The sequence below is a fragment of the Acipenser ruthenus genome, chromosome 22 (genome assembly GCF_902713425.1).
Source record: "Acipenser ruthenus chromosome 22, fAciRut3.2 maternal haplotype, whole genome shotgun sequence".
Lineage (NCBI taxonomy): Eukaryota > Metazoa > Chordata > Actinopteri > Acipenseriformes > Acipenseridae > Acipenser > Acipenser ruthenus.
This window is the reverse complement of record NC_081210.1, coordinates 16903041-16975129: the sequence shown is the minus strand read 5'-3', so window position 1 is coordinate 16975129 and position 72089 is coordinate 16903041. Positions and strand designations below refer to the sequence as shown.

Genomic DNA, 72089 nt, shown 5'->3' with positions numbered 1-72089 from the left:
CCTCAGGAGGGCTCCCCTGCATAGCCTCTCTTGAAGAACAGCTGCTACAGCACTGCCCCTAGTGGATAGGAGGAACATAACAATGTAGTATTTATTATATCCACTGGGGGCAGGCTTCAACAGGCTGCACAAGCTGAACCTAGAAAGTCCCCAGGATGAAACGACTGAAACAGAAACTGAAACCAAACCAGTAGAACAGTTTATTAGTCGGATGACTGAGCTATTGGAGACCTGTACCAGCCTGCTCTTTATGACTCCTATCAGTTCAGCCTGCTTTTCTGTCTATTATTAGTCTGTTAATGGTGGGGATCAGGAGTGAGGTCGAGGGCTGAAAGAGTTGAAAAGGAGGGTGCAAAGCCCAGGGAATAGAAAAAGAGAAAGGAAGGACAGAGAGAAGATAGAGAATATGAGATTAGGGTTAAATATGTTGTTTAAGTGGTTGATTCAGTAGGGATAATCCATCATACGTTGTGCAATTCATTCCTGTTCTTTTCATTTACGATCGATGGTTATCCTAGGCAGAGAAATGATATAGAGGCTTGCTGTCTAACACAAAACGGCCAAACCCGTACCTGACATTCTCCTGTCTGTTCCCTTCCCTGTACCTGTGTATTGAAGTGTATTGTTTCAGTTTCAGCATTTCTCTGGTATCTCCAAACAATTATTTCTCCCTACACCCCCTCCGCCACCGGCAGATTAGTTGTACCCCCCCTCCACTTCCCCGCTTCCAGAGCCCGCTCCTTCTCCACCCTTGCCCCTTGGAACGACCTACCCATGGATATCTGGACTGCTCAGTCCCTGACCACCTTCCGGCACCTCCTCAAGACACACCTGTTCAGACAGCATCTGTAAACCTCACAACCCTCCACTATACTGGACTAGATGGCACCCAATTGTACCAGTACTTGCATCATCTTGTACTTGCACTGAACTGACCCATATATTGCTGTATTCTACTACTGCTCTTAATTATAACTATTTTCTTGTAGTTGATTTTACTCTTAATGGAATTTACTCTTATAAGCAAATGTCTTTACTAGAAGTTTAACTGCTCTTAGTCGAATTCACTCTTAAAAGGTAAGTATTTACTGTATTTATTATTTTGCTCTTATTTGTATTTTATCTTATTTTCTACTGATTTTACTGTACTTTATAACTGCTGTTATCTGTAATGTGATACCTTGTAATGTGATATTTTGTAACAACTGTAAGTCGCCCTAGATAAGGGTATCTGCTAAGAAATAAATAGTAATAATAATAATAATAATAATTATAAATCTCAGCCCTCAGAAAGCAATGAGACACAGCACTGACTTACATACTTTCTCTTACAAGTGTACACAACCCTGGTCCTTCCTCTCGAATCCTGGTAGATTTACACAGTGATTTTGCAGATTATCATGCATACACTGTTGCTACCCTGTTTCACCTTGCCTATCTGTATTTTCATGCTTTCACTATGATTTATAAGGAACATAAGGGAAGTAAGATTATACATTTTGAAGATATTGACTCCTATGCTTTACATCACTAATCGCAACATTACAAAACTCCACACAAACAAATGTATTGCAGTATTATGGCAATTATACTGTAGCCCACATATTTGAGTGTGCATATATGTGAAGGAGAGTTTCAGCAGAAGCAAAAACTTGGATATAAAAAGCTATTAATGTAATTAAAGCTAACATTTGTTACGTATTATTATTATTATTATTATTATTATTATTATTATTATTATTTATTTCTTAGCAGACGCCCTTATCCAGGGCGACTTACAATCGCAAGCAAATACAAATACATTCAAGTGTTACAATATAAGTCATACAATAAGAACAAGAAATACAATAATTCTCAAGTGTGACAAATCACAATTCAATAATACAGCAGATAATAGTGAAAGTTACATCAGGATATGATTAAATAGTGATAGTTACATCAGGATATGATTAAGTACAAAATACTACAGATTAAACACTTGGCAGATTACAATATTCTGAGGTACAGGATTAAATGCAGTAAAATAGGGGGCAGATAAGAGCAAAATAAAGCATATTTAAATGAAGGGTGATAGTGTCCCAGGATACAACAGAGGAGTTCTACAGGTGCTGTTTGAAGAGGTGAGTCTTAAGGAGGCGCCGGAATGTGGTCAGGGACTGGGCAGTCCTGACATCTGTAGGAAGGTCGTTCCACCACTGCGGAGCAAGGGTGGAGAAGGAGCGGGCTCGGCAGGCAGGGGAGCGTAGCGGAGGTAGAGCCAGTCTTCTAGTGCAGGCGGAGCGGAGAGGTCGAGTGGGGGTGTAGGGAGAGATGAGGGTCTGGAGGTAGCTGGGTGCAGTCTGATCAAGGCATCTGTAGGCTAGTACAAGAGTCTTGAACTGGATGCGAGCGGTGATCGGGAGCCAGTGGAGCGAGCGGAGTAGTGGAGTAGCGTGGGCGAAGCGAGGTAGAGAGAACACCAGGCGAGCAGCAGAGTTCTGGATGAGCTGGAGCGGACGGGTGGCGGACGCAGGGAGGCCAGCCAGGAGGGAGTTGCAGTAGTCTAGGCGGGAGAGTACCAGGGCCTGGACCAGGAGCTGGGTAGCATAGTTGGTGAGGAAGGGTCGGATTCTTCGGATGTTGCTCAGGAAGAATCGGCAAGTGCGTGCCAGAGTGGAGATGTGCTGGGAATAAGAGAGGCAGGGGTCCAGGGTGACTCCAAGGTTCTTAGCTGAGGAAGAGGGAGAGAGTGTGGTAGATTCCAGAGGAACAGAGAGAGAGAGATCAGAGGAGGGGGAGGAGGAGGGAAAGAAAAGGAGGTCAGATTTAGAGAGGTTGAGTTTGAGGTGATGCGAGTGCATCCAGGAGGAAATAGCAGACAGACAGGTAGAGATACGGGAGGAGATGGTGGAGTCAGAGGTGGGGAAGGAGAGGAAAATCTGAGCATCATCAGCATAGAAATGGTATGAGAAACCATAGGATGCGATGAGGGGGCCCAGGGAGCGGGTGTAGAGAGAGAACAGGAGAGGACCCAAGACTGACCCTTGGGGGACTCCAGTTAAGAGAGGGTGAGGTGTGGAGGTTGCTCCACGCCAGGTTACCTGGTAAGTGCGGTTGGAGAGGTAGGAGGAGAACCAGGCCAGAGCAGTGCCAGAGATCCCCAGGTCAGCAAGAGATGATAGTAGAATAGAGTGATCAACAGTGTCAAAGGCAGCAGAGAGGTCGAGGAGAATTAGGACAGAGGAGAGAGAGGCAGCTCGGGCACACTTAAGTGAGTTGGTGACAGACAGAAGGGCGGTTTCAGTGGAGTGAGCAGAGCGGAAGCCAGATTGGAGAGGGTCAAGCAGAGAGTGGTTGGACAGGAAAGCAGAGAGCTGGCGGTGTACAGTCCGCTCAAGGGTTTTGGAGAGGAAGGGTAGGAGGGAGACAGGATGGTAGCTCTGGAGGGAGGTGGGGTCGAGGGTAGGTTTTTTGAGGAGGGGAGTGATAGAGGCTTTTTTGAAGGCAGAGGGGAAGATGCCAGAAAGTAGAGAGGTGTTGAGGAGGGAGGAGATGAAGGGGAGTAGAGCAGGAGCAGCAGCTTGAAAGAGGTGAGTGGGGAGGGGGTCCAAGGCACACGTGGTGGGTTTGTGACCCTGGAGCAGGGAGGAGAGGTCAGAGTCTGAGAGGGGCAAGAAGGTGGAGAAGGAGGGCGAGTTAGTAGGGGATGTAGTGGGTGTAGGGGTTGGAGCAGGAGGGGGTGCGGGGGAGGGAGAGGTGTTAAAGAGTTTGCGGATATCTGAGATTTTAGAAGAGAAGAAGGAGGCAAAGTCGTCAGGGGAGATAGAGGAGGGAGGAGGAGGGGGGGGGAGGGTTTAGGAGGGAGGAGAAGGTAGAGAATAGTTTACGTGGGTTGTTAGTGGAGGCTTGGATTACAGATTGGAAATAAGCACATTTAGCAGAGGAGAGAGTAGAGGAAAAGGAGGATAGAAGAGTGCGGTAAAGTTCTAGAGCAGCAGGGAGTTTGGTTCTCTTCCATTTCTTTTCAGCAGATCGCAGTGTGATTCTTGCCGAGCGGAGCACAGAGGAGAGCCAGGGATGGGGAGGGGAGGGGCGAGCAGGTCGGGAGGTGAGGGGACAGAGGGAGTCGAGGGAGGAGGTGAGTGAGGAGAAGAGGGTGGAGGTAGCAGAGTCTACGGAGAGTTGTGAAAAGGAGTCGATAGGAGGGAGGTGAGAGAGAGCAGTGGAGGCAAGGACAGAGGGGGAGAGAGAGCGGAGGTTACGGCGAGAGGTGACAGTGGGGGTAGGAGGAGCAGGGAGAGGGGGGAGAGACAGAGAAAAAGAGATGAAATAGTGATCAGAGAGGTCCAGGGGGGTGACAGAGAGGGTGGAGGGGCAGCAGGTCCTGGAGAAGGTGAGGTCCAGTTGACGGCCAGCTTTGTGGGTAGGAGGGGACGGAGAGAGACAGAAGTCGAAGGAGTGCAGGAGAGGGAGGAATCCAGCAGAGTGGCTGGGGTTGGAGAGATGGATGTTGAAGTCACCCAACAGGACAGTCGGGGTAGACAGAGAGGGGAGGGAGGAGAGTAGATAGTCGAGTTCATCCAGAAAGTGAGTGAGAGGCCCAGGGGGGCGGTACAGAACAATGAGCAGGAGTTGACAGGGAGAGGTTAGTTGGACTGCATGAAATTCAAAGGTAGTGACAGAGAGGGAGGTGAGATCGGAGGGGACAGAAAAGAGTAAGGAGGGAGAGAGGAGAAGACCCGTCCCACCTCCCCGTCCGGTGAGACGCGGGGTATGGGACAGGACGTAGAGAGAGGACAGGGCAGCAGGAGTAACAGTGTTATCAGGGGACAGCCAGGGGACGTAGGTCTCAAGTATGCAGTCTTGAATAGCAAATGCATGTTGATTTTAAAACATGATATTTGGTACTACGTTACGTTAGACATTTCTCAGTTTCCATGTCTTATTCTCAGACTCTGTTGCACTCCCCAAAAGGGTGGGAACAATGTCACTCTCCAGGTGAAATGATGAAGAAAGTGCAACAAAATGTAAAAGCATTTCTTGCAAACAGAGATTTCTTCTCTTGTTTTATAATAAAAATACATGTTTACTATAGCTTGCTTTTTCTTTCACAATCACACATCTGAGACATACATAATGAATATGAGTATGTACAAACTTTTCAGCTGATGCCTTCATCCATTTCTTCACCACATGCCCATGGCCCGTCTCTTTCTGTTGCGTCTGTGCATAGTGTAAACAAGCGCCCCTAGTGGTCAGGTGGTGTGGCAGAGACGGTGCTCCACCAATATTCTGGGAAGCGGGCCCAGCCCCACCATTATTTGAGTTTATATAGAATTATTCTACGTACCTTTTGACAGAAACTATATCGTTATACATGTTTGTAAAATTCCACCTCATAATGATAAAGAAACAGCGTACCTATCGAATAACATTTCACATCAGATTAGTTTAACAGGAAATCAGAGTTATTTCTCTTTTGTTAAAAGTTCCGAGCCCTAGTCATTTGCACAAGCCTTTCATGTCTCCCAGACCACCGGCTCTGCAAAGTGACGAAACCAGAGAGGGCAGGTTGTGCCAGGGTGCACTTTCTTTTGTCATTTCCATATTCAATATTTAAATACTTAAGAACCACTATGTATGAGCCCAGAACGACAGGCAGTTCTACGTGTTCAAAAGAACCTTACCGATGAAATTGACAAAATCTCTTAACTTCTTTTTGCGAACTGAACAGCGGCGAAATGCTTTTTCTCTTTAAGCGAGCGGTAAACTAATCAGCAATTACTTCTATCTTGGTATACACATGATTGTATAATTAAGTTGACTAGTATAAATGCTTGATTATGCATCAGTTTTGTAGTTTTCATGTTCTCCTGGTTTGCTGTGATATTGCTTGGCATGTCGAAAAATACGGGGGTCTAATCAGCATTTCCGATCTGTCCAAGCTGGTACTGTTTGTTAGAACGCTTCTTTGAAAATGGCTGCCTGTATATGGATGATTCGAGATCGGGTAGTAACGTTTTGGTTCGTCTTTTCTCGGCAGTCAGTCACGTTGCTGTTTGTGAATTCAGGCAGACGTCTTTGTTAGTCTTTTCTCGGCAGTCAGTCACATTGCTGCTTGTATATTCGGGCAGATGTCTTTGTTTGTCTTTTCTTGGCAGTCACGTTGCTGTTTGTGTTTTGTTGCTGATTTTAATACACGCATTACTATACTGTACTCGAATCTAAGACGCAGGCTGATTTTGAGAAGTGTAAAATGGTTCAAAAAGTGCATCTTAGGAATACAGTCATTATTTTGGTGTACAGGTTCAGCTGAATGCACTATGTCCTGTCCATGATTGTACCAGTACCCAATTGTTCCAGTTCTTGCTCATACTGGACTTCACTCGTATAAGCAAATGTTTTTTTTTATTATAAGTGAACTGCTCTTAGTCAAACTCGCTCTCAAATGTAATTATTTACTGCGTTCTTTATTTTGCTCTTATTTGAATTTGATCTTATTTGCTACTGAATTTATTGTAATTTATAACTTCTCTTATCTGTAATATGATACTCTGTAATATTCTGTAATGTGATACTTATAAATAAATAATAGTACTAATAATAAATATGACATTACTGTAGCTGGATAGCATCATGGCCCAAGCCGTTACCAGCAGGAAGGAGTCTCAGAATCTGGAAAGCTGTGGTTTAAGAGCTAAAGCGCACATTTATTAACCCCACAGGGGCACAAAACAACAATAAACAAACAAATTACAAGAGCCAGGCTGAGCTATGCCTTCACTGGCTTTCCTTGTCCAAACACCACTCTCAAACAAAGGGTTTCTCCTTGCTTTTATACATGCGACCATCTCTCAATTAGCATCAATTCCCTAACTGGGGAATGACCGCACCTGTGATAGCCGGACAGATTTAACCCCATCCCTGCCACCCTTACATTCCCTCCCACACACTATTTACAGAATTCTTCTGCCCCGCCACACACGCACAATAACAATAGGGTATGAAATGGTAGTGTTTATTTATTTTTTTCAGATAGCCTTATAGTAGGGTGGTCAAACAATTTTAGATTTCAACAAACAAAATCCAAAATAGATTATTACATTTTGCTTTTATCTAACTTCAACGGACCAAATTCAGCTTTTTTTTCTGCCCGGCGGCCATCTTGGATTTGATTTATGCCCTCTACTGACTTTGAGCCTTCATAATTTAAAAAAAAAATAAAACAGGTATACAAAAAGATCAACACTTTACCAATAAAACACATCTTCTAAGCTAGATGGTGGCTTTAAATTGAAAGATCGAAGTTTTAAGTGTACAAGCAAGCCTCCCAAAAACACTCCTCTCACTGTGGGCAGGAGTGACACGTGGGGGGCACAGCAGCTCTGCCAGTCCTTACTGCAGATATATCCGTATGTGCCACTTTAAAACGCACACATTGTGTTTAAAATATATCAAAACACAATTAATAAAGGCTTGTTTAAAATGTGATGCATTATCAATTAAACAAATATTATCCCTATGCTGCAGTCATTTTTTAAACATATATTTGAGGTTAAAAACCCTGAATCATACAGTCTACACTGAGTGAAGCTTGCTCTGCCTCACCCTAAATCACTGTTGTAAAACGACATGCAAACTCTCCAAGCACGGATCATATTTCTAACCACATAGCTAAAATGCCAAACATGACCGGCTCATGGTTTAAATTACGATGCATTGTAGACAACTTCAAGGGCAAGTCTGACTCTGGCCCTGATTGGTTTAGGTTTTTAAATCTCAGAGTCCAGGAAGGAAATATGTTTTTTTCACCTTTGTGAATATTCTACGATCAAGGGCCTACACAGCCAGAAAGCCTAATCTACTTTTCATTGATGATACAAACATGAATCAAAGTCGAGAACGAATGGAGCTTGAATAAGGGTAGCGCACTGACACATTTTGACCGGGACAGAGTTTTGAGATCACTGGAAGATACTACGAGCAAAAAATAAATAAAAACTGCACCTGGTGTGTCTTCTTCAATTACTATACTATTCTTAAACGCAGGGGAGTAGCGCTGCGGGGTTGGCGTGGAGCTTCTCACTTCTTGGGCAGGGAGGGCACCGCTTCGTACTTCACGTGTACAATATTTAACTGTTTTGCTCCTATTAATATATGGAGATAGATACACATGTGTGTAACACATACAAATAAGTAAATACTAGCTGCAAGAAACCCTTGAGAGATAAGTAATGAAACAGTTTGAATATAGTCTGCCTCTGGTCTGGAACAACAGGTGTGAATAATGAGATTTCAGTATGTAGTATGAGATTTCAGTATGGATTGTATGAGGTTCCACCATGTAGTGTATGAGATTTCAGTATGGATTGTATGAGATTTCACTGTGTAGTGTATGTGGTTCTACTATGTAGTGGGGACCCCCTCTCCACTCACCTCTTTCAAGCTGCTGCTCCTGCTCTTTCCCCTTCATCTCCTCCCTTCTCAACACCTCTCACCTCTCTGGCCTCGTTCCCTCTGCCTTCAAAACAAGCCTCTATCACCCCCTCCTCAAAAAACCTACCCTCGACCCCACCTCCCTCCAGAACTACCGCCCTGTCTCCCTCTTACCCTTCCTCTCTAAAACCCTTGAGTGGTCAGTACACCGCCAGCTCTCTGCTTTCCTGTCTAACCACTCTCTGCTCGACCCTCTCCAATCTGGTTTCTGCTCTGCTCACTCCACTGAAACTGCTCTCCTGTGTCACTAACTCTCTAAACTCTACCCGTGCTGCCTCTCTCCTCTGTCCTAATTCTCCTTGATCTCTCTGCTGCCTTTGACACTGTAGATCACTCTATTCTCCTATCCTCTCTCAATGACCTGGGAATCTCTGGCACTGCTCTGGCCTGGTTCTCCTACCTCTCCGACCGCACATATCAGGTAACCTGGCGAGGCTCAACCTCCACACCTCACCCTCTCTCAACAGGAGTCCCCCAAGAATCAGTCTTGGGTCCTCTCCTGTTCTCTCTCTACACCCGCTCCCTGAGCCCCCTCATCGTATCCTATGGTTTCTCATACCATTTTTATACTGATGATGCTCAGATCTTCCTCTCCTTCCCCCCCTCTGACCCCACCATCCCCTCCCATATCTCTACCTGTCTGTCTGCTATCTCCTCTTGGATGCACTCATATCACCTCAAACTCAACCTCTCTAAATCTGACCTCCTTTTCTTCCCCTCCTCATCTTCCCCCTCCTCTGATCTCTCTATCTCGATTCCTCTGGAATCTACCATGCTCTCTCCCTCCTCCTCAGCAAAGAACCTCGGAGTAACCCTGGACCCCTGCCTCTCCTACTTCCAGCACATCTCCACTCTAGCACGCACCTGCCGTTTCTTCCTGAGCAACATACGAAGAATCCGACCCTTCCTCACCAAATACTCCACACAGCTCCTCGTCCAGGCCCTGGTACTCTCCTGCCTAAACTACTGCAAACCTCCTGGCCGGCCGCCCTGCGTCCGCCACCCATCCGCTCCAGCTCAACCAGAACTCCACTGCTCGTCTGGTGTTCTCTCATCCCTCGCTTCTCCCAAGCTACTCCACTGCTTCGCTCACTCCACTGGCTCCCGATCACCACTCGCATCCAGTTCAAGACTCTTGTACTCACCTACCGGTGCCTTGAGCAGACTGCACCCAGCTACCTCCAGAACCTCATCTCTCCCTACACCCCCACTCGACCTCTCTGCTCCTCCGGCACTAGAAGACTGGTTGTACCTCCTCTACGCTCCCCTACCTCCAGAGCCCGCTCCTTCTCCACCCTCGCCTCGCAGTGGTGGAATGACCTTCAAGACACACCTCTTCAGACAACACCTGTAAAACTCAACTCTTCCCTTCTGGACAATATAGCACTCTGCCTTTAATGCACTTTAACTTGCACTTATCTGCTGCCTATTTTACTGTATTTAATCCTGCACTTAACCCAATCTGTGTATTTTGTATTTTACTTGCACTCGTATCTAACCCTGATGTAACTATCAACACTGTTATCTGCTCTTGAACTGCCCCTATATCAAATCATACTGTGTTTTGTATTTGCTCTTATAAGGACTGAAGTCATTGTATTTTGTATCTTGCTCTTAATTGTACTGTAATTCTTGATATGTATTTTTTGTATACAACTGTAAGTTGCCCTGGGTAAAGGCATCTGCTAAGAAATAAATAATAATAATATTTATAATTATTATAAATAGAATAAACGATGAATCCCCATTGAATACAGAAAATACACAACAAAGTGCAGAAGGATCAAATAACACACTCCAGCTTAGTGCTGTAAGTACTTCTTTTTACAGAAGGTATGCATTTTATCGAATAGATATTGGGTTTATGGAAAATGTTACATTTTGTTGTTTAAAAACAAGGTTTTTAAAGAGATTATTTTCATTTTTTTTTCTTCTAACCCCAAGTGTAGGGGAATCTGCCCCCTGACCCAGGGCACCACCAAAGTTTTACAAACTCAAATATTTATTGCTGTGGCTGTGAGTTGTCTTTTCTTATTCCTTTTAGAATTGTAATGGTGTTTTTTTTTTCCCTTTCAGGCAGAAATAACACTGATGATGATTTGGATTAAATAGCTTTAACAATCAACCCTTGGTTTCCACTCCTCACTCACTTCCTGTGTTATGGGTAATAGGGCCCCACCAGCCTTGGCATTCTCTATGTTCAGCACGGTGGTGTTTTACTGTAACACAGGAAGTTAATTTATAGCGCTTTGTCAAGCAAAAGTAAACTCTAGAAAAAAAAATAACCACAGCTAAACGATGAGGGACCTGTGAGTCTGTCTGTACAGAGAAGAAATGTTTTTAAAAACCCTGGCCATCCTTCCCTTCACTATTCCAGTTATCCATCTCAGTCCTCCAAGCCTGCTTTGCTTTTCTATCCCTCAGACAGAAAGCAATGCCTTGCCAAGGATGCATGGCACAACGTTTCTCTGCAGTTATGACTCAGTATGAGATCAACAACAATGAGATCAGAGGGGAGCAGGAGGAATATCACATCCATTATCAGACATGCAGACCTCCAGGATCCTCCGACCCATCATGAGATTATTATCAAATCAAATTGTATTTATCTGTATACAGCGCCTTCCATACAAAAAGCACTGCACAAGAGCAGAGGACAAGACTAAATAGAGACTCACAATAAAATACATTTCTACAGAGATCCCAAAGCGTGTCACACACACACACAACGAAGAATTAAACCATTAACTTAAAAACTGTGAGGATCTGTAGAACACAGCAATTAAAAGCTAGTCTGGTTAGGAGTATACAGGGTCAGTGATCACTTCTGTAAGTAACTGGGTGCTTATCCAGTGAGGAACATATTACATGTAAATCTTGTTTAATTTATAAACTAGCTTATTAACATCTTAACTCTATCGATCATATCAGTGAAATGTGTTGACATTTTAATGACAACAGTACTTTTTAAAAGTTGTCACGTGCAATAATTTCAGCAAACTCCTCAGCAATCAACGAACAATACAACTTCCTCTCAAACTTGTCACAATCGAATACATGAAATAAACAAAAATAAAAAATTAAATAGGAAACATTGGGAATGCATTTGTAACCCCCCTTAAACTTGGGCTATTTAAATTCACCAGAAAGCTGGTTAAACTGCAACCTAGAAGGGGAGAGCCAGTTGTTTTGTTTTCCTGACACCGACTCCTCTTTTGATATGTGTAGGACGCTGCTTGTAAAGATCACAGCAACAGAGATGTACATTTCACCGGCCATGGCCGGCATCATTAAAAGTATTGTACCCAATTCACAAATTGATCAAGTCGCTGGATTTTTCAGTAGGAGTGTAACCTGAAGATAATATTTGAACATAATTAATAGGCAGGGAACAAAGCCTCTGTGATCGGTCTATACGCTATTGTCCTGAACTGAGACAGTGAACAACGAAACCACAGTAAACGACATGTCAGTACACACCCCGCCCCATACCGCTCCAAAAACAAAACGCTTCAGAACTGCAAAACGCAAACCTGAAAATCGAGTTAGGTGGCTCTTGGTAAGCTGGAGACATTCAAACAGCAAGAAGGGGGAAATAAAAAACAAACCAAAAAAGAATAAAATAAAATAAACGCATAAATAAAAAAAATACATATAGTTAGATGAGCCAATGACTTCCAGTGTGTGTTCGGAACCAGGGAATTGCTGCTCTTGATCCAGTGTGGGTGTCATCGTGCTGTCACAGCGCAAGCTGCAGCAACGCCCCCGGCGCACCTGCTGTGGTTGCATGTTGTGAAAAGCACGGGTGCTCGCCTCCGCCAGTCGTGATTACTGCTGAAGAAGAAGATACTGCTTGACATTAACAGGAAATACTTTTAACTAGAGTTCTCCGAACCCACTTCAACCTGTCTGCTGTACGACCAACCTAGTCCACAAGTGTTAGACAACGACTGTAAGTGGACTCGCAGAACCATGATGAAGGCGCCGGTGGCTCTCTGTTTCTGGATTTGTGCAACAGGTAACAGCATCACTCTCTCTGCTTCCCCTTTCCTCTTCCCCAGTGTTGCTTTATCGTGTTTTATTTTAAAATAGAACAATTTAATCCTTACAAAATAAAGACATAAACAAAACTTGAACGTTTCAGAGTACCGATGTAACTTCAATTTTTGCTACTTCGTCAAAATTTGCTGCCAGTGTACTTTTTAACGAGTACCACAAAATAACACAACAACTCAACTGTGTATAAGTTGTCATGCTACAGAAATGGGACAAATTGAGCAACCACCTCAAATAAAGTGTATTTAAATATTTTAAAAATGGTTTTGGATGCACTATACATCAATTTCTTTAGCTGTTTTCGTTAACATTTTGCAAATATGCATAATTGTTTTTTTTTATGCAATATTAGCATTTAAGGTTGATTTTTTTTTGTTATAAAAGTTCAGTGTCTTCCAGCTCTTAATCGTTCTCATCAAAACAAATGCATTTCATGGAATAATTTTAAAACATGACAATATATATATATTTTTAAAAGGAATGTTGTATCATGGTAATGTTGAACTATTATTTTAAAATATGTTTTCTATTTTTGAATAAAAAGCCATTGAAAACCTGTCCCCAGTTTTCAATGTCATTACCGTAACATGTATGGCCTGCTAATGAAAACTCTAGGTCAGTGGTGCGCAAACTTTTTATATGCCGCCCCCCCCTTTTTGGTATTGTATGCTGCAGAGTTAGGCTTACACTCCGAGTGTTAAGAATATGTTTGTTAACATTTATGTATTTTGTAAATATGGACATTAGTGCTTTCTTTTTTTACACTTGTCGCTCCATACGTGGTATCCGCCATTTCATCTCTATTCACTGCAGTTTCACTCACACTCGCCACTTCAAACATAATTTCTCACATAAGAACATAAGAACATAAGAAAGTTTACAAACGAGAGGAGGCCATTCAGCCCATCTTGCTCGTTTGGTTGTTAGTAGCTTATTGATCCCAGAATCTCATCAAGCAGCTTCTTGAAGGATCCCAGGGTGTCAGCTTCAACAACATTACTGGGGAGTTGGTTCCAGACCCTCACAATTCTCTGTGTAAAAAAGTGCCTCCTATTTTCTGTTCTGAATGCCCCTTTATCTAATCTCCATTTATGACCCCTGGTCCTTTTTTCTTTTTTCAAGTCAAAGAAGTCCCCCGGGTTGACATTGTCTATACCTTTTAGGATTTTGAATGTTTGAATCAGATCACCGCGTAGTCTTCTTTGTTCAAGACTGAATAGATTCAATTCTTTTAGCCTGTCTGCATACAACATGCCTTTTAAATCTGGGATAATTCTGGTTGCTCTTCTTTGCACTCTTTCTAGAGCAGCAATATCCTTTTTGTAACGAGGTGACCAGAACTGAACACAATATTCTAGGTGAGGTCTTACTAATGCATTGTAGAGTTTTAACATTACTTCCCTTGATTTAAATTCAACACTTCTCACAATATATCCAAGCATCTTGTTAGCCTTTTTTATAGCTTCCCCACATTGTCTAGATGAAGACATTTCTGAGTCAACATAAACTCCTAGGTCTTTTTCATAGTTCCCTTCTTCAATTTCAGTATCTCCCATATGATATTTATAATGCACATTTTTACTGCCCGCATGCAATACTTTACACTTTTCTCTATTAAATTTCATTTGCCATGTGTCTGCCCAATTTTGAATGCTGTCTAGATCATTTTGAATGACCTTTGCTGCTTCAACAGTGTCTGCCACTCCTCCTATTTTTGTGTCGTCTGCAAATTTAACGAGTTTGCTTACTATATCATTAAATTTGCACAGTGATTGTCAACGGCGCATTTGAAAGGTAAGAACTAATTAGCTGTCATTTATGTTTTTATTTAAAGTGTTCTTTCCTTTACATTTTTTTTTACAGAACTGCCCCTTACTGACCCCCCACTTTGTGCACCACTGCCCTAGGCCACACCTTTGATCATGTGATCATAAAAAGAGATTGCATCATTTCCAACATGGCCGCATGGGAAGTAGATCAGTTTCAAACTTGTCTTTTAAAAAAAAAATATCACTTTGTGTCTGAAAATCATTGATTAGGTTTATTATGCATCATCCCCTTACATGCTATGATTAAATGTTTTACTAAACAGATGGTTATAGGTTAGACTTATTTCATGATTTATCTGTTCAAAGTTAGGCAAGGTCAGAAAGTGTAGGCCTCAGAATTTTATAAATTCATGAAAATGCTTCTAATTGTGATTGAAATATCTGCCTATTAATAGTAATGAATTTATAATACAGTATAAATATTTCTCTGTTTACAAGGGCTGTGTTAAAAGGTTTGAAGGTTTGTTCGTTAGCCAGGAATTTGAAGCACAGTTGCCGTCCACTTACAAGTGGAATTGGGCTTGTTTTTGTAAAAAGTCGCTTCAATTTGTTGAGAGTCGTGGGTTGCGTGATTGACTGGTGTCAGTGTATATGCATGTCATTATAATTTTAGAATCCTGCTATCTCCACTCCAGTTCAACTAAGAAAAACTAGTACTAAAAAAATCTGGAATGTATAAACACCCCCACTTCCCTCCCTCAAACGGGTTGGGCTTGTTTTGAAAGGCAGTGCCGCTTTTTTTTCTCGGGAGACAATTGGCAACACTGATTCGAAGGTAGTTTTAAACCTTCTAAGGTTCGTCAGGCGGAATTCATGCACTGTATGTTTTTCTTTTTTTTCTCTGTTAACAGAAACCGTTTGACAATGTGTGAACACTGTACATCACACATTAAATGTCACTCGCATGCAAAATTGCATCTTTTGATTTGTATAATGCATATTACTTAAACAAAAGTTGTCGTATTAAAATCCGCTACCAAATCGTTATACGTAGCAACTCTGCATGGTGCTGCTGCCGAGTATGGAGCAGGGTATAGTATCCAAAGCACTGGGGGGGGGCTGTAGATCTCAGTAAAATATGTACTGAATACCTTGTGTACAAAACAGTGTAAGAGAAGTGCTATGGTAGAATAAGTATGAAACATACAAAATATACACTAACACTAATAATTTAAATTCTGAAAGCTGAGCATCGTGTGCCCCTCCCCCCTCCAGCTCGTGTTATCCAGAGTATAACCTTTAATTTCTTCATTCTCCATCTCGACAGCAAAGCGAAGTATAGTGTAAGCTGTATTGAAAGAAATGTCTTGAAACCACTCTGCTGTTTGGGATTTTTTTGTTAAATGCCCACACAACCAAAAAAAAAAGTTGAAGACAAACCATGCAAGCGACTGTTGATGTATCATGGAGGCACAACCATGATACATAAAATGTTATAGCTAACTTGAAATCTGCAACTGTTTTAAGAGCTGAAAACAAGTAAAAAGGTCTAATTAAGCAAATTATTATTTCAATTAAGGGTTAAGCAATTGAGAGCTCAGTTGGAATGAAAACCAGAATACACATGGGGTATTACAGTGAGGAAAAAGAAAAAAAACTGAGTAGGATATATTTTAGTTTTAACATAAATCAAACCAATATTCAGAGGTAATATTTTTCGTTAAGAAAAACAACTGCATCACACTCAACTACCGTTCTCTCCTCTTCTTGTCCCGCCCCATAGCAGCCAATACACACTCCTGATTCGCTGGTACAGTACTCCCCTGACCTCCCAACTCCCACCTAATAGGCTCTCCTTAACTGTCAGTAAATGTACTGTATTCAAGCCCCCAAAACACATAGTTTTATAGTTATATAGTATAGTGCTGCAGATCTGAGCCTCTCATGGCGCAGTTTGTAAAATGCCTTAAATCATTTAATAAAATATTGCAGCGTTTGTAAAGCATAGTATTATTAATAAAGGCCGCCCTCGTATAATTGTTGTTACATTTAAATAGAGATAAATTATCTTATAATACAACTCATAGATTGAATTCACTAAGGTGGTAAATGTTGGTTAAATTTAGGTAGAGAGAGACAAAATCTTTCTGTCTTGAATTCTGGTCAGAACCTGAAGAGCTGATTAAGATCTTTCAGTTGTTCCTGTTCTTACACTAAACAAAAGGATGACCATAAGGTTGTTCCAGGACAGGTTATCTCCTGTCCTTGCTTTGACTAAAAGGTTAAATTACCTTCAGGCTTAGGAACAAGTTTGGTTTATGATGGTGTTGTAAAAGCTAGCCCCACCAGCGAGATCTGGACAGTGTTAGATACTTGGACTGATTAAGAGATTGTATAACTGTAACCAAAAGAAATGGGTCTTCTTGTGATTGGTTTAAAGAAATCATGATGTCACTGAAAGACTGCATTTAAACTGAGAATACTGAAATGTTCTTTCTATTTCTCTGATCCGTGCTTGGAGAGAGGATACCTACAAACTGTTGTCACCATGTAACCTTTAAGATGTCTGGTTGTAACTTTACAACGCAGAACCTTTATCTTCAATAAACTACACTTATCTGGACTCGAAAGCAAGAAGCCCGCATCTTCTTTCGCTTCTTCTTTTATTGCTTATCACAACAATAATCACTACCGTCTTAAGGGCCGCAGTCATTTTGATCAATTTAAAATAAACGCTGCAGCGCCCAATTGAAGTAATCGGTATTTGTTCGATGGGCAAAATGTACCGGTAAAACTTGTTGTCCCCGACACAAATCTTGTTGTCCCGGGCATCGGGCGATATGAATTGGCCACCCCTGAGTATGCCCTGGGCTGCTTTGTTTTTATTGTTTGGAATGTGCTGTGATTTTCAGAGTATTTTTTTATTTTTCCTCAGGTTTAACACCTGCTTTCACTTCTACTGACGTGGCCGATTCCAGCGCCTCAGCATCCACTACCCTCCTGCCACCCACTTCAGGGCCTGTTACCAAGGAAACCACAGACCACAGCTCATTGGCTGCTATGACTACTACGACTATTACCAACCAAACTGCAGGCTCACTGTTTACCTCAACTGGCCTGGTTTCCAATGAAACGACAGGCAACAGCTCATTGGTTAACTCAACTGACCTGGTTTCCAATGAAACAACAGGCAACAGTTCATTGGCTAATTCAACTGGCCTGGTTTCCAAAGAAACTGCAGACAACAGCTCATTGGTTAACTCTACCACAGATTCAACATCTCCAGCCCCCAATACAACCCATGTAAGTAGTACAACACTAGGAATAAATGAGACCCAAGTAACTACCAACATATCCAGTGCACCCACGACCCTCAGTAGCACCATGCCGGGGAATGATTCCTATACCTCTCAGTATAAGAGCAGTGTCAACACAATGACTCCTTTACCAACCAGTAACGGTACCATGATCAGGAGCAGTCCAGAGCCGCCTGCCAGTACTGCTGAGAGCACAACGACCAGCCAGGTTTCAAACCCCACTGCCAGCACCACTGCCTCTGCTGTCATCCAGCAGGATACCCGAGGAGGCAAGTCTGGAAACAGCACCACTGATGGGATTGTGTCTCAGAAGATTCGACCGCTGTCAGGTGAGAATTTCCACTTTAAACCAGGGGCCTGTCAGCCACGTTAAAATAATTGTAGCTAACAAAATAATTGTGCAAGTCTGATTCCCATTAGCCATGTAGGTCTCAAATGTGCAGTTTTGAAATAAACACATGTTATAGCTGGCCCGCCTTGCTTTCCAAAAAGTATTTCACTTCCTGGGTCATTTAACCCCAGCAGTGCCTTCTGGGTCAAGGCATGTTACTGACTGAAAGCATGTCAGTCAGTAGGGGAAGCAGCTGAAGGGGTGAAGTCAGGAGCGCCCCCAGAAATGTTTCACATGTTACGCAAAACTGAAGAACTTGTTCTTTCCTGTAGTGCTTACACTGTCACATTAGAAAACTGCACTCAAATTGCATCACTGTTTCCCTTTTTTTACAGGACATCGGGCAAATTTCAAACAGAGGCGTCCTGTGTCTTTTTAGTGCGAATCGACCATGTCAGTTATGTTATAGTTGGTATAGCATTTCCGGGGTATTCTCCTCAAAGCAACACCAGCCTTTACAATAAATCATAATATATTATTAAAATTGGTACGATCTGTCCTGAGATTCTACAGTTCAGTAAAACACAATGATTGGGGATAACCAAATTGGGGATCAGGCGAAAATACAAAACATCGGCTAATGGGTGCCTCTTAAAAAAACTGATGCTTTGAACGGTGCATTTGAAGCTATGTATGGAAATACATATCACTCAAGCGATGGAATGGTTATTTTAGCCTTTGGAAAAGAAGTACAACAAAATGAGTTATTTACACTCGGTTCACTGTTTGCAAGTCATGCACAAAAGCGCCGTCTCTGGCATCGCAACATCGCATTTCATTTTAAATTTACAGACTTTTACCGTCTGGGAGGTGACTAGATGTTGTCTGCTTTTGACCAACTCTGAGGACAGTTAGGTTTTTAGTCCTGTGCGAATCATGCTTTAAACTAGGAGAAAAACTAGCTCAGAAATCTGGTTTCATATCTAGTCATTACTCTCTCAACTAATGTAATCATTACTCACCCCCTAAGCATGGCGTATAAACATGTATCTTACATGTAGTGTCAAAACAGGCAATTAAAAAAATACAACATTAATAATAATAATAATAATAATAATAATAATAATAATAATAATAATAATAATAACACAACTTGGCAATGATGCGTTGATGATTAGGAATTCAGATCATGCAGTAGAGCTGTACTAACATTCAATGCTGCCAGTGTATTTTCGGTGCTTAACAGATTTCTCTGTGCTTTACTGATTTTTTTCCCTCTGACATTCTGGATCATCAGAAGACAGATTTGCGCTCTTTTTCAAGCTTCAACCAAATGTATCTGCTTCTGTTTGCTCCTTACTACAACTAAATAAACAGTACAATCCTATCAGCTTAAAATGTCTGTTTCGCTTCAACAGATCGCACAAGATACTATGCGAACCGCACTTCTGAAGCTGACATTTTGCAAAGCAATAGTACGCACAGTGCGAAACGTGCGTATGGCTGCAGGCATCAAGGGGTGAAGTGACCCAGGAAGTGAAAGACAGTCTACAAGCATGGCTTGCAAACAGAGATTTCTTTCATCTAGTGTAGTAAAATATATCATGATTTCAAAAGCAAATACATGTTGGCTAAAACATGTGCTTCTTTCAAAACTGCACATTTGACCTAGATTGTGAATGGATGGCGAAGAAAATGTATGGAACTTTTAACTACAATTACTTTAAAGGAACCAAGGTATTAAAATCCACTTTCTTCGCAGTTTGTGTACAGTATGTCTCTGGTCCCCTATTCTTCTTTTGAAGAGCTTGTGTTTTTACTTGTATTTGGGTTACACAGTTTCTTTAAGTAGAACACTGTAGATTTAAGATGTTTTTCTCCTGGTTTATAATCACTTCATGTGTGGTAGATCAATGATCTATCTTCAGCTAGACCATTGGCGTGAAACTGAGCTGTAGCACAGGAAGTGGTTATGTACCGGAATATAGCAGCAGCATAATTTTATAGAGGGAATTAGCATATACCAAACCGCAATACAAAATACAAGCAGGAACCACAAGGTTTTAACACAAGAAAAGGGGGCCAGAGATATTGCTTCTCATGCTAAGAAGATAGATGAACATGGATCTGAAAACCTTGATTATCACTACATTAAAGATTTAATTGTCTTTGAAGAAGAGCAGGTGTGTTAGCCTGGTGTCTGTGAAATTCAGAACCACGGTCAGTACAGTTCAGCACTGGCTACTGTGGTGCTAGAAACAGAAAACACACCTAGCAGACTTGATTAAACCAGGACAGAACTGCAGCTCATTTCAAATAGCAAACAATCAAAGTACTCCTTTAAAGACAAGTCATAGTTACGTGTTCTTCATGCAATATACGCCACCATTGTTGCATAGAAATAATAACCCTATGAAACAACAAGGACTGCCAATGAGTTAATTGAAACATGGAAGTTAAACATTCTAAATGGTAACTAGCTAATGCAAACCACCATTTAAAACTTACCACAGAAAATAGAATAGTAGGGTACTGTACAGGAAAATGCAGTTTGTGTACAGTATTATAAATGTCAGGGGTGTGCAGTGTGTGTACAGTATTATAAATGTCAGGGGTGTGCAGTGTGTGTACAGTATTATAAATGTCAGGGGTGTGCAGTGTGTGTACAGTATTATAAATGTCAGGGGTGTGCAGTGTGTGTACAATCAGGCCTGGTTGTTAACCAAAGTACTCAAACAGCTGATCCTAATTATCCCTTTAATTGGGTTGAGTTAAATGGGGGGGGGGGGGGGGGTGGGGCAATAACTTTTTCACACCTGAAGATTGCACACCAAACAAATGAAAGAAGCACCAAACTTTGGTGTATTTTTTTTTCTCTCAGACTCCCTCTATATACTACTACAACCCACAAAAAAATCTGACCAAATACAATGTGAAAAATGTTCAAAAATGCAGAAAATCAGACAGGGGGCAAATACTTTTTCACGGCACTGTATGCCCTCTACTGACTTTGAGCCTTCATAGTTTTAAAAAATTAAATAGGTATACAAAAAGATCAACACTTTACCAATAAAAAAAAATCTTCTAAGCTAGATGACGGCTTTAAATTGAAAGATCGATGTTTTAAGTGTACAAGCAAACCTCCTAGAAACACGCACATCATATTTCCAACCACGTATCTAAAATGCCATCCATGATAGGTTCTTAGTTTAAAATATGATACATTCACAGTCACAGTTTCAATCAACACTTTTCCAAGAGTTTAATTGAATGGAGTTGGCTCAAAAAAAGGGACATCATGTGATCAAAAATAAAAACTGAAGACAAAGAGCCCTACATATTGAGAATCATAAACAGTATATTATTGGCAAAGCTTCAGCTTTATTAGTCATGTGTTTCTTTGCTATAGACATGAAGATTTAGGTATATTTCAATTACATATTTTTAAAGTGAGTGTATAAACAGAATAGTTCCATAAATTTCCCCAACCATGAAAATCCATTCACTTTATAGATCTCAAATGTGCAGTTTTGAAAGAAACACATATTTTAGTCTTTTCATTTTAAATCCTAATATCTGGTACTACACTAGGTTAAAGACATCGTCGTCTTTCAGATTGTCTTGCACTTCCTGAGTCATTTCACCTGGAGAGTGAAATTGTCCCTATCCTTGCAGGGCCTTCATTTCCTGTCAGTAACCATCCAGCTGCTTTCTGAAAAAGTGCAAGACAAAGTGAAATCATGGCTTGCAAACAGACATTTCTTTACCTAGCGCAGTGTCAGATATAATAATGTTTAGTGAAAGTACACATGTGAGAGGTGTGTCGTGAATAGGTGTGCATGGCATGGAAAATGTCAGCAGTGATGTTGTTAATCAGTCACTTTGTTCAGCAGTACAGGGAGCCAGGGAGCAGTGCTGTTAATGAGGCTGCTGTGTTCTGTACAGTCACCCTCTTCACAAGGGAAGTGGTTTGTTTTTCTGAGCAGGCGACACACTGAGTCACTTTCTGAAAAGCTAAACTAGGTTACTCTGCTCCACGTCACTGGAAAGAACAGTCTGCTTTGTATGTAGATGCTACCAAGGGAAGACAGGAAGTATACTTTACATGTAGTATTATCTATGCCAGTCATAATTCATGCTTTACAAAACAGAAAAATAAATCTATCTTTGCTGTTATTGTTTCAGGAATGTAGTGGACTATGTCACACATTGCTGATATCTAGAACAGCTTGTCCAGTTGTTAAAGACCTTTCAGTATCATAGTAATATGGGGATATATTGAGTCTGTCTGTCTGTCACACAATTTTTCCATGTATCTGCAGAACTCCTTGTGCTAAAGTTTCATCGACATGTTATAACCTGGGGTATATGGAGGTGACATGTTTGTCTGTCTCTCTGTATGTGTGTCTGTCTCTTTGTATGTATGTCTGTCTGAATGTGTGTCTGTCTCTGTATGTATGTCTGACTGTAGGGTGTCTGTCTTTCTGTACGCCACGCTTACGTTTTACATATAACCAAATTTGTGCTTTGCTTATACAATTGTGAAGACATTTGGTTTAGAAATTATATGCAAACCATAAACTACAGATCTGTGACATACTAATAATAATTTTATTATAGAAGTAATATAGTACTGATCATGAACTTACTTTTATATTACTTTGCCAATAATAATAATAATTCTAATAATAATAAAACTCACACTAGATAATACAAACACGTTTTTAGCAATGGGGTGCTACAATGAGGTTTACTGTTCAGCATCTTAGTTTTAAAATAAGGTAGGGAAATATAAATCAGATACTTATTTCATTTTTTTTTTGCACACAGGGGCTTCTGCCAACTGCAGATGCTGCAAGATTTCAAAATGAAATGACAAAAAAAGATCAATAATCTAAAAAAAAAAAGCCCAATGGGAATTTGGTCTTTTTAAAATCATTTTTATTACTATTTTTATTTTGGTAAATGTAACAAATGTTACCCTTTCTGTTCTATTACTCTAATAAAACAGATTTAGGGACCTGATAAACATGTACTGTTTAACCACTCTAGAGTAACCCCTAAACACCCAAATTATTAGCAATGCACAAACACGAAACAAAAAGACTCTGAGGTTTAGAACTAAATCAGCAGTTTATTATGTTGGTCAGGATAAATGCGCTCCGCTGGGTTTTACCACAGCGTTCACCACAGCTGGTTACAATGCACACGAATAACTTTGCAGACACATGTTTGGCAATCATTTAAATCAACACAGATAAACATTCCAGTTCCAAATACGTATCTACACCCATAGCACACTATCAGCAATCCTTGTGCAAAACAACACAACAATTATGATTTTTACACAACTTGAACCCCTTTTTATACAAGCTTAAAACCACATTGTCCTACCACTTCCAGGGAGAGAGAGCGTGCTTCAAATCAGCACTTCCCTAAATAGCAGCATACCCAGAATGCACTTTTAATACATGATTAAAAAATAATATCTGCAATTCACTTTTTAGTTGATTAATCGGTCTGATTAATCTGTTAATCAGAACAGCCCTAATAAAAAATAATATCTTAATGTAATAAATTACTCAAAATCTCACTACTGTAACAAGTTATAACAACCCTGATGAGAAAGATTTGTCTCTTCTATTTTATTTTCTAAACATTAATATAAAATATATAAAACACAGAAGCTGGATACCTTACGGCACATGCTGTTAGGGGCTCTGCTGTGTTATATAAAGCATGCTGTTAGGAGCTCGGCTGTGTTATATAAAGCATGCTGTTAGGGGCTCTGCTGTGTTATATAAAGCATGCTGTTAGGGGCTCTGCTGTGTTATATAAAGCATGCTGTTAGGGGCTCTGCTGTGTTATATAAAGCATGCTGTTAGGGACTCTGCTGTGTTATATAAAGCATGCTGTTAGGGGCTCTGCTGTGTTATATAAAGCATGCTGTTAGGGGCTCTGCTGTGTTATATAAAGCATGCTGTTAGGGACTCTGCTGTGTTAAAGCATGCTGTTAGGGGGTCTGCTGTGTTATATAAAGCATGCTGTTAGGGACTCTGCTGTGTTAAAGCATGCTGTTAGGAGCTCGGCTGTGTTATATAAAGCATGCTGTTAGGTACTCTGCTGTGTTATATAAAGCATGCTGTTAGGGGTTCTGCTGTGTTATATAAAGCATGCTGTTAGGAGCTCGGCTGTGTTATATAAAGCATGCTATTAGGGGCTCTGCTGTGTTATATAAAGCATGCTGTTAGGGGCTCTGCTGTGTTATATAAAGAATGCTGTTAGGGCTCTGCTGTGTTATATAAAGCATGCTGTTAGGGGCTCTGCTGTGTTATATAAAGCATGCTGTTAGGGACTCTGCTGTGTTATATAAAGCATGCTGTTCGGGGCTCTGCTGTGTTATATAAAGCATGCTGTTAGGGGCTCTGCTGTGTTATATAAAGCATGCTGTTAGGGGCTCTGCTGTGTTATATAAAGCATGCTGTTAGGGGCTATCAATGGTTTAAAAATGACAGTACTCTGCCCAATTGCAACTAGATTGCCTTGTACTGCACGTCAGGGCAGTTTAGAATATGTATGTTACTGCTCAGTTATTGTTGAGGTAAACATACACTTCCTACAGGAGAAAGCCATCAAGCAGCTTATGTGCATATACGTCCTCAGTGCTTTTTAAAAAATATATATATATATTAATATTATAAGGTATAAACGTGCATAATAATAATAATAATAATAATAATAATAATAATAATAATTTGACAGTAACTGCATTTGCATGGTGGTAGATGTTGGCACATGAGTGGTGTATCGATGTGATGTATCTTTACTAGAGGCTTGCCTGCTGTTTTGTAGTTTGTGTATTTTGTCCCCCCCCCCCCACTGGAAATTTGACAAATCGCACCCTGGAGATTAGCATAGTGTATGGCGGGAACAGCAAGCTGAAATCATTCAGTGCCTTTATCTGAGTCTCTCTCTGTGCCCCCTAGTGGCGAAGAGGGGGAGGTATTACATTTAAAAAAACAAAATAATAGTTATAAGTGTATCAGAACTCAAACCAAATGCATTCCCTCGTTCACATTAATTTCTACAGCTCTGCAGAGTTAATGAATATCCACCTTCATTTGTTATGTTTTGCTTGTTGAAAAGGTATTCAGAGCTACATTTGAGTGTGCTGGGAGTGTCACCAGATCTGTACAGAAATGATAGCATTCCATCAATTTAAATAGCTGTGATAATCCCCTCCATATAGTTCAGTTCTGCTTTGAGAGAAGCTATTTCATTCTTATGTGTCATCCAAAACACTTGGCAGGACTACAAAATAACTAGACAGTTAGAATTGGACAAAAGAGATGTCTCATTAGTCTGTTGTTCTTATTAACCTCTTCAATGGCAAGGCATCGTGAGTGCAGTGGCAAGAGCAAGACTGTACTGCCAGGCGATGGCAGCAGAGAGCAGGTCCACTGCCAAGAGACTCACCCAACCAATCTTAAACACTCAGTACTGCTAAACTTAGATCGAGCAAAGAAACTTGAGAAATGCAATGACAAACTTTGATTAGAATTCTTTCTCAGTGTCTTCCATGCTGAAAACATTGAAAAAGATGAGTAGTCGAAACATTTGTCATTGAACTTCCTCGCTTTCTTTAAGTGTTTTGAAATGACAGAAGACTGCCATGATAATGTGACACAATGAGAAACAAGTAGGAGTCTATTCCAGCCTGGAGTAAACACTGTCTGTCTGGTTTCTGTTCCAGCCTGGAGTAAACACTGTCTGTCTGGTTTCTATTCCAGCCTGGAGTAAACGCTGTCTGTCTAGTTTCTATTCCAGCCTGGAGTAAACACTGTCTGTCTGGTTTCTATTCCAGCCTGGAGTAAACGCTGTCTGTCTGGTTTCTATTCCAGCCTGGAGTAAACACTGTCTGTCTGGTTTCTATTCCAGCCTGGAGTAAACGCTGTCTGTCTAGTTTCTATTCCAGCCTGGAGTAAACGCTGTCTGTCTGGTTTCTATTCCAGCCTGGAGTAAACGCTGTCTGTCTGGTTTCTTGCAGGGTCAGCAGTGGCGGTCGCTGTGATCGGGACGATCGTAGTGCTGGGATTACTGGTCGGAGCACTGGTCTGGAAGAAGAGGTGAGCAGAACATAGTGGAAAACATTCAGATAGAATATTGTAAGGAAGTACTGTCAACTCTCAATTTAGACAAACTCACTGGAACCAGGGAAAAAAGGACTTACAAAAAATACACAGAAATAAAGTTATAGTAAATCACTGCAAATGAATTGTATGCAATGCCATACAGGTGAACTTTATATATCAGCTGCAGTGTCTGCTTATTGCAAAGGGACTGAATTGCACTTATTTAAATATGAGATTCTGCCAGATAGATGCTGGCAATACAACAGTTTTCCTGCAAAAAATGATGGTATCTAATTTATATTTCAGATGAAGAGATATAAAGAGGTCTACAGTAATGAATAAGGACCTCTGGGTCAGTCGTACACAGTACTGCATTCCCCTCTTTTCTGTTTGCAGGGAGAGGTACACTCGTCTCGAGGAAGACCAGCCCGTGGGATCCCAGGGCAACTACACTAATCCTGTATACGGGCTCTGAGGAGCTCCTGCGGCAGGACTGAGCTGGAATGCAATGGGAGCAGCCAAGAAAAAAACTGCTTTTTAATGATAATCAAGATACGGGAATGATGTACTGCTCAACCCCAGAACTACCCCTCCTCTGTATCTGCTCTGAAAGACTCTGCTTGTGGCAAATGCAGTTGCATAGCAACAGAGGAACGTAATGGACTTGCAGTCCAGGTTTTAGCAGCAGGGCGGCAGGTGTACTGTATATACACACACACAATCAGGTATACTGTATATACACACACATACACACACAATCAGGTATACTGTATCTATACACACACATACACACAATCAGGTATACTGTATCTATACACACACATACACACAATCAGGTATACTGTATACAGTGCACTCCGTTTATAAGAATTACGGATGTAAGAATCATACTGGGACCAAATCATTCCTATACTAACCATGATAAAATAATCTGCTTGTAAGAATCAAGCAATCCGCTTATAAGAATCATTTTGGGGCAAACTGACTACATGTAATACGGTACTGTATCAAGTGCAATGATGTGTACAGCCAATAAAGTTGTTTTTGAATTTGAATTTGATCATGATTAGGCACGTACGCAGCGTGTATAAAGTATAATCCCTGGTCCTCAGCCACTCTCAGTTGAAAAAAGCAAGTTGTGCAGTTTATGTGTGAGTCGACATGGCAGGAAAAGGGCATTGTGCTGGTATATTGTTTTTGTTCTCTGATAGTGAAAATGTGTTTTAATAAAGTGAATACACATTCATTGAATACATACTGAGTACAGCACTGTTATTGTGTGATAAACATGTTGAGGGAGGGGTATCAAATCATCTGGGGTGGATGTGATTCTTATAAACAGAGTGCACTGTATATACACACACACACAATCAGGTATACTGTATCTATACGCACACACACATACACACTCACTGCTCCAAACCATTTAGAGATATTTAGAGATGTGTCAATTAAGCATGCTGGAAATCATTCATACTGTATTTATAATCCAACCCAGGCCTGTATTGCTCTCCATGGTGATGTAGGGCAGGTACGGAGGGTGGATAATTGGGCAGGTATGGAGGGTGGATAATTTGGCAGGCATGGAGGGTGGATAATTGGGCAGGTATTGTGGGTGGATAATTGGGCAGGTATGGAGAGTTTATAATTGGGCAGGAATGAGGGTGGATAATTGTGGCCTCTTTTCCCTGCACAGCCTGGAGTGTGAGATATTTACATAGAGCAGTACCATCCCCTCACCTGACACCTGCTCTGCATTGACTCTGGAGGCGCTCTTTTTGTTTATTAAATGAAGTCGTTTCGCTTTGTCTTTCGTTAGGATTACAGATCTGTATATCCTGTACCACACAGGACATGTCCATTTTGCATACTCAGGGCATTACAGAGACTCCCACTGGCCACACAGGGAGAAAAAACTACACCCTGGAGCTGTCTCTTAAACATGCACATCTATATATATCCTCATATTGTTTGGAACTTTGTGTGTTTATCAATATCATTCTTTGTGTGTATTATCAATATCATTCTTTGTGTGTTTATCAATATCATTCTTTGTGTGTTTATCAGTATCATTCTTTGTGTGTTTATCAATGTCATTATTTTAAGCACACCAGTTTGAACATTTTTTTAGCAGTTATTGCTTTTAACTTTAGTTGTTTTATTTTTAAAAAAGCCAGTTTATTATTATTATTATTATTATTATTATTATTATTATTATTATTATTCTTGTAAAGACACTTTCCTTGTCCCTGTCCTTGCTTTAGGGTCACTTGCTGTTATAAAATACCACACCTGCCTGAAACTGCTGCCACTCTGTGTGTGTTTATTGTGTGTTAATAAATCTGTCTCAGGGGCGGGAATATAATAGGACTCCAAGATGGAGGGGAGCTGCTGCACTTCTCTATCCAGAGCCATAGAGCTGCTGCACTTCACTATCCAGAGCCATAGAGCTGCTGCACTTCACTATCCAGAGCAATAGAGCTGCTGCACTTCCCTATCCAGAACCATAGGGCTGCTGCACTTCACTATCCAGAACCATAGAGCTGCTGCACTTCACTATCCAGAACCATAGAGCTGCTGCACTTCACTATCCAGAGCCACAGAGCTGCTGCACTTCCCTATCCAGAACCATAGGGCTGCTGCACTTCCCTATCCAGAGCAATAGAGCTGCTGCACTTCCCTATCCAGAGCAATAGAGCTGCTGCACTTCACTATCCAGAGCCATAGAGCTGCTGCACTTCACTATCCAGAGCCATAGAGCTGCTGCACTTCCCTATCCAGAACCATAGGGCTGCTGCACTTCACTATCCAGAGCCATAGAGCTGCTGCACTTCCCTATCCAGAACCATAGGGCTGCTGCACTTCCCTATCCAGAGCAATAGAGCTGCTGCACTTCACTCTCCAGAGCCATAGAGCTGCTGCACTTCACTATCCAGAGCCATAGAGCTGCTGCACTTCACTATCCAGAGCCATAGGGCTGCTGCACTTCCCTATCCAGAACCATAGAGCTGCTGCACTTCCCTATCCAGAACCATAGGGCTGCTGCACTTCCCTATCCAGAGCAATAGAGCTGCTGCACTTCCCTATCCAGAGCAATAGAGCTGCTGCACTTCACTATCCAGAGCCATAGAGCTGCTGCACTTCACTATCCAGAGCCATAGAGCTGCTGCACTTCCCTATCCAGAACCATAGGGCTGCTGCACTTCACTATCCAGAGCCATAGAGCTGCTGCACTTCCCTATCCAGAACCATAGGGCTGCTGCACTTCCCTATTCAGAGCAATAGAGCTGCTGCACTTCACTATCCAGAGCCATAGAGCTGCTGCACTTCACTATCCAGAGCCATAGAGCTGCTGCACTTCACTATCCAGAGCCATAGGGCTGCTGCACTTCCCTATCCAGAACCATAGAGCTGCTGCACTTCCCTATACAGAGTCATAGTTTACAATAACTCCTCGGTATTATCCCAGTCAATTCAGTGCCAGCTCTAAACGCCTGTAGAGCTACAGGATCCACGTGGAGTCAAGCCAACTGTCAATACTCTATGTAAAATAAAACAGGCATTTGAGAAGACAGCATGGCCTAGAACTTTAAAGCAAGTCACTTAAACATCTGCCAGGGTCTTTAAACTGTCATCCATCCAAAAACATTTGAATGTACAAAAACAGCCAAGTTCCAATAAAGGGACCAGCCATGTAAAGCTATCTCAAAAGGAGACAAGTTATACAGGTATACAGAAGGACAATGTTAAACAAGACACAATTAGGGCAAACTCAGCCTCCACTGTTTTTAATTTTATTGTAACTGTGGTGCTTCAGGACATGTGGAGTGTTCTGTTTTGTTATTGACACTCTGTGAGATCTCCACTCTGTAAAGTTAAAGTTCTGTTTTGTATTGACACTCTGTGAGATCTCCACTCTGCAAAGTTAAAGTTCTGTTTTGTATTGACACTCTGTGAGATCTCCACTCTGCAAAGTTAAAGTTCTGTTTTGTTATTGACACTGTGAGATCTCCACTCTGTAAAGTTAAAGTTCTGTTTTGTTATTGACACTGTGAGATCTCCACTCTGCAAAGTTAAAGTTCTGTTTTGTTATTGACACTGTGAGATCTCCACTCTGTAAAGTTAAAGTTCTGTTTTGTTATTGACACTCTGTGAGATCTCCACTCTGCAAAGTTAAAGTTCTGTTTTGTATTGACACTCTGTGAGATCTCCACTCTGCAAAGTTAATGTTCTGTTTTGTTATTGACACTGTGAGATCTCCACTCTGCAAAGTTAAAGTTCTGTTTTGTTATTGACACTCTGTGAGATCTCCACTCTGTAAAGTTAAAGTTCTGTTTTGTGATTGACATTCTGTGAGATCTCCACTCTGCAAAGTTAATGTTCTGTTTTGTTATTGACACTGTGAGATCTCCACTCTGTAAAGTTAATGTTCTGTTTTGTTATTGACACTCTGTGAGATCTCCCTTCTCTGCAGTTATACATGTAGTTTCTACTAATACATTCTAATGGGGGCATGACATCACTAAGTTGAGAAGCTAAAGGAAAGAAAGGTGTGAAATGAACCATTATCACACCTCGGTGTGTGTTTTAATTAAACAGCTCTCTGATCAGCAGTGTATCTTCAGATTTAAAATGCAGAAAAAACTTGGGCCAGATATTCAAAGAATGTGTTCAATTTTTATGCAACTCATTGCGAATGTCTTGCATTTATTCGCATTTGTGTGAAACTCAAAAGAGTTGCAGGCAGTATCTTTGCATATTGAAAGGTTGTTTTCAGTTCTCGTACTGCTCTGAACAACTAGAACTAAAGTTAATTTAAACAGCTTAGTGATCTCTAAGCTCCCTCTTGTGGTCAATGTTAGTACAGTATTATTTTTGGTTTAAATATTCCACATTTCATAATTCTAGAACGGTATTTTCTCTTTCTTTTTTCTTGCTGTTGTTTTCAGAATTCGAAAATACAAATTCAAAATGCCATCTTGACTAATTACAAACATGCACACTCTTAATCACCCTTTGCAAGTTAGTTAAGTGAAGTCAAATACATGCAACAAATTTGTTCCCAACATTATGAATTGTGGAAAACTTACAGTTTGAATTTGGCACTTGTAAGTGGACTTGCATACTTATCCCCTTATCCACTTATCTCTCTCTAGAGCTGAGGAAACAGCACTGAGCCAGGGTTTCTATCAGCCGCAACTCCTATTTATAATTTCATCACAAGCACAACTTTCCTCACGGCAGAATAAAATCATCGCAACTGTCCTTGCGAAACTTGCATTTATTTTTAATATCTGGCCCATAATATTAAGCCTAGGGGTGTTAATAGTGTTAAAAAAATAGCCATTGACAAAAATTTGCAGGCCAAATATAGGTGTTAGCCTTAGTGTTTGCATAGTAAAAATAGTACAGTGCAGGCCAATTTGTTTCAAATTCAGTATGTCTTCCCAGTCTTTTCCAGGTACAGTTAAATGCTGCACAGGTGTAGTCTTATAATCAAATACAAGCTGCAATCATTTAAAAAAAGTGATGGGTGGCTTCTTATGAAGGCCAAACATTCCCAACACGGTAAATTTCAGACTTTTAAACTTATTTAATCCTAAACTTTAAACATTTAGGAAATTAAACAGAGACTAATAGGAATGCAATCACAGTGATTGGGGGATGAGTACTGAACAGAGGGGAGTACTGAACAGAGGAATGCAATCACAGTGATGAAGGGAGTACTGAACAGAGGAATGCAATCACAGCGATGAGGGGAGTACTGAACAGAGGAATGCAATCAGTGATGAGGGGAGTACTGAACAGAGGAATGCAATCACAGTCATGAGAAGAGTACTGAACAGAGGAATGCAATCACAGTGATGAGGGGAGTACTGAACAGAGGAATGCAATCACAGTGATGAAGGGAGTACTGAACAGAGGAATGCAATCACAGCGATGAGGGGAGTACTGAACAGAGGAATGCAATCACAGTGATGAGGGGAGTACTGAACAGAGGAATGCAATCACAGTGATGAGGGGAGTACTGAACAGAGGAATGCAATCACAGTGATGAGAAGAGTACTGAACAGAGGAATGCAATCACAGTGATGAGGGGAGTACTGAACAGAGGAATGCAATCACAGTGATGAGAAGAGTACTGAACAGAGGAATGCAATCAGTGATGAGGGGAGTACTGAACAGAGGAATGCAATCACAGTGATGAGGGGAGTACTGAACAGAGGAATGCAATCACAGTGATGAGGGGAGTACTGAACAGAGGAATGCAATCACAGTGATGAGAAGAGTACTGAACAGAGGAATGCAATCACAGCGATGAGGGGAGTACTGAACAGAGGAATGCAATCAGTGATGAGGGGAGTACTGAACAGAGGAATGCAATCACAGTGATGAGGGGAGTACTGAACAGAGGAATGCAATCACAGTGATGAAGGGAGTACTGAACAGAGGAATGCAATCACAGTGATGAGGGGAGTACTGAACAGAGGAATGCAATCACAGTGATGAGAGGAGTACTGAACAGAGGAATGCAATCACAGTGATGAGGGGAGTACTGAACAGAGGAATGCAATCACAGTGATGAGGGGAGTACTGAACAGAGGAATGCAATCACAGTGATGAGAAGAGTACTGAACAGAGGAATGCATTCACAGTGATGAGGGGAGTACTGAACAGAGGAATGCAATCACAGTGATGAAGGGAGTACTGAACAGAGGAATGCAATCACAGCGATGAGGGGAGTACTGAACAGAGGAATGCAATCACAGTGATGAAGGGAGTACTGAACAGAGGAATGCAATCACAGTGATGAGGGGAGTACTGAACAGAGGAATGCAATCACAGTGATGAGAAGAGTACTGAACAGAGGAATGCAATCACAGTGATGAAGGGAGTACTGAACAGAGGAATGCAATCACAGTGATGAGGGGAGTACTGAACAGAGGAATGCAATCACAGCGATGAGGGGAGTACTGAACAGAGGAATGCAATCACAGTGATGAAGGGAGTACTGAACAGAGGAATGCAATCACAGTGATGAGGGGAGTACTGAACAGAGGAATGCAATCAGTGATGAGGGGGGTACTGAACAGAGGAATGCAATCACAGTGATGAGGGGAGTACTGAACAGAGGAATGCAATCACAGTGATGAGGGGAGTACTGAACAGAGGAATGCAATCACAGTGATGAAGGGAGTACTGAACAGAGGAATGCAATCACAGTGATGAAGGGAGTACTGAACAGAGGAATGCAATCACAGTGATGAAGGGAGTACTGAACAGAGGAATGCAATCACAGCGATGAGGGGAGTACTGAACAGAGGAATGCAATCAGTGATGAGGGGAGTACTGAACAGAGGAATGCAATCACAGTCATGAGAAGAGTACTGAACAGAGGAATGCAATCACAGTGATGAGGGGAGTACTGAACAGAGGAATGCAATCACAGTGATGAGGGGAGTACTGAACAGAGGAATGCAATCAGTGATGAGGGGAGTACTGAACAGAGGAATGCAATCACAGTGATGAGGGGAGTACTGAACAGAGGAATGCAATCACAGTGATGAGAAGAGTACTGAACAGAGGAATGCAATCACAGTGATGAAGGGAGTACTGAACAGAGGAATGCAATCACAGTGATGAGGGGAGTACTGAACAGAGGAATGCAATCACAGCGATGAGGGGAGTACTGAACAGAGGAATGCAATCACAGTGATGAAGGGAGTACTGAACAGAGGAATGCAATCACAGTGATGAGGGGAGTACTGAACAGAGGAATGCAATCAGTGATGAGGGGGGTACTGAACAGAGGAATGCAATCACAGTGATGAGGGGAGTACTGAACAGAGGAATGCAATCACAGTGATGAGGGGAGTACTGAACAGAGGAATGCAATCACAGTGATGAAGGGAGTACTGAACAGAGGAATGCAATCACAGTGATGAAGGGAGTACTGAACAGAGGAATGCAATCACAGTGATGAAGGGAGTACTGAACAGAGGAATGCAATCACAGCGATGAGGGGAGTACTGAACAGAGGAATGCAATCAGTGATGAGGGGAGTACTGAACAGAGGAATGCAATCACAGTCATGAGAAGAGTACTGAACAGAGGAATGCAATCACAGTGATGAGGGGAGTACTGAACAGAGGAATGCAATCACAGTGATGAAGGGAGTACTGAACAGAGGAATGCAATCACAGTGATGAAGGGAGTACTGAACAGAGGAATGCAATCACAGCGATGAGGGGAGTACTGAACAGAGGAATGCAATCACAGTGATGAGGGGAGTACTGAACAGAGGAATGCAATCACAGTGATGAGGGGAGTACTGAACAGAGGAATGCAATCACAGTGATGAGAAGAGTACTGAACAGAGGAATGCAATCACAGTGATGAGGGGAGTACTGAACAGAGGAATGCAATCACAGTGATGAGGGGAGTACTGAACAGAGGAATGCAATCACAGTGATGAGAAGAGTACTGAACAGAGGAATGCAATCAGTGATGAGGGGAGTACTGAACAGAGGAATGCAATCACAGTGATGAGGGGAGTACTGAACAGAGGAATGCAATCACAGTGATGAGGGGAGTACTGAACAGAGGAATGCAATCACAGTGATGAGAAGAGTACTGAACAGAGGAATGCAATCACAGCGATGAGGGGAGTACTGAACAGAGGAATGCAATCACAGTGATGAGGGGAGTACTGAACAGAGGAATGCAATCACAGTGATGAGGGGAGTACTGAACAGAGGAATGCAATCACAGTGATGAGGGGAGTACTGAACAGAGGAATGCAATCACAGTGATGAGAAGAGTACTGAACAGAGGAATGCAATCAGTGATGAGGGGAGTACTGAACAGAGGAATGCAATCACAGTGATGAGGGGAGTACTGAACAGAGGAATGCAATCACAGTGATGAGGGGAGTACTGAACAGAGGAATGCAATCACAGTGATGAGAAGAGTACTGAACAGAGGAATGCAATCAGTGATGAGGGGAGTACTGAACAGAGGAATGCAATCACAGTGATGAGGGGAGTACTGAACAGAGGAATGCAATCACAGTGATGAGAAGAGTACTGAACAGAGGAATGCAATCAGTGATGAGGGGAGTACTGAACAGAGGAATGCAATCACAGTGATGAGGGGAGTACTGAACAGAGGAATGCAATCACAGTGATGAGGGGAGTACTGAACAGAGGAATGCAATCACAGTGATGAGAAGAGTACTGAACAGAGGAATGCAATCACAGTGATGAGGGGAGTACTGAACAGAGGAATGCAATCACAGTGATGAGGGGAGTACTGAACAGAGGAATGCAATCACAGTGATGAGAAGAGTACTGAACAGAGGAATGCAATCAGTGATGAGGGGAGTACTGAACAGAGGAATGCAATCACAGTGATGAGGGGAGTACTGAACAGAGGAATGCAATCACAGTGATGAGGGGAGTACTGAACAGAGGAATGCAATCACAGTGATGAAGGGAGTACTGAACAGAGGAATGCAATCACAGTGATGAAGGGAGTACTGAACAGAGGAATGCAATCACAGTGATGAGAGGAGTACTGAACAGAGGAATGCAATCACAGTGATGAGGGGAGTACTGAACAGAGGAATGCAATCACAGTGATGAGAAGAGTACTGAACAGAGGAATGCATTCACAGTGATGAGGGGAGTACTGAACAGAGGAATGCAATCACAGTGATGAGGGGAGTACTGAACAGAGGAATGCAATTAGAGTGATGAGGGGAGTACTGAACAGAGGAATGCAATCAGTGATGAGGGGAGTACTGAACAGAGGAATGCAATCAGTGATGAGGGGAGTACTGAACAGAGGAATGCAATCACAGTGATGAGAAGAGTACTGAACAGAGGAATGCATTCACAGTGATGAGGGGAGTACTGAACAGAGGAATGCAATGTGATGTGTTATATACTGAGTGACGTGCTATATACTGTGTGATGTGTTATATGCTGTGTGAGGTACAGGTGCTTGCCGGCCTCCACTGTATTCTCTGGACAAGAGGGAATATTTTCAAACCTTGGTGAGCACTTCTGTGACTTCAATCATTACAGAGTCAAACAGTGCAAGCACTACGGTCTGTAATCAGCAGGGGCAGCAAACACCACACTGCAGACAGGACGGAGAAACCGAGATCCTCTATCTTTCAGGAATAAGGAGAAGAGGTCTTTCAAACAATAACACAGGGACAGAGTAAACGCATGCTCAGAGAGTTCTGTTTTATGCTTGGGTTTTTACAGCATCTTTGCACTGTATCATTGTCTGTCTCTTATTATGCAGTACTATGCATTCACCATAGGTTGCCCTGTTTTTTTTAATAACATATCTGGGTGTTACAATGTTTACCTATGCTTTGCCATGCTTTCACTATGCTTTCACTACAGTAAAGTTTAATGCATTGTGGTAAGGGGGCAGTCTGGGGGCAGTCTGGGGGCAGTCCTCCTATGTGTATCTTTTATTCTTGTGTACATCAGTAAAGACAGAGTGGATCTTTTTCTTTGTCGTTTCTCTCCAGATTGGAGAAACCTACTGCAGAAATCCCTGTTGATTCCCCTTTTCTTTTCTGCACTAACCCACATTTGTCTGGCCTTTACAACACGTTCACTCACTGCTCCTTCTCCCAAAGAGTCTGTGTCTCAGCCAATAGCACGGTCCCAGCGCCTGCTCCCAGGCTGTGATTGGCTGTTGCTAATATACAGAAAGTGTGAACGGCATAGATACAGGGGAACAGATGAGAGAGTCTGTGTGTAGTGTTAGGAGCAGTCTGTCTGGGAACGAGAGAGGGGGTAGGCAGACAGAGTCTTAGAATCCTTCTTATTGGAATGATTAGCATGGGCACTGTACATGTGCTTCATATTAAAATGATTAGCATTGATACTGTACATGTCCTTTTTATTACTTAGTTTGCTTCTTAAGTTTTGGGACCTGTTTCCTTCCAATAACCTGACAATCTATTGCATTCCTTGATATCTGTCATTCTTCCATTGCAAAGCCTTCAGGTGCCCTCAGAAAGAAACAACACCTTGCTAGTGGTTGAGTTTGTTTTCATTCCCCAACTGTAAAAGCTGCTTTCTTGCTTGTGTCGTTCTGCAGTGTGTAGGAGGGTAGTGTTGCTGTCATGGCTGACATGCAGTAGGAATAGTGATGTGACAGGATGGCGCAAGGGATGAGGCCCAGAGACAGACTGCAGTTCAAACAAAAGACTTTTAATAATAAAAGACACAAAATAAACAGGCACGAGGGCCAAACAAAAAAGTTCTTAAACACGAAGACAATAAATACAAAGTAAAACTTACCAAAAATAAGGCTTCCAGGCTTAGTTTTGCCTTCACTGGATTGCAAAATGAACAAAACCAGCACACAAAGAAACCCACCCTTGCTTCCTCAGCTCCCTCCCTCTACTGAGGCGCTGAGGCCTCCATTTATGTCAGGTGGCTGGGTGTTAATTGATTGATTGATTGCTCACACCTGACACAATAAACCTGGGCAGGGAGGAGAATTTAACCCCATCCCTGCCAATATTTACAAGGGCAGAGCCCTGCTCTGCCACAAGTGAATACAGAGCTGGAAGACTGCTTTCACGCATTGTTATTAAACACAAACAAACATAAGATTTAAACAACAAACAAACAACAAGTCAAACCGCACCCAAGCAGCTCTATCATGGAGCAGAGACAGAGAGCACAACCTGCTGTTCCCAATCCTTTCACTAAACTAACCAACCCCCCCAGCACAACCTGCTGCTCCCAGTCCTTTCACTAAACTAACCAACACCCCCAACTCAACCTGCTGCTCCCAGTCCTTTCACTAAACTAACCAACCCCCCCAACACAACCTGCTGCTCCCAGTCCTTTCACTAAACTAACCAACCCCCCCAACTCAACCTGCTGCTCCCAATCCTTTCACTAAACTAACCAACCCACCCAACTCAACCTGCTGCTCCCAATCCTTTCACTAAACTAACCAACCCCCCCAACTCAACCTGCTGCTCCCAATCCTTTCACTAAACTAACCAACCCCCCCAACACAACCTGCTGCTCCGAGTCCCTTCACTAAACTAACCAACCCCCCAACACAACCTGCTGCTCCCAGTCCTTTCACTAAACTAACCAACCCCCCCAACACAACCTGCTGCTCCCAGTCCTTTCACTAAACTAACCAACCCCCCCAACACAACTTGCTGCTTCGAGTCCCTTCACTAAACTAACCCCCCAACACAACCTGCTGCTCCGAGTCCCTTCACTAAACTAACCAACCCCCCCAACACAACCTGCTGCTCCCAGTCCTTTCACTAAACTAACCAACCCCCCCAACACAACCTGCTGCTCCCAGTCCTTTCACTAAACTAACCAACCCCCCCAACACAACCTGCTGCCCCCAGTCCTTTCACTAAACTAACCAACCTCCCCAACACAACCTGCTGCTCCCAGTCCTTTCACTAAACTAACCAACCCCCCCAACTCAACCTGCTGCTCCCTGTCGTTTCACTAAACTAACCAACCCAGGCTGATGTGTTTCTACCATACCTAACTTATTACAGTACAATGACACTTGATGTGACTAAAGGGATGGTTGAACGACCAGCGGCATTAAAAAGCAGCTGTACAGTGCCATGCAAATCTGGACTAAGAACTGCTGAACAGTCAACGTTCCTATTTGCAACCAATCACAGAGAATTGCAGGGTGGGTTTATCCAGGTTGCTAAAACAAACTGGCGACTATCCTCATCTGAATCATCACTCTCGCTGCCTGAAGAGCTTAGACTAGGGTAGTCTAACAGTAACGTCTCATACAGGTAACAGGTACCATTGTTTTTTTTAAAGTAGAATATCACCATGAGTCTCTGCATTCACTTTCAATATGATATTAGATCAAACGTGGCCAAAGTGAAAGTAAAAACCCTAGACCTTCCCCTTGGCTTGGACGTAGGAAGTTTTTCACACTGTTTCCATACTGTCCCTGTTTAGGACTTAAAAATCTGGACACCTTACATAATCTGCTTGCCAGGAAGCAGCTGAAACCTCACTTCGCTTGTACTTCAAATATCTGCAATTAAAGAGGAATGACAAGCACAGTACAACCCCTTAAACAGAAATGATACTCACTCAGTAAACGCACTGCCATGGCTGGCAGCCACGCTGGGAAATATTCCCCTGTGGCAGAAGAAAAGCCCTGCACACACTGAGAGGGGGCAGGGCAAAGCCTGCATGTAAATACATGTGTTGTGTTTGTTTAGCATGGGTGAATGCATTACTAGGAGTTCAAATGTATTGTGGTGTACTGTATTATTATTTACAAGATATGCATGGTTTGTTTATTTAAACGGCTGATATTAGAGTGTTCTGATTTAAATGTATTTTGTGTTTATTTGTTATTGTTTGGCAGCATGGATGGGGTTAAAGTCTCATCCCACTAAACCCGCGCAGAACGTGGCCGTCTCCGAAATGATTCATTAGGTGTTAGTTTGGAGATGGCCACATATATATAAGCATGCCTGTTTGTGTGTTTGGGGTGCAAGCAAGCAAGCAAGCAATTGCTACTCGTGCTGGACAGACCAGCGCGGTATTTGTTTGCATGTCAGTTTTGCGTTCGTGACCTGTTTTTGTTTAAACTTTTATTTTGGCTCTGTGAGCAGTGTATTTGTTTAAATATTTATTTTGTTTTTGTTTCAATATAAACGGCGCACCAGAGCGCTCGTAGTACCTACCTGTGTGCCTCTCTGTCAGCTGTCTGGTCTGGGAACATCATCACTCAGCCTTCCTGTCACAGTGCCATATTTAATTCCACTTGCAACTGTTGTAATACAAAATATGCATTCAGAATACTCAAACTTGTATGCCAGGTAAATGTAGCCTTAGATCCCACTGCAGACACTGACTGATGTGCAGCATCTCAGTGGAAAAGCCCCGCTTGATAAGACACTGAGGATTACTCTCAATTAAGATCCAGATAAGTGTGGGATGTCACATAAAACCAGGGAGCAGGTGGGGATTATTCCCTTGTAAAAAAAATACAGGAGCAGGACAACAGGCAAATAATATTGATGGAACTTGCAAGGGCTGCCTGTGTGTCAGTACTGTATATCCTGCAGGGCTGCCTGTGTGTCAGTACTGTATATCCTTCAGGGCTGCCTGTGTGTCAGTACTGTATATCATGCATTTGAGGCATTAATAGGATAGCTAGATAGATGTATATGTTTGTATTAGCCTTTCAACAGAAATGTGAAGGCAGAACGGATCTGTCCAGATGAATGAATTGATCAGAACGCCTGCTATTCCATCTCATTTACATGCTGCTTCACTGTATTGATCTGTAGTGTCGTTAACATCAGCATCATCAGATGCTACATTCTGGCACTTCATCACCTTCCATCAAACATGCATTGCGTAGAACACAGCAGGCTACAATACCTTTTGCCATCAAGTCAGTTCTGTACATCTCTACATATTTCAGTCTTCTAAAGTGCCCTTTAAGAATCCCATTTGCTTGCTTGATTACTGCTGTGGAACTCCAGCGCTGGCTGAATTGTTTCTGTGCTGAGATGACCATTATCTCTGTCAGAGGTCAGTAAAACGTTGTTAAAGGGAAGCTGAATTATCAAGACTGTGGGTATTTGGCCTCTATGTCATGTGGGTTTCATTCTGTAATTTGGTTTCTTTCCCACATTCTGACATCATTGGATGATCCTGGCCAACCAGCAAACACATCAGTAAACATCATGTTAGCATCACAAACACCTTGCAAAGAAAACTGAATGGAAGCCCTTGTAATAGCTAGCACTGTCTGTTACTGGCTCTCTCATTGGAATATGGGTCCCATCAATACAGCCAACTATATTAGGATAACTGCTAGCTCCACGAAGTTCCTGAAACTTTGTATTATTTCCACTGGTGAAAACAATATATTCTTTACTTAAAGCACTTTTTTACAGAAATGAATACATGCTGTATGTGCACGTTCCCTACCCCACACCTATCAGCAACACCCCGGAATGATTCTTGGTTAGCTACTGTCACTATCGGGAATAAAATCAGTTCTTCCCTGCTTTTGTCTCATCATCTTTGACAGTGAAAAAAGAACACAATTTAAAGAACAGAATTCATTTCTTACCTCTATACCATTTCTATCTACACTTTTAAACGATATTGGTCATATTTGTTTTCGTCATGCTTAGATGCATTAAGTGCACATGGCATTATTGTAAAACAGTTTTATCGTATCATTGAATTTATTGAATTACATTTTTAAGTATAGGCTACATAGATTAACTACGTCTGGGACATAGTTACGCACCTTTGCATGTGTCTCTGACTAACTAGCACCTCACACCTCTGCAAGGTTAATGTCTCATTCGTTGCTCATCAGCACACACCCATTCCTCTTAATGGGACTTAATGGGGGTGTAATTAGTGTGTGTTTGTTTCCTGTGTGAATAAAGAATGCTTTATTTTAATTGTAAGTTTGGCAGGGATAGGGTTAAAAGCATCCTTGCCATCAATCACATGTATAATGTGTGGCCATTCCCTAATTAAGTAATTGAGTGCTAATTGGGGAATGGCCACATGTATATAAGGGAAGTGAAATCCGTTGTTTGATGGAGGAGTTTGGAAGGTGTGGAATGTCAAAGTCCAGTGAAGGCAAGGCTCGGCCTGGACAAGCTAAAGTATTCATTGTAAGTGTCTGTATTGTTTTGTTGAAACCTTTATTTGGGCACTCGTGCCCTCTTTGTTTGATTATTGTTCTTTTGATCCTGTGCAGGATTAATAAATGCACACATTAGCACTTCACTGCTGCTTCCCGGTCTCTGACTCTCATTTTTGACACTATCCTGCTACATTTGGTGTGAGCGGTGGGATAGCGTGCCCTGGAGACAAAGAGCAGAACTGCAGGTGAAAATAAATATAAACAAATATGTACAAATTACCAGAGAAGTGGGAGCAGGGACAGCGGGAAGCTGAAGGGGCTTTGCTTTGAGGGGCTTGCTTGGAGGTTGGGCACCAGAGGAGTGGAGGTGGATCCCCAGATGAGTGGTTCCTTCTTAAAGCCCAAGAACAGCTGCCTGCCGGAAAGCCAGAGACAGGGCCCTCTGCCTCCCAAGCCATCTGGGACAGCGATTTAGGCCTAGAGGACCAAGGTTGGTGCCCATCTCTGGAGAGTTGTGGCATCCGACAGTGTGGTGTCCCCTTCAGGGTGAAGAGAAGTTGCGACCTGCCCAAAAAAGGATGAGGAGGAGGGATGGCTGTTCCTGGAGGCGAGCAGAGGGAGAAGCCTTGTTGTCCACGGCCAGAGGGAGAAGCCAAGCTATCTCCAGTGCTGGAGGGAGAAGCCTCGCTGTCCACGGCCAGAGGGAGAAGCCCAGCTGTCTCCAGTGCCGGGGGGAGAAGCCTCACTGTCTCCAGTGCCAGAGGGAGAAGCCTTGCTGTCTCCAGTGACAGAGGGTGAAGCCCACTGTCTACAGTGCCAGAGGGAGAAGCCCACTGTCTACAGTGCCAGAGGGAGAAGCCTTGCTGTCTCCAGTGCCAGAGGGAGAAGCTGTTACCAGTGCCAGAGGGAGAAGCCTTACTGTCTCCTGTGCCAGTCTGGACAAGCTGAAGCATTCATTGTAAATGTCTGTATTGTTTTGTTGAAACCTTTATGTTGGCCCTTTGCTTGTTTATTGTTCTCTTGTCCCTGTGTGTGATTAATAAACGTGCACATTAGTGCTTCACTGCAGCTGCCCGGTCTCTGAGTCTCTAATTTCTGACACTATCCTGCTACAGGGACCATTAATAGACCATTCACACTTTATTGGTGGGGTGTAGAAGCCACCCTGTGATATAAGTATGTAAATCTAAACTCATTGAAGACATTGAAAAATACTTCTAGTCAAAATGTTTGTCATTTCATTTATTACGTTTATTTTAGTATTTCTTAATTCAGCAGTACTGAGTGTTTAATAGTAGGTGAAAGATCACTCTGCCATTTCACAGTTTTACTTGCAGGGAATGTAGTTTGTCTTCAAATACATAAGGGAAGGGGTTGTTTGACAGTGAGTTTCCTGTCATTAATCAGCCAGCTGCTTCCTTTAATGACTGACATGCTTTGCAGCCAGTGTCCAGAGACATTGCTGATCTGATAATCTAGAGAGTGCAAGTGTAGCCGAGCTGAGAGTCCAGAGAACCTGCAAAACCCATGAAGTGAATGGAAGTGCACAGCAGCTATTGCATTAACTCTAACCCCTTTAGGGTAGGGAGCAGAATAATGTAGGGGGGCAAATAATACCGTGTCTACCACACTAGCAGGGCTATTGTTCCCCCTTTATAATCACTTAATACCAATTAAATAAGGAAGAACTAACAAACAAACCCAAACAAGCCTTCCCCTCGCCAGTGTATGCATCTCCTACTCGGTGAGCTCCATTGAACCTCTGTGTGAAGACTAGACTGGAAATCAGCATTCAGACACAGCAGAGGCCCACTCTTGTGATTCTGTGGTGCTGCCAACCCTCCCTTCCCCCACTCCCCCATCCGCCCCCACCCCCGGGGAGCCCAATAAAGCACAGCGTTTCTAATTGGATTTGCACCTGCTGTACAGTGGAAATTGACGCTGCTGGATGCTTCATGACAGACCTACCTTGATATCGCTTGTGGGAAATGCTGATGGTGGGTTTAAATAAAGTATCTCTAAAAGCCTGTGTTCCAGATGTATAGAGGTATAATTGAGAAAAATGAATGATTAGGAATTAGAGAGTCTTGGATATAGAAAGAAGCGCCTGCTATCGGCCCTCTAGCATGGTATAACATGATGCTGTCCAATTACGATCACAAATGCTGCTTTTATATCCAGGGTGCTTAGAAAGTAAGTTTACCACATTAATGATATGGTGTGTTAATGTGGTAAACATTCTAATCACCTTGTATATTACAGGGTCCACTTGCATAGAAATGAATCAGTTAAGTGAGAGGCACTGTGACAGGATAGCGTCACGGCCCAGCTGTTACCAGCAGGAAGACTCAGAGCTGCAGTTTAAAGTTCAAATGCGCACATTTAATTAACAAATATCGCACTCAACAAAACACATTAACAAAAAAAAAGGTCTACAAAAAACTCACAAACATAAAGGACAGCACAGCAACACAGATCTTCACCTCTATCAGAAACATTCATTCTCTCTCTAACACCCGTGAGCACCCTTTTTATCACCTGTGACTGGAGCCTAATTAATCATTAATAATTTATTCAATTTCTGGCTCCAGCCACATTCCCACTTGTGTTCTGGCAGGGAGGAATTTAACCCCTTCCCTGTCAACCCCATATCCCCCCCCCCCCCCCACACCACACACACACACACGTTACCCCGGCAGGGCCCAGTGGATATTAAAAACACCAAGGACTACTATCCTGCATGATTTACAGACCCACTTAGACATTAAGTCTGAAAATTCTGATAAAAAATCTGAAGTACTCTTGGGTAGCCAATCGATAAGAATAATTATAATCGACGAGGGAAGAGAGAGTTGAAAAACAATATGTTCAGAAGTACTATAGGATTTTCCCTTTAAAACTATATTAGGAAGGAAAGAGAGATGAAGAACAGCCAAACCCCCACCCCTACTCGTGGAACGAGCTTGTTGGAAGAACGTATATCCTGGTGGGCATGACTCATTAATGCGCTTATCAGAAATTAAATCACTTACCACCAAAGACTTGCTGGAAATAGACCTCACATTAAATAGGACGGAGGATAGATTATTGTTCCCTGAAGAAGTGGTCCCAGGCAGGGCGGGAATTACTAGCGAAATGGCACGTAGATTAGCAAGGCAAAAGGTATTGCGTGACTTTTTATTTGGTTTCCTCCTAGAGGTAATAATCACCTGACAGAAGGTTAAACGACAGCCACATAGCTGATGGGACTTGGAAAGAAGAATACCAAGATCTTTACAAACATTATGAGTTTCTGTATTGATAGCAGAAGAAATAAATGGTCTGAAGCCACGGAGAGTCTGAAGTGAGTATTGGCTTCTTCCCTTCTTCTTCTATGGTAGTAGTGAATCCAGTAGACCAGTAGGGGCAGTAAAGGGTTTTGTCAGTAGTCAGCGATGTAGTATAAACACAGTGAAGGCAGTCCAAGACGAGACCGACAGATCAAGCAATTTCAGTGCAATAAACTCAGTCCCGCGAACAATCATGCATATATCCACAAGCAATCCCTGTGCAATAACACAATCCTGGTAATCTCAGTCAAAAATCCTGCATGTAACCACAAATGTGGGCAGTGGAGGAGGAAGAGAAAGACAGGCCCCGGTGCAGGACCTTATTGTGGGCCCAACCTTTAATACTTTTATAAACATAAAACATGCCAAGTCAAGTGTTCAATATTTAACACTATTTTAATCTCAGAATGTTAGCATTTATGAAACTGTATACAACTAAATGTAATAAGAAGCTTTTGTACTCACCTACTTGAATTGCATTTTGCGTGCATCTTTACTTCCAATACTGCACTCTTTTTAATCACAAGCTAACAAGTTTAATCACCAGTCCCTCCAGGATTCCGCAGAAATTCACAGAGATTTTCTTGCACAGAAAATAGTTTTTTTTCTCAATCAGAAATACAGGCATGTTAATTTGCTTTGGTTTATTTTGGTACCCAGCAGCACCCGTTAACAGCTTCCACCTAAACTACAGGATGAATCGTGCTGCACACAGAATATAATTGGAAAATACTGCTGAACAGCAACCCCAAACCTTCCATGAAGACAGTAGGAAACTGTTTTGCAATACTGAGAGACCACTAGGCTAAAGTACAAGTGGTCATGGAGTTTGAAAAAGAGACGCCAACAAACCATAAAACACAGCGCCTCATGCCAGCCTCCATGCAAAGACAGGTATGAGGGAAGAAAAAAAACAAGTTAGGAACCTAATTTTAATTCAACCATTGTTTTAAGAGAATAGCAGTACCTGGTGAAACAAGGGAGAATACAAACTTACCACTGCCACTGGTAGCTACAGTGATATGAATATGAAGGTGACATTTCAAATATAAATGTGAAGGATATTATCACTGTTTTCGGACCCTCTAGGCACTTTGAGTGCATGGGGCCTGTGCAGTTGCACCGACTGTTGCTCCAACACTGGTCGTGAGTAGTCTGTTGGATGGCTCAGACTTTATGAGAAATGTATTTTTTTATCCTTTCATTTTTTCAACAAACTCCATGAGAGAGGAATGCTGTGACTCATTTCCCCTAAACATGCAGGCAGGGGGTTTCCAATACCTTCCTGTAATAAAGGCTTTTTCTGTTAAACAAATGAAAAGAAAGAGTGCACTGTGCCAGTGCTGGATGCCCTCCAATTTGCTCAGAGAATGAAAGAAGCCCACACCGTGAAGAGGAGCTCTCTCAACACTGCTTACAGAGTAATGGACAGCACCTTCAATAGCTGCAATAAAGCAATGGTTTCTATTCTCATGATGATGTTGGCATACAACTGAGTATCTTATTAGTGTCACAGAAAGGCTGTTGAATTTGTATTTCAGGTAAAGAGCTGTTTGTCTTGTGTTTAGCTGCGTTGAGTTTACTATCAGGTCAGTAATGCATTTGACACTGAATACAGAGTCCCTGTTCCTGGAATGTCATTAGATTTTTTTTGTAAAGACAATTACATTAAGTCTTGCTCAGGCACGTTAATCAGAGCCAGACTTTGAAAGAAAACAATTTTGTGATGTTTTTGCCATTGTTGAAGTGAGTGCTAACCGAGGCAGAAATATAACCTTCATTAGGGCTACCAAGACTATTTAAAGTATGTTTATTTTTCACTCTATTTGGATGGATTTACTAGAAAAGGGCCCCCTTCTTTTTTTTAAATTATTATTTTTTATTTATTTTTCCCCAATTTGGAATGTCCAGTTATGTATTTTCTCCTCACAAGCCTAAAGCCAGAATTGCTTTTACGCCGAGCAATCCAGAGCAGAGGTTGGCGGGCTACCCAAAAAAGAGGCCAGCCCTGCCTCTTATCCACTCTGCATGTGCTCTGCGTCTGGCCAGTAGGGTTCACAGTTGCACGATGAGGAGAATGAGTCCCTGCTGGTTTCCCATCCCCCACCCCGGGGGCGTCAGAGCCAAAGTGACGCCCCCCTCAGGCTCCCCAGCAAAGTGCGGCCTCTTTGCACAGCCTGGACGAGAACTGGCCCCCGTCCAAGCTGTGTGACTCATCCTGTGCTCCCAGTAAAAGGGCCCTGTGGCAGGCTGGCTCGCAGTGGTGAGGTGTGGTGACGTCACGGACCAGGAAGTAACTGAAACCACAACAATGGATGGGCGGGTGAAGCTGAATGCAACGGTCTGCACGCGTTTGGTAAGGATGCATGACTGTCAGCTAGTTAAATAATCAATAGCTGATCAGTCACGCATCCTCACAAGGTTTTAAAATATAAATAATAATAAATACGCGGCGCTGTTATCCGCGCCGCAAACAATAATACAAATAATAATAATAGGGGCGAGACACTCCACCACACATGCCCCCCCTTGTGCGCAGCACACATGGCCTTTTCGGCCACCTCCCCCCCTTATTCCCTAAAGTCCCGGCTAGCAGTCCTGGCCCAGGAACAGGGGAAGCAAGGTGTCTCCGGGGGCGGCCACGGCGGGATGTCCTCCTCCCACCCCAACAACTGTAGCGTCCCAGAGGACCACACACAGGCCGGCTCCTCTGGCCAGAAAAATTTTGGGGGTGGTCCTGCCCCCCCTTCTTCATGGCCAGCAGCTCCCCTCAGTGGGGCTCCGGCCACCCTTTCTCCTGCAGCGAAATTGCTGTGGGGGGAGCTGGTCTCCTGACCTCCCCCCCCCTTCTTCATGGCTGGCAGCTGCCCTTCATGGGGCTCCAGCCACAGTATTTCCTGCCGCGAAAGTGCGGCTGGGGGAGCTGGTCTTCTGACCCCCCCCTTCTTTGTGGCCGACAGCTGCCCTTCATGGGGCTCCAGCCACAGTATTTCCTGCCGCGAAAGTGCGGCTGGGGGAGCTGGTCTCCTGACCTCCCCCCCTTTTCCGTGGCCGGCAGCTCCCCTTCATGGGGCTCCAGCCACAGTATTTCCTGCCGCATGGCAGGACTGGTAGCGACCCCAGGCAAAACAGGACCCTCGGGAGGCGACGGCAGCAGCTGCAGGCCCTCGGCAGGCAATGGCAACGGACCCTCGGGACGCGACGGCAGCCGCAGCGGACCCTCGGGACGCGACGGCAGCCGCAGCGGACCCTCGGGAGGCGACGGCAGCAGCAGTGGACCCTCGGGAGGCGAACTTGGGAGGGGAGCCCCTGGCCATGGAGGCCACAGCGGGAGCTCCACTTCTTCCTCGTACCCTGTAACTGGTGGCTCTCCAGGCGATGCGGAGCAACAGGCAGCCCCAGGCGATGCGGAGCAACAGGCAGCCCCGGGCGATGCAGAGCAACAGGCAGCCCCGGGCAATGCGGAGCAACAGGCAGCCCCAGGAGATGCGGAACAGACATCCTTGGGCGGTGCGAGGCAGAGCAGGAGCAGTCTTTCCCATGATGGTGGAGGTGGAACCAGCAGGCATTCACCCTCTGCTGGTGGAGGTGGGAGGGACAAGCAATCCTCCCACGGCGGTTGAGGCAGAACCAGCAGGCATTCACCCTCTGCTGGTGGAGCTGGGAGCGGCAAGCAGTCCTCCCACAGCGGTTGAGGCAGAATCAGCAGGCATTCATCCTCTGCTGGTGGAGGTGGCGGAGGTAGAGGCAACTCCTGCTGCTCTGCTCCTGGTGGTGGTGGAGACAGAGGCAGCTCCTGCTGCTCTGCTCCTGGTGGTGATGGAGACAGAGGCAGCTCCTGCTGCTCTGCTCCTGGTGGTGGTGGAGACAGAGGCAGCTCCTGCTGCTCTGCTCCTAGTGCTGGAGACAGTGGCGAGGGCTCCTCACCCTCTAACGCTGGAGACGGCAGCAATGGCTACTCTCCCTCTGGCGCTGGAGATGGCAGCAATGGCTCCTCTCCCTCTGGCGCTGGAGACGACAGCAATAACTCCTCTCCCTCTGGTGCTGGAGAAGGCAGCGATGACTCTTCTCCCTCTGGCGCTGGAGAAGGCAGCGATGGCTCCTCTCCCTCTGGCGCTGGAGACGGCAGCAATGGCTCCTCTCCCTCTGGCGCTGGAGACGGCAGCAATAACTCCTCTCCCTCTGGCGCTGGAGACGGCAGCAATAACTCCTCTCCCTCTGGTGCTGGAGAAGGCAGCAATGGCTCCTCTCCCTCTGGCGTTGGAGACGGCAGCAACGGCTCCTCTCCCTCTGGCGTTGGAGATGGCAGCAACGGCTCCTCTCCTTCTGGCGCTGGAGATGGCAGCAACGGCTCCTCTCCCTCTGGCGTTGGAGATGGCAACAATGGCTCCTCTTCCTCTGGCACTGGAGATGACAGTGATGGCTCCTCTCCCTCTGGCGTTGGAGATGGCAGCAACGGCTCCTCTCCCTCTGGCGCTGGAGACGGCAGCAATGGCTCCTCTCCCTCTGGCGTTGGAGACGGCAGCAATGGCTCCTCTTCCTCTGGCACTGGAGACGACAGTGATGGCTCCTCTCCCTCTGGTGCTGGAAACAGCAGCAGGGACCCCTCCCATATCTGCAGCCAGGTAGTTGAGCACCATGGCTGCGATGTCTGGGAGGGATGCTGGGTGGTGTTTCTGTTCCCAGGCCTCCCAGCGCTCCCCATCTCTCGCCCACAGGAGGTTGATCACAGCAGGGAGGGTGACCATTATATCCCTCTCAGGCTCTGCCAGCCAGTCCCAAATCCCCTCAGAGGAGACAGGATTCTTCCGCCTCGGAGGATGCGGGTCCTCTCTCACCCTTGCTGGATGCTCAGGCTCCTTCCTCTCCTGCCATGGAGGGGGTTGGTCCGGTGCCATGTGCCCGACCTCACCAACCCCGAAGCACCACTCCTCACCCTTCAGGCAGAGTAAGGACCCACTGCTGTTGCTGCACCTCCTGCTGCTGTTGTTGTTGCTGCTGCTGCTGCTGCTTTCTCCTCCGGCTACTTTTCCCCATTTTTTTTTTTTTCCTTTCAAAAAAACACACCAAAAAAAATACTTTTTGAAAAAAACAAAAAAAGCGTCCTTTTCCTTCCTGGTCCGACTGTTGGAGGTGTTGTTTTGTCCCACGCAGGACACCATATGTGGCAGGCTGGCTCGCAGTGGTGAGGTGTGGTGACGTCATGGACCAGGAAGTAACTGAAACCACAACAATGGATGGGCGGGTGAAGCTAAATGCAACGGCGTTCAGCGTGGATTTATTAAATCAAATAAACAAAACAAAAGATTTAAACAATCAACAAACACAAAACAAAAAGGCACAAGGGCCAAATGAATAAACAAGTGCTGTTCTTAAATGTCGTTCTTTCTGCTCGCTCGCTCTCTCCGCTCCCCGTACTCTCCTCTGTACACTCTCCTTGCAGCACGGACAGCTGCCGGTTCTTATACTCTGGCCGAGGGGTTAACTAGCTGTTAATTATCTTATTACCCCTCGGCCACAGTCTGCACGCGTTTGGTAAGGATGCATGACAGTCAGCTAGTTAAATAATCAGTAGCTGATCAGCCACGCATCCTCACGAGGTTTTAAAATTATAAATAATAAGAAATACACAGCGCTGTTATCCGCGCCTGCAAACAATAATACAAATAATAATAATAGGGGCGGGACACTCCGCCACAGGCCCCCTTCTTCATTCCCTATCCAACTCCCTCGTTCAAGAGGGGACCTATAAAGAATATGTAGCTTCAATTAGAATGGCTTCTTTTTCTTTTGCAGATATGTTTAGTAATTTGGAGTGGTTCTCATAGCAATATACTGAGTCGTTTTATTACGTCTGTCTTAATTCAGGAGCTGCTCTTTAGTTCTAGTTACCTGCCATAGATGTATGTATCATAGGATAGATCAGACACAGTTCCTCTAAAGAGATAAGCGCCATCTAGTGGTCAAACATAAAGCTTCCTTTGTGTTTTACATGCAATGGTGGTGGCATTTACTAATATAAAGTCACTTTTGCTGCTGTAGCTTAAATTTCAAATGTCATGGCAAGCAACTGCAACTGAAGAGCGCCTCAACAAATAACAAGCAAAGCAACTTAGCAAATAACAATGACTGAATGAAAGGGACCCAGAATGAAAACATCATAAAAACAGAGGGGACACAAACATACGTAGAAAGGGGTGTAATCTGAATTGCATACATTGTGCTGGAGATAGTGAATCTCTGATGAGGAGTGTAGAAATAGTAAAGTGTGTATAATACTGGAAGGGTTTGTAATGAGGCCAGTTTAAGGGAACAGCTGTGGGTAAAGCTGGCTCTGTGTCTGAAGAAATCCAAGGCCATGTGTATCATTACTGTTTGTCATTTGTCAGCTCGATAGCAAATGCTTGGAGCTATTGAGAGTGTGAAAGGGTACTGGAGCAGACAGAAGGAACCGCACTGTCCACTGCAGCCAGTTATGCTGGAGACACTGGGACACAGCAATGCTGTCATACTTGAGAAGTTCTCTTCATACACATGAAACACAGCGAGTGCCACAGTCAGCGACGAGGAGAACAGCTACATGTGGCAGATACAGGAAAGTCAAGCAGTGTGAGATACTCAGTTCAAATGGTCCTCTATACAGGCAGACTACCGGGAATATCTGATTGGGACAAGGATTTCTGTTTTAAATATTTGTTTCTGTTTCTGTGATAACAAGCGTTTTGCAATACTTGAGAATTTTTCTTTTCTCCCACAATCTACAGCTATGGCCAAACGTTTTGTTTCACCTGGAATTTTAGGATTGATTTAAAAAAAAAAAAAAAAAAACTATATGAACATAATTTAGATATTTTATTTAACATCATGTAATCAAAGAAACTACAAAATGATATTGCAAAAGTCTACCGGAAGCCATAATAGCAGTATAGTATTTCATGTTAGAGTTTGAAATGTCCCATTTTTCAATGTTGTCAGTTTTTTTGTTTAGTATATGGAAAGCTCCAAAGCTCCTGTCTTGACAGAGACTCACCAGACTCTGCACATCTCCCCAGTCTGCAGCTTCACTGCTTTCACGATTGGTGTCGGATCCACTTCACTCTTCTGCTGCTGACTTACCAAGCCTTCTATTATCTCAGAGTTACGCCTCAGCCCTTCTGTCTTCAGCAGCTCATTCCCAGAAGAGGTGGCGTCCTGCTCTTGGAGGGAGGGCTCCTTCAGCCACGAGGCACCTTCCCTGCACATCCCTGCCCTTGGGAGTGCCCTGGAATGGCATGGTGCTCTATATATCCTCTGTATGTAGAGAAAGGGGAGTGGGTACTGATACAAATTTGCTTAGATGAACAATTTATCAGAAGGCAGTCTTTCGCTTTACAAAAGGGACCGAATCTAAGGGGGAACAATGTACTGTCCTGTAGTTATTATTAATGAGTTTATTAGAACAAATACACTACTAATTGAACCCATCGTAGTTTTTGTTCATTTGTTTTAAACAGTGGCCTCTCAATGCACTGGCAAAGCGTCAGCTGGTTCCAGATCAATAGGATGCCTCCTGGTGAAATGTATCGACTGTGAGGATGTGATGGCCAGTCGGTAGCAGAACGCCTCACTCTCTCCCCTGTCAGTGCAATAATCCAGTGTGTGAAGGGTGCAGAAAGGGAAGCATGCTCAGCCCCTTACGGGAGTGTTGTATCAATGAATCGATCTTAGCAGCTGATCAGAATTCCAATTCCCAGTGGAGTGTTGCACTCATACACACACATATACACACACACACAGAGACACAAAGCAAACACACACACACACACAAGCAAACACACGCACACACACGCACACAGACACAAAGCAAACATGCACACAGACACAAAGCAAACACACACACACACAGACACAAAGCAAACACACATACACAAAGCAAACACACACACTCACATACAGAAACAAAGCAAACATACACACACTCACACATACAGACACAAAGCAAACACACACACACACACACACACAAAGCAAACACACACACACACACAATGCAAACATACACACACACACAAATCAAATGAGACCATGTGACCTGCAGTACAGGAAGTCACAGTTTAAAATGGTATACTATAGTCCAGGTGCAGCCAGTGCTTGTGATGCAATGTTAAAAATGGATTTCAAAGACTTGGGTACCACTGCTGAAGGGAAGATGACATCATGTTGTTGTCATGTCTGGTTGTGGCAAAGTGCCCCGCCCCTGTGTGCATTTGTGTGTTCTGTGTTGTATGTTGCGTGCGTGTGTTAATGTTGGTGTATAGAGATTGGTACACGGGATATAAACGGGTCTGTGTTTCACGTGTATTTAAAAAGTGTAGATTTGTATTTAGGCACGAGGAGAGCACAAATCACTTCACGTGCTGGTTAAATGTAATATGCGAGCACGGGGTTGCACAGAATTAATTCACGTGCTGGGATTCAAGTGAATAATTAATTAGTAATTGAATCCCAGCACAACAGTATATATAGATGCACGTTTCTTTCACTCAGGGTTGGGTGTTCGGAAGAGGAGAACGGGTGAGAGAGAGAGGAGAGTTAAAGCAGTAAAAACGTGAAATATAAGTGTTTGTTCTCACCGTGTTTGTTTGTCTCCGTGCACCGTTTGTTTAGTGTTAGTCCGTTTTGTCTGTCTCTTTATTTTGGCTATAGTGCCGTGTCCTGTTTTGTATTCCATTGTTTAAACCTTTTATTTGTTAATAAAAGCTGAGTGCAGCCATTGCACTCAGCTCATCATCACCACCGTCTAGGTTTGAATTCCTTTCTGGTCTGACGCAACCCACTCTGGCCGTCTTTGTGACACTGGTATATGCTGATGTGCAAACACTACAGCTTGACACTTCAGGAGACTAATAATTCAATATTGCAGTAATTACTATAAGATTATGCTTGCTCTTAGTTCAATAAAGTATCTTTGGGTGTGTAATAAATTGGCATCTCAGCCCATTGAATGGAAAGGCAAGGGCTGGCCACGAACTTAAAACCACACAGTTCAAAGATGAACGTCTTACCATTCAACTAAACAACAAGCTCTACAGGCGAGAGGCAGGTACGTGATGCTGACGTCAGCACTGTTAACTCATCCGCCGCTAGGAGGAGATTACCTTTGGTAGAGCCTATGTTACACTTATCAATGGCAGCACATAACACTGAAGAGCAGCTCCTGAATTCAGGACCTAACATAGTTATATAAAATAAACACAGTATGTAAGAAATTGCAATAAGAACTGCTCAGAAGGACAGCAAACAGCATCGAAAGTCCAGAGCACAGCAACATGAAACGTGACGCTCTTTAACATACAATGCAGTGGACTTGCCAGCAGAGGGCAGTACACTCAGACAGTGGTAATACAATGGCAATGCAGACAGTGGTAATACAAATTCAAAAGAGGCTTTATTGGCATGATAAAATAAATTAAGTTTTGCAAAATGATTTAAACAACAAACATCAACACAACTCATCAATACAAATAATAACCCCCTGTGGCAAAGTGCCCCGCCCCTGTGTGCATTTGTGTGTTCTGTGTATGTATGTATGGGTGCGTATGTTAATGTTGGTGTATAGATTGGTACACGGGATATAAACGGGTCTGTGTTTCACGTATATTTAAAAAGTGTAGATTTGTATTTAGGCACGAGGAGAGCACAAATCACTTCACGTGCTGGTTAAATGTAATATGTGAGCACGGGGTTGCACAGAATCAATTCACGTGCTGGGATTCAAGTGAATAATTAATTAGTAATTGAATCCCAGCACAACAGTATATATAGAGACACGTAGCATGCAGTCGGGGTTGGTGTTCGGTGAGTGGAGAACGGGTGTGGAGAGGTAAAAGTAATAACAAGAAGAAGAAGAAGAAGAAGAAGAAGAATAATATTAGTTGTATCTGCTCACCGTGTTTTGTTCGTCTGTCTGTGCACTGTTTAGTTCGTTTCGTTTGTCTATTTATTTTGGCGCAAGTGCCGTGTCCCGTGTTTTCTGTTTCAACCTTTTTATTTTCTGTATTAAATGCTGAGCGCAATCACGCACCCAGCTTAAACCCAAATCTCTGTTTGTTGTGTTCCTGTTTCTGGTCTGACGCCACCCACTCCGGCCGTCTTTGTGACACGTGGTGTCATCGTGGGATAGCCGCGCCTCCAAGCGTCAGACCAGGAGGGGTCTGGATTAAAAAAAAAAAAAAAAAAAAAAAAGTCAATGGCAGAAGACGCCATCAAACTGCGGGGCTGGTTCCTAGAGAATGCTGGGCTGGAGGCCCAGTCTCTGCCCATAGTCGTCCGAGCCCTGTGGATGATGGACAGTGAGAGATGGGAGGCCTATCAGGAGGAACACACCCCAAACACTTTGGAGGAAGGTGTGGAGTTTGTCCTCAGCTACCTGGAGGCAACCATAAATGGAACAGCAGCCCAGGTAGCAGGACCACCAGCAGAGGAGTACCTGCTGTCCCCATCTCCACCAGCAGAGGGTGAGTACCTGCTGTCCCCATCTCCACCAGCAGAGGGTGAATGCCTGCTGGTTTTGCCTTCACAGCCCAAATGGGAGGAGCCTGAACGTCCTACGCCTGAGTGGAAGGAGCCCGAACATCCTACGCCTGAGTGGGAGGAGCCCGAACATCCTACGCCTGAGTGGGAGGAGCCCGAACGTCCTACGCCTGAGTGGGAGGAGCCCGAACGTCCTACGCCTGAGTGGGAGGAGCCCGAACGTCCTACGCCTGAGTGGGAGGAGCCCGAACGTCCTACGCCTGAGTGGGAGGAGCCCGAACATCCTACGCCTGAGTGGGGGGAGCCCGAACGTCCACAGCCCAAGAGGGGGGAGTCGGTGCGTCCACAGCCCAAAAGGGAGGAGTCGGTGCGTCCACAGCCCAAAAGGGAGGAGTCGGTGCGTCCACAGCCCAAAAGGGAGGAGTCGGTGCGTCCACAGCCCAAAGGGAGGCAAGTCGGGGCTTCCACAGCCCTGGGACCCAAGCCACCAGCAGAGGGAAAATGCCTGCTGGTTCAGCCCCAAGAGCCGGAAGGGGAGGGGTTACAGGCTCAACCCCCTGAAAATTTTTGGGGGGGAGAAGGGCAGGATGCTGGTGTCCCCCAGCAGCCTCTCGCTATGCTGCTGAAGGCAGCACGGCGCGCACATGCCCAGCCGCCACAGCAGAGGGAGCCAGCACCGCCAGGAGCAGAGGAGCTGGAGCTGCCTCTGCCTCCACCACCTCCAGGAGCAGAGGAGCAGGAGCTGCCTCTGCCTCCACCACCTCCAGGAGCAGAGGAGCAGGAGCTGCCTCTGCCTCCGCCACCACCACCGCAAGGAGCAGAGGAGCAGGAGCTGCCTCTGCCTCCGCCACCACCACCGCAAGGAGCAGAGGAGCAGGAGCTGCCTCTGCCTCCACCACCTCCAGGAGCAGAGGAGCAGGAGCTGCCTCTGCCTCCGCCACCACCACCGCAAGGAGCAGAGGAGCAGGAGCTGCCTCTGCCTCCGCCACCACCACCGCAAGGAGCAGAGGAGCAGGAGCTGCCTCTGCCTCCGCCACCACCACCGCAAGGAGCAGAGGAGCTGGAGCTGCCTCTGCCTTCACCACCGCCAGGAGCAGAGGAGCAGGAGCTGCCTCTGCCTCCACCACTGCCAGGAGCAGAGGAGCTGGAGCTGCCTCTGCCTCCACCACCGCCAGGAGCAGAGGAGCTGGAGCTGCCTCTGCCTCCACCACCGCCAGGAGCAGAGGAGCTGGAGCTGCCTCTGCCTCCGCCACCGCCCGGAGCAGAGGAGCAGGAGCTGCCTCTGCTGCCCGTACCTCCGCAGGGAGTACGGTGGCCGGAGCCCCAGAAAGGGGAGCTGCCGGCCATGAAGAAGGGGGAGGAGGTCTGGAGACCACTTTCCCCAGCAGCAGTTTCGCTGCAGGAGTTCTTGTGGCCGGAGCCCCACAGGAGGGAGCTGCCGGCTACGAAGAAGGGGGAGGTCGGGGGACCACCTGCCCCCGCAGCTTTTTCGCTGCAGGACGGGACCAGCATGCTGTCAGCCGTGCCACTACCGGCAGGGGAGCTGACAGCATTTCCAGCCATGGGCCCACTGAAGCCTCCCTTCCCAGCCCGAGACTTTGGCCTGGACTGCTGGGTATTTAAGGGGGGAGGTGGCCGTTGAGGCCATGTGTGCTGCGCACAAGGGGGGGTATATGTGGCAAAGTGCCCCGCCCCTGTGTGCATTTGTGTGTTCTGTGTATGTATGTATGGGTGCGTATGTTAATGTTGGTGTATAGATTGGTACACGGGATATAAACGGGTCTGTGTTTCACGTATATTTAAAAAGTGTAGATTTGTATTTAGGCACGAGGAGAGCACAAATCACTTCACGTGCTGGTTAAATGTAATATGTGAGCACGGGGTTGCACAGAATTAATTCACGTGCTGGGATTCAAGTGAATAATTAATTAGTAATTGAATCCCAGCACAACAGTATATATAGAGACACGTAGCATGCAGTCGGGGTTGGTGTTCGGTGAGTGGAGAACGGGTGTGGAGAGGTAAAAGTAATAACAAGAAGAAGAAGAAGAAGAATAATAATATTAGTTGTATCTGCTCACCGTGTTTTGTTCGTCTGTCTGTGCACTGTTTAGTTCGTTTCGTTTGTCTATTTATTTTGGCGCAAGTGCCGTGTCCCGTGTTTTCTGTTTAAACCTGTTATTTTGTCATTAAACGCTGAGTGCAGCCATTGCACTCAGCATTTCTCATCACCATCACCGTCTCTGTCTGTGTTTGAATTCCTCTCTGGTCTGACGCAACCCACTCTGGCCGTCTTTGTGACACCCCCATACCCCCCTCCCCCTATACGCTCTTCCACCCCATATATATATAGCCCCCACCCCACTCCCTACTCTCCTCCAACCTCTCCTTTCCCCCATATTTACATTAACACAAGAACAGTTGTGACTGACCCCAGTGCAGTGTCTCTTAGGCTGTGGCAGGCAGCTACATACTGAGCAGCTAGTTCTGCTGTCTGCTGTCTCTCTCCTAACAGGACTGACAGTTTCTCCATGTCGGAGAGTCCAGGGAATTCTGTCACCTGCTGGGCTAATCTGGGTAAGCACATGTCTCTGGTGTGTTTGTATTTGGGGCAGTGTAACAGGAAATGCCTTGACCTCTCCCAGTTCACAGTGACAGCACAGATGGTTTTCTCTGGCGCGCCAGGATTTTTTGGGTTGGCCAGTTTCAATGGCAAGGCTGTGGTCACTGAGTCTGCACTTGGTCAGGACTTGCCTCAGTGTTGTGTCTTTGACCATGACCAGGTATTCAGTCAGGGTAAAGTCTGTTTTTAGGGCCCAATAGCACAGTCTAGTTTGTTCTGTGTTTTTAATTCATCTTCCCAATATGACTTCTATGTGGTTTTGAAATGTATGTAAATTTTTGTCATTATTGAGTTTGGGAGTTGTTTTTTCTTGGTGTTGTTCTGAAGCTCACAGGGGTTCATTTGGCTCAGTTGGGTGAGTTTCAGTACCAGTTGGCTGCGGGGATTCTGTTCTGGGTGCAGTGTGTCATTCTGCAGTGCTATGTGCTGGTAGGCGTGTGGCTTCAGTACCAGCTGGCTGAGGGGATTCTGTTCTGGGTGCAGTGTGTCATTCTGCAGTGCTATGTGCTGGTAGGCGTGTGGCTTCAGTACCAGTTGGCTGAGGGGATTCTGTTCTGGGTGCTGTGTGTCGCTCTGCAGTGCTGTGTGCTGGTAGGCGTGTGGCTTCAGTACCAGTTGGCTGAGGGGATTCTGTTCTGGGCGCAGTGTGTCGCTCTGCAGTGCTGTGTGCTGGTAGGCATGTGGCTTCAGTACCAGCTGGCTGAGAGGATTCTGTTCTGGGCGCAGTGTGTCACTCTGCAGTGCTGTGTGCTGGTAGGCGCCTGGCTTCAGTACCAGTTGGCTGCGGGGATTCTGTTTTGGGTGCAGTGTGTCATTCTGCAGTGCTATGTGCTGGTAGACGTGTGGCTTCAGTACAGGTTGGCTGAGGGGATTCTGTTCTGGGCGCAGTGTGTCGCTCTGCAGTGCTGTGTGCTGGTAAGAGTGGTTTAGGTGGACCAGTAATTTATTGCTCTTTTTTTAATTTTGAGGAGCAATGGGAACCGGCTCCGTTCAGCTCTGCACGCATTGTTGGGTACATTTCTGCATAGCTGTAGAATAGTTTTGGAAATTTCCAGGTGTAATGATTCCGTTGGGCATTTGTCCCAGTTTTTATAGTCAGGGTTTATGAGTGATCTCCACACTTCACTGCCATAGAGAAGAATCGCTTCAATAATACTGCCAACAATTTTAAGCCTCATTTTTACTTGTGGTTTAATTTTGTAAAGTCGATTATTTATGGTGTAGAAAGCCCTGCATGCCTTTTCTTTTAATGCTTTTATAGCCAGGTTAAAGCTCCCTGACGCACTGATGGTCAGACCTAGGTACTTATAGCTGGTGCTATGCTCCAGAGTGGCATTGCCCAGAGTGAAGCGGTACCTGAGATCTGGCTTTTTTCTGGAAGACCATAACTCTGGTCTTGTCCAGGTTTACTGCCAGTGCTCAGTTGTGACAGTACTGCTCTAGCAGTGACAGGCTCTGCTGAAGACCCTGCTCTGTGGGTGACAGCAGGACCAGGACATCTGCATAGAGCAGGAATTTAACTTCTGTGTCGTGTAGAGTAAGATCAGTGACTGCAGACTGTCCCAGCACTGTAGCCAACTCATTGATGTAGATGCTGAACAGTGTTGGGTTCAGACTGTAGATCTGTCTCACTTCACGACCCTGTGTGAAGACAATGGCAGTGATGCTAAATAATACAATGGCAATGATGCTAAATAATACAATGGCAATGATGCTAAATAATACAATGGCAATGATGCTAAAGCAGCAGCTATTGGAAGAATGGGATTACATTCCATCTGTGACACAATAGTGTGAACCCTCTCCACCCCCAACTTTCTCATACCTCTCTGTGCTTAATTATACTATTGGAAAATGTTATAAGGGATATCAAACACTTGATAAATATGCTCTCATATACAATAACTCACCCATAACTTTTAAACACATGAGTGCTGAATAAGAAATTTTAAAAGCACTGAAAAAGACTTCCAGTTGAAACTGTTTTTCATTGAATTTATGACATTTACTTTAGTATTTCCCCCGGATGTTCTTCAAAAATCTTCTCATCAAATAAGTGGTAACAAATGTACTGGAGGCTCCCGGAGTATCTAATTCAACCCTTTCTTTCGCCTGATCTTATGTGTTCTGATAAAGCCCTGGTGTTTAACCAGAGCAAAACTACAACAAATCCTAATCCTATACTCTTAAATTAAAGGCATTCAAATTAAAAACACATTCATCTGCCCACAGCAGCAATGGAACAGCAGATGAAAGCTGAAAGCATGAGTGTAGGAGTGTCAGAGTGCAACTTATCTTATCTTATTGTTTCTTGATTTTATAAAAGGGGAACTTTTCAGGTACGAGCACTGATGCTTTCAATTATTACAAAGAATATGCATTTGTTTTGTTCTTCAGCTGGAAAAGTAAGCAAGTGAAAGGGTTTAAGAAGCATTTGTAGTCAAAGTGGATTCCAAATGAATGCTAAAAGAATTTGTTCGACACGATGCTAAAACAAAGAAAAATAAGCAAATAAGCTTGAATGAATGTAACATGAAAAGCATTTATAAAATACAAACGGATTCACCTTACAGAAAATTATTTTAGGAATAAATTAAATTACCAAGTCAAAAATAATGCATTATGAATGAAAAACATAGGATTCACATGCAGTCAATTCCTTTTTTCCATTCCCTTTCCTTGTTCTCCGTGTGAGGGGCAGGGGTTTAGGGATATTCTGCTGTCCCTTTCATTTGGGATGATGAGTCTATTTCTCCAGTCACATCATATCTTCACATAATCAGCGATTCAGGTTGGACTAAATCTGGACAGTTTGAAAACCCACAAAATCTCTGGTAGGGATGCTGAGAAATGTTATCTATCTTTTTCACACAGATCCAGACAAGCACTGGTGGGCTGAATTGCCTTCTCTCTTTTGTACATTTTCTGTCTAATGAGAGGGGAGATATGTATTCATACTCTTGGTTATTACCTGTATTTTAAATGATTTTACTGAGACCTTATTTCATATACTGTATTATGTGGTGTGATTCCTCATATGTGAAGACATTATTTAAAATATAGATGACTCCAATAGCCCAAAAGAATACATAAAGATGGATTTGTAATTTTCCATTGAATTAATTAATATAATCATGTGTTTTTTATAAGCAGTTAATATATTATTTACAGCAAATTAGGTGTGACCTGTTGACAGTCATACAGATGTTTGCAAGAGATTAAAATGTTAATTGCAACCCTTAGCGGCTGGGCTTATTAACCCTGCTGGGCACCACACTCCACTGCTCCCAACAACTGAACACACTGAGAAAGACTTCTCGTGGAATGTTTGTCAAAGCATTGGACAAGGTTCCTCAGTCAGTGCTGTATTCATCTTGTGCAGGCTGCTCCCTCAGTCAGTGCTGTATTCATCTTGTGCAGGCTGCTCCCTCAGTCAGTGCTGTATTCATCTTGTGCAGGCTGCTCCCTCAGTCAGTGCTGTATTCATCTTGTGCAGGGTGCTCCCTCAGTCAGTGCTGTATTCATCTTGTGCAGGCTGCTCCCCCAGTCAGTGCTGTATTCATCTTGTGCAGGCTGCTCCCTCAGTCAGTGCTGTATTCATCTTGTGCAGGCTGCTCCCTCAGTCAGTGCTGTATTCATCTTGTGCAGGCTGCTCCTTCAGTCAGTGCTGTATTCATCTTGTGCAGGCTGCTCCCTCAATCAGTGCTGTATTCATCCTGTGCAGGCTGCTCCTTCAGTCAGTGCTGTATTCATCCTGTGCAGGCTGCTCCCTCAGTCAGTGCTGTATTTATATTGTGCAGGCTGCTCCCTCAGTCAGTGCTGTATTTATCTTGTGCAGGCTGCTCCCTCAGTCAGTGCTGTATTCATCTTGTGGTGGCTGCTCCTTCAGTCAGTGCTGTATTCATCTTGTGCAGGCTGCTCCCTCAGTCAGTGCTGTATTCATGCTGTGCAGGCTGCTCCTTCAGTCAGTGCTGTATTCATCCTGTGCAGGCTGCTCTCTCATTCGGTGCTGTATTCATCCTGTGCAGGCTGCTCCTTCAGTCAGTGCTGTATTCATCCTGTGCAGGCTGCTCTCTTATTCGGTGCTGTATTCATCTTGTGCAGGCTGCACCCTCAGTCAGTGCTGTATTCATCTTGTGCAAGCTGCTCCCTCAGTCAGTGCTGTATTTATATTGTGCAGGCTGCTCCCTCAGTCAGTGCTGTATTCATCTTGTGCAGGCTACTCCCCCAGTCAGTGCTGTATTCATCTTGTGCAGGCTGCTCCTTCAGTCAGTGCTGTATTCATCTTGTGCAGGCTGCTCCCTCAATCAGTGCTGTATTCATCCTGTGCAGGCTGCTCCCCCAGTCAGTGCTGTATTCATCCTGTGCAGGCTGCTCCCCCAGTCAGTGCTGTATTCATCCTGTGCAGGCTGCTCCCTCAGTCAGTGCTGTATTTATCTTGTGCAGGCTGCTCCCTCAGTCAGCGCTGTATTCATCTTGTGCAGGCTGCTCCCTCAGTCAGTGCCAAATATTATGTGGTGCCAAATAGGCAAATATATCCGTTTTGATATATACACATATATTGAACTTTGTTATAATACGGCTTGGAACAATAACAACCTCTGATTGGTTAAACAGCATCACATGACCGTGTGTATATATAGTATATAGCGTATAGCTATATACTTGAAATGTATTTGCTTACGATTGTAAGTCGCCCTGGATAAGGGCGTCTAAGAAATAAATAATAACAATAATAATAATAATAATAGCATGGCTTGCATACTAATGAGCCGCTTCACACTGAATAAATCACTATGCACCACTACATTCTAAATTCCATGACAAACTGCCATTTTATTTGTTATTAGTTACAAAACCACTGCCAAAAATGAGTGACATTTTACCTATTTCCTTTAATATATTTGGGGATGAAACTCCACATAACTGGTACAGCACTGACTTTCTGAGTGAAGACAGCAGTCCGCCTGAAAAAAAAAAGAAATTTGCACCAGCAAGAGTAGACACATAACAGTAGATGAGGAGCAGCTAAATGAAATAGAAGAAAACAAAAGATTGAAAAAAAAACACACACAAAAAAAATACTGCATGGGCTGGTTAATGTACTTACAGAAAAAAATATGGACATTCATTTTTATAGAAATAAGTCCAAAAAATCTCAACAAAATTGAGGGAATTGTATGCCAGTGCAAGAGGTTCAACTGGGGACCAGTATTCAGTCTCCAGTTTTATAACGCTCAGCTGGACTAAATACATATTTTAACAGTAGAAGTTTGAACATTGCTGCTGTCAGCGAGTTTAAAACCAACAAGAACATATTCCTGTCAGTCAAGAAAACTCTTAGAAAAGCAGGTAAAGACAAGGCTAGACACCACCCCCCGAATTACTGGCCTGGATTTGAAGCATCTGCGGGAAACCGAGGTACTGTCCCCTGGCACCGCGGTCGGAGTGGTTCGATCGTCAACTTAATCTGGCACGACTAGGACGCGAGGGTGTCCTACAACTAACAAAAACATCTTCTGAGATCCAAAAGGATGAAAACGTATTAGAATATGTGTGCCTCGCATATAACAAAGACACAAACTCACCTCAAGATCCAGCTTCATGGCAGCTGCTCCTGCTTTCCTCAGTGTCATCTGAAACTCCGCCCATCATCAGCTTGTGATTACTCCTCTCGTTTCTAGTGAGATGCCACTTTCGATGCAGAAATTCACAATAAACGGACATGTGCAGTTTATTTTTAATAAGTGAACAATACATTAAATTAAATTAAAATACATTTGGGACTATATTACAATGCGGATGTATACATAGTAAAAGTTTAAAATTAATTTAAAATTTGTTATAACTTTCATTATTTTTCTTCCCAGAAATGACAGGTAGCCATGTTATAAGTGGTATAAACCACCTCGGGCCGTGCGGTTCCGATGATATATACCACTTCTGGGGTGGTTATCACTTTGATATACACTACCAGTCAAAAGTTTAAGAACACCCCCATTTTTCCAGTTTTTATTGAAATTTAAGCAGTTCAAGTCCAGTGAATAACCTGAAATGGTACAAAGGTAAGCGGAAACTGCCAGAGGTTAAAAAAAAAAAGTTTAGGTTACCAAAAACTGAAAAATAATGTACATTTCAGAGTTATACAAAAAGGCCTTTTTCAGGGAACAAGTAATGGGTTAACAACTTACAGCTGTTCTGCAGCAATGGAAGTAAATTAAGCCTTGAAAGTTGATGCTAACAATTCCTACAGGTGTCCCAACTTTTGTTGATTACTTACAAACCCTCTGTCTGTATAAAAGCAGTGTTGGAACAGACTGTGTTACTACACCCTCTTAAGCATTATTTGGACAGTATTGTACTGCAGGAAGTAGTATATTGCTCTCATAATGGCGAGAAAAAGGCAATTAACAAAGGAAGACAGTCAGGCCATTATAACCCTTAAAAGTGTAGGTCTTTCCTTTAGAGAAATTGCAAAGAAAGCCAAGGTGTCAGTGAGTACAGTTTCCTACACCATCAAAAGGCACTTGGAAACTGGAGGAAACTCTGACAGGAAGAGGTCTGGCAGACCCAAAGCCACAACAGAATCAGAAGACAAGTTTCTGAGAGTCAACAGCTTGAGTGATAGGCGGCTCACAGGACAACAGCTTCAAGCACAGCTTAACACTGGTCGAAGTAAGCAAGTCTCAGTTTCAACTGTGAAGACTTCGAGCTGCAGGTTTGACAGGTCGAGTGGCAGTAAGAAAGCCATTGCTAAGATGGCAAAATAAGAAAAAGAGGCTTGCCTGGGCCATGAAGCACCGCCAGTGGACTACTGAAGACTGGAAGAAGGTCTTATGGACCGATGAATCAAAATTTGAAATCTTCAGTTCATCACGCAGGTTTTTTGTACGCCGTCGAGTAGGCGAAAGGATGGTTCCTCGGTGTGTGACACCAACTGTCAAACATGGAGGAGGAAGCATGATGGTCTGGGGCTCTTTTGCTGGATCCAGAGTCGGCGACTTGCACAGAGTGAGTGGCACCCTGAACCAAAACTGCTACCACAGCATTTTGCAGCGCCATGCAATACCCTCCGGTATACGCCTAGTTGGTCAGGGGTTCATCCTACAGCAAGATAATGACCCAAAACATACCTCCAGGCTATGTCAGAACTACCTTAGAAGAAAAGAACAAGACGGTAGGCTTCAAATCATGGAATGGCGAGCACAGTCTCCAGACTTAAACCCCATCAAGCTGGTTTGGGATGAACTGGACAGAAGGGTGAAAGCAAAGCAACCTACAAGTGCAACACATTTGTGGGAACTTCTGCAACAGTGTTGGGAAGAACATTCCGAACAATATTTGATTTCTATTGTAGAAAGAATGCCACGAGTGTGTTCGGCTGTTATATCTGCAAAAGGTGGCTACTTTGATGAGTCAAAAATTTAGATTAAATTTTGTTAAACAAAACGATTCCATGATTTCTTTTTTTATCTCCAATTGTTTATTTGTTCTATGCTTTAATTTCAGAGTACATTGAGACATTAAACTGCGTAAATTTCAATAAAAACTGGGAAAATGGAGGTGTTCTAAAACTTTTGACCGGTAGTGTTATTATTTTTAATTAGGCGCTCCATTGGAGTACTGAGGTCGTTTCTATACGTCATTAAGAAATGTTGATAATGGTGAGTTAGTTGATACCAGTATATTAAAAAGAAAAATAAATAAATGTTAGTCTTCAATATATATTTTATGGCAACCTTTTTTTTCTATATTTCTTTTTTTTAATTTGCAAGATGGCTAGTGATAGAGCAAGGCCAGGTTTGACTTCCCCTGACCTTGCTGGGCACACTAGCTAAGACAATTTGCCCTAATTCTCCTCACCGGGCTGGTTAGTTACTAATTCCCCATTCGAGGCTGAAGTTATTTAATAAGGCCTCGTACACACACACACTGCGGTTAGCGCAACAACCGTATTAACAATCTGCAGTCGCTGTGGTTGTTTGTTGTACACATCTTTTAATAGTTTTGTAGGAATAGGATCAAGAGAGCATGTTGTAGCTCTCATATGTCAAATTAGCTCTGTCAGTTCCTGTAAGGTAATCAAAGAAAATGCTCCCATCGTAGCCTTAATAGGTGTAGTTGGTAAAATTCTGCTGGAGTCCTCCTTAATTGGTGTCTGTAGAATCTTATTTCTGATGTCTAGTATTTTATTTTTAAAGAAATGTAAGAAGTCATTGCAGCTGTTAGAGGAGCCCATGTCAAGGGTAGGACTATTAGGGGAAGGATTAATTAATTTACGTAGGGTAGCAAAAAGAAATCTAGGATTATTTTTATTTGTTTCAATTAAATTAGCATAATAAAATGATCTAGCCGACATGGGAGCCTTCCTGTATTTAACCAGGTGGGCCTTCCATGCGATGTAATGTACGTGCAGTTTAGATTTACAACCATCATATTTCATCTTACGAGATGTATCATTGAACCACGGTGAGCTATTTTTAAGACACTCTCAGAGATATGATTGGCGCTACAGTATCTAAGATACCAGTCAAAGTGGTGTTGTAGGTATTAACCAGCTCATCCACTGATGAGGACTCAGAGAGTGGTAATGAGCTCAAGACACCAGAAAGCTTAACAGCAGTTGAATAATTAATTACCCGGGATTTTAATGTACGGTCCACAGTCTTTGTAGATACTGGCAGATTCACCTCCAAAAGAATGGCAAGATGATCAGAAAAAGTGACTTTCACTTGTATAGTCACATACGATAATGTTCGTAATAAACAAAATAGCCTACACAGATAAAAAAAAAAGAAAAAAACCTTTTCACAGTTTAACACCACAGTCTGCATTTGCACATTCAAAAACGCTGGGGGAAAATAATCAGTATGAGAACTAATATAACCTAAACATAGACAACAATAACCTTGCAGTATTATATACAATACCTTTATTATTTAACATCACCCCCCACATCGTGATGTTTAAGTAGTAGGCTATTGCTACACACTGACCCATATCACATTCTCTTCTCCTCCACACACTTACACACATGCCCTACATCCTGCCGATTTGCTTCAGTTGTGGAATTAGATGGTGTTGGTTCTGTATTATGCATCTTACTTGCAATTTGTTTAAAGCTATTAATAATACCTGCGAGTGAGCGGTCTATGCTATTTATTTTATTACAGAGTTTGACCTTTAACATCCTAGTGTGCCTCATTTCTTTCCTTAAGAGCCTCAGTTCAGTTACATTTAGTTTTCTTTTCAATTATGCCATTTTGTTTGATCTGAAAATCAAGCAATGTATGTTCAGACACCCGATGTCTTGACCCTGTTGATGCTGGGTCATTTTCAGCTCTTGTGGGTTTTGTTGCAATGCCGTGCTTCAGTGTGAGGAGAACGCTTTTCATTTTTGTTGTGCTCCACATTGGGATGCTCTAGGACAGTCAATATGAATATTATTATACACCCTTGTGACACGATGTCTTGCGTGGTGGCGTCAGGCCAGGAAATAGACAGACAACAGTTTTGGTGAGTGAACGCCAGTTTACTATAAATATAAAGATTTAAACACAAAACACTGAACAAAACAAAAGGCACGATGACCAAAACAAACAGACTAACAAACACTGATCTTTAACAAGTAGCGGGCTGGTGCAGAACTAGCAAGTGTAGTAATTGTTATTATTTTAATTATTTTTCTTCTCTCTCCCATTCTTTCTCCGAGTGAGTGATTCGTGCCTCTGTATATACAGCTGTGCTGGGACTCAATTGCTAATTAATCATTCACTTGAATCGCGGCACATGAACAAATTTGTGCACAATCCCCGTGCCCACATACTAATACACATTTAATCTGCACGTGAAGTGATTGTGCAATTACTGTGCCTAAATACAAATACACATTTTAAGTCACCCGTGCTACATAGCCCACATTATACCCCGTGTACCAATACACACCAACAATAACACACCACATGCAACATAAAACACAAAATACGCACAAGGGTGGGCCACCCCGCCACATATCTCCTCCCTTGTGCACAGCACACATGGCCTCAAAGGCCACCTCCCTCCTTGAAAACCCAGCAGAGCGAGGCTGAGATTTCCGCTTATGGACCACTGGACATTGCTTCATTGAAGCCTACATCATGACCACCCACTTCCTCGATAAGATGCGGCTGTATTATTACAGAAACCCGTTCCTCTGCGCTGGTTAATTCTATCTGTGGGGGCCCCCCTCCCCTGCCTTTCATTGCTTTCATTTTTTTTTGCCAGTTTCTCTTTAGCACAGGCTTTCACATCATGATACCTTTTTTTTTATTTCTGCAGTATCTCTTGTAATGCCCTCATTCAACTTACTGGCAATTGTTTTCCATGCCAGATTTTTTTTGGCTTTTAGGTTGCTTGATGATTTTTTTTCCCAAATAAAACAGATTTGTTTTATATCACTTCTTCCAATGTTATTTTGGTCTCTTCGTCTGTAGTTTGGTTTTCTTTTGTTTCCATTGTTTCTGTGCTTGCTTGCTAAACCCTCAGTGTGTGGGCGTGCTGGTACTTATTAGCCTCATCATTTATGCAGAGACGCAGGCTTGCAATTATTCGCATCTCAATTGAAAATTGCATATTTTGAACTTGGCGCAAGACATTCGCAATGCACACTGGGTTGTTTATGAATTGGATAGGGCAAACTGTCTTGTGCTAGTGCACCCAGTGTAATAGCTGTTACTTTAATAACAGATATGTGTGTGTGTATATATATATATATATATATATATATATATATAAAACAAACTGACTCGCACATAAACACCCCCAACTGAGCTAAAATGGTTCATTCTACCCAGCTGTGGTCCAGGAATGGTTTGACAAGCAGTCTCCACAAGATGCAGTCTGTGCAGGCCTGAGGTAACGTTGCCATATCATTACTGTTGCAAGTCCAGCTGTGTATTTTGGAATAACAGACCTGCGTGTCTGTGTCTTTTTCGTTTCTGCGTATGATCCTGCCTGCCATTCCAGTGACATGCAGTACTGGCATGTTTAATAGCCCATGCTGCCTCTAAGACTGCTGTCTCTTGACTCAAACACAGCTTCAATAGTAAGCAAAGCAGCCTTACCAGTCGTAGGGAGACACACACACAAGTGCGGTAGTTCCAAATCTGAAGCCTGGGATTATGGAATCCATAGATTTCATATTGAACCCTGTACTGGTTAATACATACTAAATAAAATGAGGGTTTGAAGGAATAAGGTCATATTAAATATAATACATATATTTTCTAACCTTGTAGATCTTACACTCTTAGAAAAAGAAAAAAAGGGTTCCAGTGTTTAAAGATGATCTTCTTTACCACCTCAGTGCTACATATTAAATGATGGAGATGAGAGATGCCAAACATCTTAAACACTGAGACATTCGTACAAGAATATAAACCTCGATGAGATGAACACACTCACATACACATTGTAAACCTCTATGAGATGTATAAGTTAAAGAAAAAGATAATAAAAATACTAATGATTCTATATAGAACCATTCATATATACCAAAAAGCAAAGGGTTTAAATAATGGCTCTAAATAGAAAAAAGACCCAATACAACCCTATGTGGTGGTTTCAAATCCTTAATTAGGGTAAATATAAATGATCAAATATAAATTATTTTTTAATAATAATAAAAATTGGATGGTTCTGTTTCTCTGGAGACTGGTGTGCTGGAGCTCCGGATGGTTCTGTTTCTCCGGAGACTGGTGTGCTGGAGCTCCGGATGGTTCTGTTTCTCTGGAGACTGGTGTGCTGGAGCTCCGGATGGTTCTGTTTCTCAGGAGACTGGTGTGCTCTAGCTCTGGATGGTTCTGTTTCTCAGGAGACTGGTTTGCTGGAGCTCCGGATGGTCCTGTTTCTCTGGAGGTTGGTGTGCTGGAGCTCTGGATGGTTCTGTTTCTCAGGAGACTGGTGTGCTGGAGCTCCGGATGGTTCTGTTTCTTTGGAGACTGGTGTGCTGGAGAAGCTAACGTGATATACATTTCCTATAGAAGGCCTCTCAATTTTTTCAGTTACAGTATATACTAAAAGGCTTTTGATATAATTGGATTTGTAGAAATGAGATTCCATATAGATAATGAATTTTAATTATTTATTGTTTGCTTCTTTATTTTTGAATGTGAGCCGCTAGGTCTTTGATGACAGCAACTGTTCTCACAGAGAGCCTGAGCTATTGTTTATATAACCGCAGCGGAAGGAATCAACACACATAGGGGTACATGCTTTGCGATATTGCGCTTTGTGTTACATTTAAGTTCCATTTAAAGAGCATGTGCTGTCCTTTAAACGGTCCTGTTTCAGAACGCAGTGCGCTAAACGCATGTGTGTTAGGATTCTGTTCAGTTCTCTGCACAACCCTGACAGCATCTTGTCAAAACAGAGCTTAATTCATTATTTGGCATATACAGAGGAGTCCTTATTATTTAAAAATGCAACCATTGAGTTAGGATATAAAACCAGCAGACTGAGTAACTGAAATAACAACCAGTGTTGGCGTTTGTCCCGCTATTATTATTATAATTCCGCGCCCCTATTCCACAGTGTTTAATTTGTGCCGGGACTTGTCGGGGCTCAGCCCGGTACCTCTGGTCTTGGCGAGGCATAGCCTCGGTGAATCAAGTTAAAAATCTCATAGAATGTTTTGCTCGCAAATGCATTTTATTAAAATGATCAAACAGTTGTATCCATTCTGCCAGTTGTTGTGTGCGTTTGTAGTTGTTTAATTACTTTACGATATCATACTGTACGTGTCTTATGACACAGGCTGCGAATGAAGGACTGCGACTTCATACACAAATAAGCTTACTTGATTTGAAAAAACGTCTTAAACGATACAAGCACATGCCTACTTGGTTTGATTGAATTAGTAGTACACAAGCTACAATAGACAAGCTGAATATTAGTTTCAATAAAGAACAACGACAAGTTTTTAATGAAAGAAAATATTGTAGCCTCCTTCATTAAATTAAAAACGGGCTTCTGTTATTTCGATATACCAGTGCTTCAGATTATTACTATGTATGTTTAATAACCCCACCCCCGCAGGAACATTACCCTGCTAACTCCCCGTATTAAATAATAATAATAATAATAATAATAATAATAATAATAATAATAATAATAATAACGGTCTGGTTCCCTCGCGTTTTTTCAATATAATGTAAAAATTATTATAAAATAAAAACAAAGCAAACAACTATTATCATAAATTTAATCATTTTCTGTAATCTCCACAAACTGCACAGCGACTTCTGTTGCAGCCGCATCGTGTTAATGTTAGATAATAGTGTGTATACACTGAGCACAAAACCCTATCATAACATAGAATAGCGTGAATACACTGAGCACAAAACCCTATGAAAATATAGAATAGCGTGAATACACTGAACACAAAACCCTATGAAAACATAGAATAGCGTGAATACACTGAGCACAAAACTCTATCATAACATAGAATAGCGTGAATACACTGAGCACAAAACCCTATCATAACATAGAATAGCGTGAATACACTGAGCACAAAACCCTATCATAACATAGAATAGCGTGAATACACTGAGCACAAGCCCCCCCCCCCCCTACTGTAATTTAGTTTTTTTTGTTTAATAATCAGACATCTTATTTTCAAACGGTCAAACCGCCTCTGTCCTGCGGTGCTTTTAATTTATGTTTTCTGCTAAAAAGAGCAAAGGAAAAACGAGCACGGATTTGAGCACACGAGACTGGAGCAGGTGGAGTACCAGAGAAATGATGAAAATGAGTCTCCATCGTACTTGCACCACGAATCTGTGTGCGAGCAGAGAAATCCTCCCAATAATAAATGCACAGTCAGTGATTC

At 43.3% G+C, this 72089-nt stretch overlaps 1 protein-coding gene across 1 annotated transcript; it reads left to right on the top strand.

Moving 5' to 3' along the window:
• The first annotated feature begins 12025 nt into the window (after positions 1-12025).
• Positions 12026-26860, top strand: LOC117431780 (serine-rich adhesin for platelets-like). Its single transcript, XM_034053086.3, has 4 exons — positions 12026-12493; positions 17236-17946; positions 25996-26074; positions 26477-26860. Exons 1-4 carry the CDS (start codon positions 12448-12450, stop codon positions 26553-26555), a joined length of 915 nt encoding a protein of 304 aa, XP_033908977.1. The 5' UTR covers positions 12026-12447; the 3' UTR covers positions 26556-26860.
• Positions 26861-72089: the final 45229 nt, after the last annotated feature.

What these genes read in the sequence shown, in the direction of transcription:
- LOC117431780 (XM_034053086.3), top strand. Translation starts at nt 12,448, where the DNA reads ATGATGAAGGCGCCGGTGGCTCTCTGTTTCTGGATTTGTGCAACAG. An exon ending in TTTCTGGATTTGTGCAACAG is followed by an intron (nt 12,494 to 17,235) that starts GTAACAGCATCA and finishes ATTTTTCCTCAG; the next exon opens with GTTTAACACCTGCTTTCACT. An exon ending in GAAGATTCGACCGCTGTCAG is followed by an intron (nt 17,947 to 25,995) that starts GTGAGAATTTCC and finishes GGTTTCTTGCAG; the next exon opens with GGTCAGCAGTGGCGGTCGCT.